This window comes from Chiloscyllium punctatum, chromosome 3, assembly GCF_047496795.1.
Source record: "Chiloscyllium punctatum isolate Juve2018m chromosome 3, sChiPun1.3, whole genome shotgun sequence".
Classification (NCBI taxonomy): domain Eukaryota; kingdom Metazoa; phylum Chordata; class Chondrichthyes; order Orectolobiformes; family Hemiscylliidae; genus Chiloscyllium; species Chiloscyllium punctatum.
In genome coordinates this window covers 133,629,908-133,701,996 of record NC_092741.1, presented here as the reverse complement: position 1 = coordinate 133,701,996, position 72,089 = coordinate 133,629,908, and the positions used below count along the sequence as shown (strand labels likewise).

The following is a 72,089-nucleotide window of genomic DNA, read 5'->3' as shown; positions in this document are numbered from 1 at the left end:
TCACTGTTTCCTGCCCATGAGCCAATTCTCTACCCATGCCATATAGAGGAAGGGTAAGGTCAAATCAAGCCGCACGTGAATGACTGCAGTGACACATTGACCCTTGGAGCAACTCACAAAGACATCTTACAGAAGAAAAGCTTGATCTTAACAATGCTTTTAATTTAAAGTCCTGATTTTATTTCCATGTTATTCCATTTTAATATGAGAATCATTAGATATTGCAGCTAAATATATCAATTTTGTGAACTTACCATTTTAAATGCCATTCAGGGGGCCATCCTAACTTCAACATATTGATTACATCTTATTACAACCAATCCCCAGATAAGGGTCTCAAATTGTTTGGATACTAGGTAATGAGGGAGAAACCAGCTTTATTCAATTCAATCCCAGTGGTTGGTAGAAGGTTAATATAAGACCAAGGATCCTTTCCCTTGTGGATACCTTTCCCACTTCTATGTTGGAAGTTTAAGTCAGTTACATGCTACATGCAGTTGCTTCGTGTATTCAAGATGTTTAAGTGAAACACAAGCAATCTCTGCAAAGCAGTTCCAAGTTTTCAGTCCTATCCATCCTAGGTCCCCGATGCTGTGAGGTAGTAATTCTAGCCACTGAACCACCATGCCACTCTTGACCCACTCTTGTAACTACTGTGTTTATGTTGTGAGTTCAGTTGAGTTTCTGGTCAATAGTAACTCCAAAATGTTGATATTAGGGGAATTCAATGATGGTAATGCCATTGAATGTCAATGTTATATTGTCTCTTATGGGTGATGGCCATTGCCTAGCATGCATATGGTCCAGCTATTACTTGTCACTTGTCAGCCCAAGCCTGGATATTGTCCAGAACTTGTTTCATTTGAATGTGGACTTCTTCAGAATCTGAGGAGTACTGAATGGTGCTGAACATTGTGCAATCATTGACATATATCTTCACTTCTGACCTTATGATGGACAGAAGATCATTGATGAAGCAGCTGAAAATATGCTGAAGAATTCCTATAGAGATACCCTGGAGCTGAGATGACTGACCTCCAACAATAACAACCACCGTCCTATGTGTCAGGTATGACTCCAACCAATGGAGAGTTTGCCCCCAGTGCCCATCAATTCCAGTTTTTCTAGGTCTCTTTGATGCCAAATTTGGTTGTACGCAGCCTTGATGTCAAGGGCTATCCCTGCACCTCAAGAATTTAGCTGTTTTGTTATTTTTTTGAACCAAAGCCATAATGAGATCATGAGCTGAGTAGCACTGGTGGAACCCAAACTGTGTGTCACTGAGCAGGATATTACTGAGCAGTGCTGCTTGATTACGCCATCCATCACTTTACTAATAATCTAGAGTAGATTGATGGAGTAATAATTGACACAATTGAATTGGTCCTGACTTTTGTGAATAGGGCATACCCCTGAGCAATTTTTCATATTTTTGGACAGAGGCGAGCTTTGTAACTGCAATGGAAGGGCTTAGGTAGGAGAGTCTCAATATTTGGAGCATAAGACTTCAGTGCTATTGCCAGAATGTTGTCAGGGCTCATAGCCTTTGCAGCAGTATTATCCAGTGCCTCCAAACATTTTTTGATAGCATGTGCAGTAAATTGAATTGGCTGAAGACTGGTATCAGTGGAACTGGGGGCCATTGCGAGAGGTTGTGATGGATCATCCACTCTGCAATTCTAGCTGATAATTGCTCCAAATACTTCAGCCTTATCTTTTGCACTGATTCATCTTTGAGGAAGGGGATATTTGTAGGGTCTGCTCCTCCAATGAATTTCCGACTGGATGTGGTAGGACTATAGATCTGAGTTCTAATTTGTCAATCCTTGGCAGGGGGCAACACTCATATGTCTTTTACCCAAACTGCTTTATTTTTACTTCACATTCTGTACACAATCAGGGGACATAACCCACAGGAGACAGTTCAGATTTTTACATCTTCTTCTGAAGTTGTTTAGAACTTCTTCGGCATCCTTCCAGGGTGATCTTCAATGGTTTCTCTCAAGGCTGGGCTTAATTTTCCAAATAGTCACTGAATTGCATTCTTAGTAATTTCTGATAAACATGTCCTTTATTTTATAACTGAAAGGGAGGAAGTAACTTATATGACTTTGAAGTTAGATATGTCCATAATTAATTTGGGGCAATTAATTGAATGTTCACATTGCAAGCAATTATCACTGTTCCAAATTACACTATTTGTGCCCAAGAAATATTGTGATAAAAGCAATGTTCTGCAGATTTTAGAAACCTGAAATACAAAGAGAAAATGCTAGAAATATTCAGCAGTTCCAGCAGCATCTAGAAAGCTTAAAAATCTTTCTTCAGACTTTAAATTATTTTCAGAATATTGTGTTTGCATTATAGTGTCACCATAAGAGCATTTTCAGCTCTACGATATATTAGATCTTTTTCTTTACGAAGATAATCTGACATATTCAAGGATTGTGTACAGGGTGAGCTGAATTTCCAATTTGCATTGCAGGTCAATATAGCTTCCCCATGGGCAGCACTGACTCAAATTGTACTATTAATACAGAGCCTAATTCCCAAAGTACTACACACAAAAATGATCTGTTGCTAAACTGTACTAAAGGACCATCTGTTATTCATTACTTAAAATCAACCCCAGAGACTTCAAACAAAACAGCTGCAATGGCACAGCTGTGGGGGAAGTGATCACAGGCAACTGTTGGGGAGTGCATTGTAAAGAAGGAAACAGAAAGGTAATGAGACATGAGAACGTTCATCTAAAATCACTTCGCCATGATTCCTGCATTGAAAATTCACATTCACATTCTATATCAATACCAGCCAGTTTCTGTGCCGTATGTCTAATTAATTAATGGCAATACTGAGCCAATACTAATTTAAAACCATCATTGGCAGGGAGGATTCCACAAAGCTTATCTTGATGCGATTCAACTTGAGTGATCTCACATTTGCACTTTCCCCTTCAAAAAAGTAAAGAAAGATAGCAGGTTGGAAATACAATGATTTCAGCACATGAGCATTTCTGCAGACTGTCTACAATCTGCTCCAATATAAAGCAAACAGAATCATTTTCCACAACCAAGTTTCAGTAAGTACAACTGAGCCATTCCCTTTTTCACAGAGTACTAAGACTTGGCTCCATCACAGAGTGTGCCCAAACCCAGTCTTAAAATCACAAAGATAATTATAAATGAAAAAGTTAAATCAGCTCTTATTACTTCATATTTCTTGACGTTGGTGGATCTGACCGAGAACAGTCGGGACACAAACAGGTAATCTATCCTTGAGCGGATAGACCTGTCTGCCCGTGACCAGGTGTATCTACGCTGCGCTCCATCTGCAGGGGTGCTGAAGACGTTGTGCAGCTTGGCATCTTTGACCATTTCCATCAGGACTCTGGACGTAACGTCCAGTTTACTGTCCCCCCCGCTGGATTGTCCATCTGCATCAATGATACAGTTGAAGTCTCCGGCAAGAATGACCGGCCTGGACGTAGCCAGCAACAGTGGAAGCTGCTGCAGGACGGCCAACCGTTCACTCTTACCCACTGGGGCATACACGTTAATTAGTCTCAGGGGAGCGTTTCTGTATATTACGTCAGTGACAAGGAGGCGCCTGCCCTCCACCTCCTTAACATCCTCGCAATAGGATACCCAGGCCTGAAGAGAGGTTATCGGTGCTCCCCTGACCAAACTGATGGCCCATGGGCCCACAAGTTTGACCATCTCCTGTAACTGCTGAGGTGTGGTATCCCACACTCCTGCAGAAACAGGATATTGGCTTTCACCTTGGTGAGGAAGGCCAATGTTGAAACACATTGCCTAGCAGATTTAATGCTACGCACATTAATACGTGCAATTTTTATCACCATTTTAACAGTTTATGAGGTTACCAGTGCCCACTTGTCACTGGTCCTGCCTCTCTGGATCCTTGTCTGCATCCTTGTGGTGAAGGCGAATTGCTGGACCCTCACAGGGTTGAGGGTAGCTACCCATAGATGCTGCACAAGGTCCTATTCTGCTGCATACTGTCATCATCTATCTTTCCTTAGGCAACCTTCCTTATGATCCTGTCATGCCTTTCCATCACAGTACCAGATGTTGGTCTGCCTGATTTTCTTTATTTGCTCATTGGCAAGTAAATTTTATCCAAGGTCGGTTTAACTTTTTTAAAAGTCGAAGTTTATTATCCAAATTAGCCAAATCAAAGGTGTTGACTGTGGACACTCCTGCTCCATAGGCTGCTGCCAAATCATTCAACACGTCTCTTTTACTCCACCCTGCTGGCCTGGGTCTGGCCTCCTCCTTATCAATCCCTTTTTTCTGTCCTAATAGCTGGTGGGCTAAATACAAATGTACTTTCTGAAGTTGGGAAAGGCACCACTCTGGCAGCTGGGTTCAGGATATATCTAACACCACCAGTACCAAGTTGTGGTATGTGTAGCCATACAGGGCTTTTGCTGTGTGTTTTAAAACCACCTCAGACATACGTGCAGGGATGCACTTGTAGTTGATTTTAGCTCATTTCTAATTTCATATCGGACATAGTCCCCACCAACCCCCACCATGACCTTCCCGCCACATTGTCACCCAATTTCTAGCCCTTTCTCCAAGTCAATAGCCTAACATTCTATTTCTATGCATGCTTTTGTGGGAAACACCCACCCCAATCACCCGTGGTGTCTGAGCTCAGGTAGCAATTACCTGAGCTATCATTTGTCTTCTTATACACAACCTGTTGGCTGTTACACACAAACATTATGGATTTATTGGGGTGGACCCACAAAACACCATCATCACATTCCCCTGCCTGAATGCCTGTGGACTTTGGCAAATGGATTCATGAGCTGGGTTCAAAGCATCCAATGGGATTGCACCAACACCCTTCATTGTTGCCACGCCAGGGAGGTGTAAAGTGCGTGCCCTCAGAGACGGGCTGGAAACTAATGTGCCAGAAAGTCTGATCAATACTTCTCCAATATACAACCCTCAGACTGGTTGAAACTGGTTCCTCCCGAGCCCTTGTGACCATTTTGACTTTGGTTTCTACTCTCCTCTGTAGTTGATATCCAGTGGCTGCTATTTAATTAATTTGACTATTTTTCTGCCAGGCCCAATTTCTCTGGCTATGAATCAATTTAGAATGTTCAGTGTTGGGGCCATGGTAGCTTCACTATAACCAGGTTACTTTATGAGAAAAAATTGGACAAATTGGACTTGTTTCCACTGGAGTTTAAAAGAAAAAATGGTAACTAGAGTAAAGTATGTCAGCCTGAACAGTCTTGTCTAGATGGACATAGAAAACATATTCCTTCTTATGGGTAAAAGTAGAAATACAGAATTTGAGACGCTTTTGGAATCCTTAGAGTTCTTGAACCTTGAGAAGCTTTAGATGAGAGTTCCAGATGCAGGGGATCGTTCCATTTCTTGGGTAATTCTCTCAGACTTAGATGTTATGTGTGTTGGGAATTTCTTGTGAGGCTGGTGCCCTGCTCTGACTGTCTATTCATTAGAATATTTGGGCCATTATATACAGAACATTAAACAGTAGACCAAACTCAAGTTCTTATTTCCTCTTGTAGGGTGACAGTATGGGGAAATAGTATTAGGACTACATGCATTTACTATATGAAGAACAGAATATCCCAGAATGTTAAATAGAACCATGTCATGCAAGATAGCCAATGAGTCATAAAATTGTGACACTATGGGGGAGTTTGAATACTTTAAATGTGCACTGCAACATCATATGGTTGAGTGAGAATCTCACGCAACTAAGACTTGCATAAACTCAAAGAATATGCTTACTTTAACCCCATAGATCTGAGTGGTCATTTCACAATATTCTGTAAAATAGTTTCACTGTATCTATCTTAAAGCATGAAATTAAAAAGCAATTGACCCAAGTATTTGGACATACTGGATCAGCTGTATTTCAATACAGTTACTGGCAAAAGTGCCTTTTCATTTGCAATTCAAATGTAGGACCACAAGGTCATAGAGTCATTTTTTTTAAACAGCTTAATTATGTCTTCTTTTAACATCCTCTACATTTAAGGAAAAAAAAAACCCAGTCATTCTGATCTCCCTTCATGACTGAAACACTGCAGCCCAGGCAACATTCTGGTAAATCTCCTCTGCATGGTCTCCAGTGCGATCACATCCCTTCTATAATGTGGATTACTGCACACAGTACTTGAAATGTGACATAATCAAAGTTTTATAAATTTCCAGCATAACCTCGCTGCTCTTAAACACAATACCTCATCTATTACAAGCAAGTAGGCCTTCTAGACCACTTTATCAACATGTCCTGATACCTTAAGAGACGGGCAGACATACACACAAAGGTCCCTTTGATCCTACTGTTCTCAGTGTTACCTTCACAAATGTCTTTCAAGTAACAGCATTTTGGACTATCGACCACTGTTTAATACTATCATAAAAGTACAATTGCTTCATTAGTCAGCACAGTATTTTAGCATTAGTCTTATCAGCTTAACACGAAATGCTTCAGATAACCGTAACTTTTGTATCCGAGAAGATAATGGAAGTCTGACACAGTTGTAAAATATAAGCCATTATTTATTCCCCAGGGTGATCTCAAGCTAAATTCACAAAATATCCTGTGATTACTTTAATTACTCCGTACGCATATTCACAATTCATTTTGATCCAACATTCTTTCAGGAGCTGCTCTTCAAATATAAAATCCTGGGCAAAAAGGAAATTATTCACTTGGATATCATTGAGGAAAAGTTATAAGATTCGTAGAACTGTTCTAATAATTTCTCGACTCGCACTGGATGGGCTGAACAGTTCGTCAGATATTTGCCTACTGACTTTCTTGGAATACCTCAAAAAACAAGAAGATATGGAAGATATTAGTAAATTCCACTGGAAAGGAGGCTTTTCAGATCCTCATCAAGAAAAGAAAATGTGCTCAAATAGATTCCATATTTTTGTCATGGGCCTCTTCCACTATTCCAGGCTGTAGGTCATTGAACCTCATCAAAACTTCATAAGAAATGAAAATGCTTTGCTTTTGACAACTGGCCTTGAAACTCCCTCAATAGCTGCTCTGTCCATGGGATGTCTCAATGGCTGCTCACATTCTGGTCATCCACTTTCCTTTCTTGGGTCTACGCTTCCCAGGATTCTAGGAATCTGCCCTGCAGCATTTACTCACTGGCACAACCTCAGCTTTTCACAAGCAGAGAATTTCACCAAGCCAGTACTACCGCTGAGATTGTTTCCTGAGCTCTAGTCAGACTCAATCGTACAAAACAAATACGGTTACCTGCACAATGAGATACATCTGGACAAAGTGGTGAAGACCTCTCTCCTCATATGCTTATTCTACATCAATATCTTCTCTGCTTTACTGAGGTAAGAGTCAAGTGTTGAGTTATATAATCATGATTTACATGTATCTCATTATACCACAGATACTAACACCCTTAATATTTTTGGCAGTGTGGAAAGCTACAGGCTCTGTAACTGCTGGCAGTATAATGTTGACAGCCATTACTTCAATGAGCTTGGGAGATGCGGATATCATTTTTTTTCTGTTCATGCCTGTCAAATTTATTAGGATTCTTTGGGGAGGTGGCAAGCAGGATAGGTAAAGGGGAAGCTTTGGACGTAATATAATTGGATTTTCAGGGGGCATTTGAAAAGGTACTACATATTAGACCATTTAATAAAATATAACTGCTTGCTTTTGGAGGTAGTATTTTAGCATGGATCAAGGACTGGCCAAATAATAGAAGACAGAGAGTTGGATAAGGAGGGCAAGCAAGTGGGGGGGAACTTAGCAGGTGGAATATAATGTAGAGAAATGTGAAGTCACGCACTTTGGCAGGAAGAATAGAAAAGTTGGTATAGTTAAAAGAAAAAAAGGCTGCAGAAAGCTATGTGACAAAGGAATTTGTAAAACTTTGTTCAGGAATCACAACAAGTTAGCGTCCCAAATTCACCACATAATAGAGAAGGAAAATGGAATGTTGGCCTTTACTATAACGTCTGAAGTCACATGATACCAGCTTATAGTTCAATAGGTTTATTTGAACTCACAAGCTTTTGGAGCACTGCTCCTCGGTGAATGGCGAAACAGACTCAATGGACTGAATGCCCTACATCGGCTCATACATCTGATGGTCTTATGAACTGTTGCATGACAACTTGTATTGCAAGAAAAGCAGAACATTGCCAGTGATTCTAAGATAATGCATTTGGATGATGAGTCTTCCATAGCTAGAATAATGGAGGTATGTTGAGACAGTGAGAGATGGATGTGTAGCTCTAAGCTGTCTTAGTTTTATGAAGTGGAAATGGATGTTAGGTATTAATCACAGCTGCAACGGAGTGCTACTGGTGAGAGGTAGGATATATTTCATTAAGTGCCATGGGAGGCTGGTGGAGCAATGGGTGCAGAATGTCATGCAAGGGTTCATTCACAACTGTTTTCAACCCCTGTGCCATCTGCTGTGTAGCAGAGACTGATATCAGGGCACAGAAATTGTTCTGATGGAATGGGTAGACCGATTTTGTGTCTCAGTCAATTCATTCTGAATTGGTGTAAACATTTACAAACTAATATGCCTGCTGACAAAAGGGAAGAGAGTTGAATTTTAGCCTGTATCTTGAATATTCTGCTGTATTTAAGCCTGAAACCAGAATATTGTCTGTTGTAAGTGTACTTGCCTTTTAAAGAATTCACCTTTTAAAGGCTCAATGTGTTGTGTAGAAAGCAGAGGGACTCTTGATGTGCTGTTGTGGTGTTGCTACCGCTAAATTAGGAGATTTGAGTTCAAGTCTGACTTACTCCAAGAACATACAATAAAATTAGGTTGATGAGGAAGGTACCTACAATGGTGTGACTCTGTCTGCCAGTTTGTCTACAAGCTATACCACACAAATTAGTTGGTTACAGTAATATTTTTTATGGTTTTGAATAAATGAAACCATGAATCCATGATAAGAAATTGATTATTACACCATTATGATTAACATGACATAGAGCAAAGCTCCCCTTTCGGACTGTCACTCCCTAAAGTACACCTTGTACTATTATCTGTATGTTTAGATTTAAGTGTTCAGTTATTTATTCTCTTAATTTTTCTCTTCCTGTTCCGAATGCCCTGACTCATGTTGGATGACAGATAGCTTCTTGCATCATTTTTTTTAAAAATTCAAAGAATGTGTGCATCATTGGGTGGCCCAGTATTTATGCCCATCCCAAATTACCTTTGTGAAGGTGAAGATGAACCTGGACAGTAAGTACCTATGGGACTAGTACCCCATGAATACATTACTCAACATTTCACATAGACTTGCTGGCCAGTGAGAATATCGATCAATTTCTTTACCTCAACACACAATACCCTATGACCAACTGCAATCCCTTCACTGTCAGCCAAAATCAGCAAAGATAACACAAAACAGATATTAAAACTGCAGTCCTACTAATTTGTATTGCTCAACACCACCCTGGCGCTGTATGAATGACAGAGTTTTTGGAAGGCTTCCAATATTTCTGTAGTTGACATGATAAAAGCTTCACTAATGACACACAATTTTAAAAGCATAATTACTTGTTTAATCAAATTAGTAGCAAATTATTATCAGTCACTTGAAACTCTATGTCACCAATGTTAAGCTGACTTTACTGCAGAAAAACACTTCTCACACTCAGAACAAAACCTAGACTTTCTCCTATACACATTATTGAGCCACTAGCTAAGTTTACAAATTAGAATATTGGTTTATTGCAAGATGAAATAGCTAACCCTGCCAGATCTCTCAATATTAGTCCTTATCTCATGTGCTGAGCTCCAAAGCAGGAACAGGTCTTCTACAGGGAGCTCATCAACAGTAAAAGAGTGTAGAACATTCAGGATATTAGGTATCAATAGACTGAAGCACTAAAAAGTAAAAAGGGTCAAAAAATATATGAACTGCCTCTAAAGCTTTTTCCCCATAACTCTGCCAGTGTTTCCTTGTGGGGTGTTAATCCAATTTCCTTTCAAATGTTTACATGAACCTTGCTTCCACCACATGCTCAGGCAGTCATTCCAGATCCTAACTACCAGCAGATGCATTTTGTGCTTTGCTAAACATTAGAATCTGACAAATATTACAAAGAGGCGAAAGTGAGGACTGCAGATGCTGGAGATCAGAGTCAAGATTAGAGTGGTGCTGGAAAAGCACAGCAGGTCAGGCATCTGAGGAGCAGGAAAATCGACTTTTCGGGCAGGAGCCCTTTATCAGGAATCACAATATTACAAGGAGTTGGGTTCATATGAGTCAGGTATCTGGATGTTTATTAACAACTGTCTACGTATAATAACAAAATGGGCTGAGTCTTAGCCCATGTTGGCAGAGTATCATTTTCATTGAGTTTCATTGAGGGTTTCTGTCTGAGGCTACAAGGTTTCTTGTGCTATTTTCCTGATCTGTGCGTTCCTCCCAATCTGTTTCAAAGATTCTGACTTAAGACCATAAGACTGTTAAAAAAAGCCTAACCAGGAAATGGCTGTCAGGCTCTGCCACTCAATAGGATCATGGCTGATCTGACATCCCTCATATCCATATTCCTGCCCTTTACTAATAAACCTTCATTCACCGACTGATAAAGACTCCATCTCAGCCTTAAATATACACCAGGACGCTGCCCCCACAACTCCGTGGCAAGGAGTTGCAAAGACACTAAGCCTTCTAAAAGAAGAAATTCCTTCTTAAATAAGGCTTAAGTTGGGACTTCTTAATACTGAGATCTCTGGTTCTATACTCTCACATGAAGGGTAACATCCTCTTAGCATTAATTCTGTCAAACCTCTTCAGAATCCTATGTGTTTCAACGAGATCACATCTCGTTTTTCTAAATTCTTACTGCACTTGCTGCAATCTGCTCCAAATTTGTTTTATAGTGATCCTGGCCTGATGTACATCCTCCTAATCTTATCCTTATCAGAATTGGGAAACATTGCAGATGTAACAGTTTTTAAACAACAAATGGCAAGGTTCTGTGACAGCTTGGATGTTGAGAGAGATTTAAGATATTTTCTATCAACCTGCTCTCTGGACTGGTGGGACCTGAATCCAGATGTCCTGGTTCAGAGGTAAGGATACCACTATTGTACCACAAGACCCTCAGGGATGATTAAATGAACATCTGAATCACTGCCCACAGCTGTTTTCTAATAAATAAAAGTAATGGCTATGACCTATGAAGATGTTAAACACTATATTGATTCAGCAAGATAATGAAGTGAAAAGGGTAAAGTTTTGCACAATGCGTCATAGAGACATATAGCATTTGGAGCAATTAGTCCACACCAACCATGTTCCCAAACCAAATTAGTCCCACTTGCCCACGTCTGACCCATAATCCCTCCAAACCTTTTCTATTCGTGTACTTATCCAAACGTTGTAACTGCACCTGCATCCATCACATCTTCTGGCAGTTCATTCCACACATGAACTATTATCTGTATAAAAATATTGCCCCTCATGTTCTTTTGAAATCTTTCTTCTCTCACCTTAAAAATATGCTCCCTAGTTTCAAACTTACCGACCCTAGGAAAAAGATCTTTCCTATTTAGCTTATCTAAGTGCCCCACGATTTTCTAAATCTCTGTAATGTCACCCTTCAAACTTCTAAGCACCAACGAGAAAAGTTCCAATCTATCCAGCCTACTTTTTATAACTCAAACCCTCCATTCCTGGAAACATCTTGGTAAATCTTTTCTGAATCCTCTCCAATTGAATAATATCCTTCCAGTAGCAGGGTGACAAGACCTGTACACAGTATTCCAGAAGAGGCCTCACCAACATCCTGTACAACCTCAACATGATATCCCAACTCAGATACTCAAAGATCTGAGCAATGAAGGCAAGCGTGCTAAATGCCTTCTTAACCATCCTGTCTGCCTGTGATGCAAATTTCAAAGAGTTATGTACCTGAACCTCTAGTCTCTCTGTTCTTCAACACTACCCAGGGCCCTACCATTAATTGTGTAAGTCCTATCTTTGTTTGTTTTATCAAAATTAAACTCCATCTGCCACTCTTCAACGCATTGGCAGAACTGATCAAGATCGCTTTGTAATCATTTATAACATCCTTCACTGTCCACGATATCACCAATTTTGGTGTCATAAGCTAACATATTGACTATGCCTCTTATATTCTCATGTAAATCATTTATATAAATGACAAACAAAAGTAGACCCAGTACTGATCCCTGTGGAACACCACAGGTCACAGGTTTCCAGTCTGAAAAACAACCTTCAATCACCACTCTCTGCCTCCTACAAACTAATTTTGTATCCATTTTTAATTTTCTGCAAAGTGAAGAGTTTAAATGAAGATGTTACAACAATTCTTGGTTTCAATGTGGCTGGTGTCCAGGAGGAAGAACAAGAAAAAAGTTCAAAATGGCACAAGCAGTACTTATTTAAAAATAGACTTGAAAACATGTGGCAAAGAGAGCGTGAGGTTAGAAGATAACAAGAATTTTTTTATTGCAGATTTCAGGCGTTTTCTTGTGTTTTGTCCAGAACGGAATGCCAAAATGACCGATGCTCTCCTCTGTTCTGCCTGTGGAAGGACAAATGGGGAAATGCACGCTAACCACTTTTGTCAAAGAAGATTCAATGATAAATAATGAAAGAATCTTTTAGTGGCAATGGAAATGATGGGATCGCAAAGACAAAATGACAGAATTAAGCAATGCTTCAGATACTGAAAGTAGCAGGTACATATGGTTCTGTCACTGCCTTGTTCATAATTAATATGTTTCACAATATGACTTTGAACTTTAGGAATTATGGTTTAACTGTAAAACATAGGATACGTGATTTAGAATCTTGTAAATGTTACTCTGTAGTAAATGCAATTCAAACAAGACTGGCATTAATTACAGTTAAAACCAGCCTATACCCTGTATTTATTTTGAAAGGTTAGAGTTGAAGTGTAAAAAACAGAATAATGATGCTACATTTGTTGACGTCCAGTAGAACCAGGGTTATCATTATCTCCATAAAAGAAGCTAAAACTGAGCAATTCTGAGAATGTGGGCCATAAAACTCCAAAAGAGATAGTAATTCTTCATACCATTTCCCGAAATCAAGGAAAGCTTCAAATTTAAAAGATGGTTAATTTGAATTTCTACCAAGGGACAGGTAGGTAGAGTATGTTATATTGCCTTGGAGATAATGTTGTATGGTAGAACTTCAGTTAGTAGTTTTTATGTGTTTAAGTGTGTGTGTTTGTGGACAGAGGTAGGCAGTTCAGTTGGGGCAATGCCAGCAGACAAGGTAAAGTAACTGAGAGACTGTCAATTTGATGTCTTATGTAACCTGTAGCTCTTGGAAATTGAGAGATAAAACCAGATCTATACCCTCGAGTAAAACAAATGTGAGATCTATCATCTACATTATTGCCTGTGAATGAGAGCTGGTACACAGTCTAAGATAAATTTGGAAAGGTGATGAAGAACAGAGGGTTTTGCTCAAAAGGAATCTTAAGGAAAAAGAGTCATAGAGTCATAGAGATGTACAGCACGGAAACAGACCCTTCGGTCCAACCCGTCCATGCCGACTAGATATCCCAACCCAATCTAGTCCCACCTGCCAGCAACCGGCCCATATCCCTCCAAAACCCTTCCTATTCATATACCCATCCAAATGCCTCTTAAATGTTGCAATTGTGCCAGCCTACACCACATCCTCTGGCAGCTCATTCCATACACGTACCATCCTCTGTGTGAAAAAGTTGCCCCTTAGGTCTCTTTTATATCTTTCCCCTCTCACCCTAAACCTATGCCCTCTAGTTCTGGAATCCCCGACCACAGGGAAAAGACTTTGTCTATTTATCCTATCCATGCCCCTCATGATTTTATAAACCTTTATAAGGTCACCCCTCAGCTTCCAACACTCCAGGGAAAACAGCCCCAGCCTGTTCTGTCTCTCCCTATAGCTCCAATCCTCCAACCCTGGCAACATCCTTGTAAATCTTTTCTGAACCCTTTCAAGCTTCACAACATCTTTCCGATATGAAGGAGACCAGAATTTCACGCAATATTCCAACAGTGGCCTAACCAATGTTCTGTTCAGCTGCAACATGACCTCCCAATTCCTGTACTCAATACTCTAACCAATAAAGGAAAGCATACCAAACGCCTTCTTCACTATCCTATCTACCTGTGACTCCACTTCCAAGGAGCTATGAACCTGCACTCCAAGGTCTCTTTGTTCAGCCACACTCTCTTGGACTTTACCATTAAGTGTATAAGTCCTGCTAAGATTTGCTTTCCCAAAATGCAGCACCTCGCATTTATCTGAATTAAACTCCATCTGCCACTTGTCAGCCCATTGGCCCATTTGGTCCAGATCGTGTTGTAATCTGAGGTAACCCTCTTCGCTGTCCACTACACCTCCGATTTTGGTGTCATCTGTTTACTAACTGTACCTCTTATGCTCGCATCCAAATCATTTATGTAAATGACCAAAGTAGAGGTCCCAGCACTGATCCTTGTGGCACTCCACTGGTCACAGGCCCCCTGTCTGAAAAACAACATTCCACCACTGCCCTCTGTCTTCTACCTTTGAGCCAGTTCCATATCCAAATGGCTAGTTCTCCCTTTATTCCATGAGATCTAATCTTGCTAATCAGTCTCCCATGGGGAACCTTGTCAAACGCCTTACTCAAGTCCATATAGATCACATCTAATGCTCTGCCCTCATCAATCTTCTTTGTTACTTCTTCAAAAACTCAATCAAGTTTGTGAGACATGATTTCCCGCACACAAAGCCATGTTGACTATCCCTAATCAGTCCTTGCCTTTCCAAAAAACATGTACGTCCTGTCCCTCAGAAGATCTACATTAATCTACAACAAATAACAGCAAACTTTGTTGGAAATCAGCTTTTTTGAAAACATAGCAGTGGATCTTGAAAACCAAGGCTGTTTCCTAATGTTTTAACCCATTGTTTTGAAACACTCATGATTCTGAGTGCCCTTTGTACACCAATTGACAGGTTCAGCACTTTAATTAATCATTAATATTAACAGCGAACAGCCAACGAGATTCAAGAGCAGCTTCTTCCCCGCTGTTATTAAACTTTTGAACAGACCTCTCAAATGTTAATGTTGATCTTACTCTTTGCATCTTCTCTACAGTTGTAACAATGTCTTCCGCTCTCTGGTCTGCTACTTAATATACTTCGTATGGTACGATCTTCCTGCTGAGCATGCAGAACAACACATTTCACTGTATCTCAGTACATGTGACAACAATAAGTCAAATCAAATCAAAAATAACCACATGCAAAACACACTGCAAATAACAATTTGGGCAACTTGGCAAAAACATCCATGTCTCCTTCTATGGCCACCTGTGAATCAGGTCTGGGCATCATGTCCAGAAAAATGACCTTCAGTTTCCATAAAACACTCCTTGTCCATAGCCATAACCAACCAATCCACTCCAAAAGACCTCCATGGATCCAGAAGGGACATCAATGCCAGGCCCTGGCTCCACCACATATCAATGGTAGCTGCTTGATAGATGGTCACTGAAATTTCTTTCCTAATGATCATTGACATGGGTTGAGAACACTTGTCCCTTGACAGTCAAATAGCTAGGCAGCCTTCGAGGTGACAGGAGAACTCTTTGTTTACTACATCCTGTCAGAAGTACATACTTTACAACTTTATTTGATCGTGACATATCTCAGGCTTTTGCTTTTCTCAGTTAGTTTAATAAACCCCCTGAACCCCACCCCTCCAACCACAACAAGGATAGAATCCCCCAGTGCTCACCTTCTACCCCCCTAATCTCTGGATAGAGCATATTATCCTTTGCCATTTCCACCACCTACAATAAGACCCTATCACCAGAGATATATTTCCCCTCCCTCACCTATCAGCATTCCACAGAGACCATTCCCTCCACGGCTCGCTCGATAGGTCTACACCCCTCACTAACCCACCCTGCCCTCCCAGCACCTTCCCTTGCCACCGCAAGAAGTGTAAAACCCTGCGCCCACAATTCTCCCCTCACCTCCATCCAAGACCCTAAAGGATCCTTCCACATCAGGCAGAGATTTTCTTGCACATACAAATAACTCATCTAATGTGTCCATTGCTCTCGATGTGGTCTCCTTTACATTGGGGAGACAGGATGTCACCTCACAGAACATTTCATCTGTAGGACACATGCACCAAACAGCCCCAGTGCCCTCTGACCGAACACTTCAACTTCCCCCTCCCATTCCGCCAAGGACATACAAGTCCTGGGCCTCCTCCACTGCCAGGTTATTGCCACCCAATGCCTGGAGGAAGAACACCTTATCTTCCGCCTTGGGATCTTCCAACCACATGGCATCAACATCAACTTCACTAGTTTCCTCATCTCTCCTCCACCCACCTCATACCAGATCCAACCCTCCAGCTGAGCACTGACCTATTGAACAGTCCTAAGTGTCCATCTTCCTTCCCACCTATCCACTTCACCCTCCCCTCCGACCTATCACCATCAACCCCCCACCTGCATGTACCTATTGTCTTCCCAACTACCTTTCCCCATTCCTCAACCCCACCCTCCTATTTATCACTCAGCCCTCTTTCACGCTCCACATTCCTGCTTAAGGGCTTATGCCCGAAACATCGACTCTCCTGCTCCTTGGTCGCTGACTGACCTGCTGTCTTTTCCAGCATCACTTATTTTGACTTTTCTCAGTTAATTACACTTAAACTCTACCTTACCTGTACCAGCAGTGTATACATCTATAAGATGCATGTAGAAATTCACCAAGGCTCCTCAGACAGCACCTTCCAAATCTATAGCCACTAACATCTAAAAGGACAAGGACTGTGACAAAGTCAGCCAGGTGGACCTCATTGGAATTTGAGTATTTCTTAAAGTCAAATGGTATTTGACAAATAAATAGAACTTCATGCCATTCATCATCCAATGGTCAGCAGGAAGAGCAGTCCAAACTTTAAAGGCAGGCTTAAAGAAACAGCCGACAGCTTCACTAAATACCAAACTGTACTGATTCCTATTTATTATGGAACCATCCCTCTTGCAACTGCAGGGATATCTTGAACAGAGTTGCTAATGGGGAGAAAACTCCATAACAGGTTACATCTGATCTTCCTGGACCTGGGGGCAGGTGGGGTTAAACGTCATCAGGAATGCCAACGCCGGTCACAATACAATGCCAAATGAGAGAAACAATTTACTTAAGAGGGCAACGTTTGGTGTAGGAACCACAGGATTGGTCCTGCATGGGTAAGAGGCATGGTCCACGTGAGGTCAGGCCCAGTCATGTGTAAAATTCAGTGCCTAAACAAGCACGTGGGCCAGATGAAAATTGCAAACGGCGCGGGAGAAAAACATGCCGAGCTCCTCAACACTCTTTCCGACTGTTCCAGAACCCGTGGGTTCTCCCACTCCAACAAGCGTTGATGAAACCTCAGAACCTAAGATGGACGTGGTGGATGTTGCTGCCTCAATGCCTTTTCCTCCTGATGAAGAGAGCAAATTTCTTTCAAGATGCTCCATGTTCAAGAGGCGAGCTACTGTGCGTGACACACTGCCTATATCAGAGACAGAGTTAGAGGAACCGTACCCGATGCTAAAACACCCCATAAAAAAGAACTGGCAAAAAAAAAGGGGGTAGCATGGTGGCTCAGTCATTAGCACTGCTGCCTCACAGCACCAGGTTCCTGGGTTCAATTCCAGCCTCAGGTGACTGTCTGTGTGCAGTTTGCACATTCGCCCCGTGTCTGCATGGGTTCCCTCTGGGTGCTCTGGTTTCCTCCCACAGTCCAAAGATATGCCGGTTAGGTAAATTGGCTATGCTAAATTGCTCATACTGTTAGGTGCATTAGTCAGGGGTAAATATAGGGTAGAGGAATGGATCTGGGTGGGTTACTCTTTGAAAGGGCGGTGTGGACTAAATTGGGCCGAAGGGCCTGTTACCACACTGTAGAGAATCTAATCTAATTATGTTATTGAACTCAGAGGGGGAGGGATGTAGTGGTGGACCTCAAAGAGTATGAGTTCCTTGATTGAGGCTGTTAATCTGGTCTAATCAGGGAACCCTGGCTGATAGGTTACAAACAGGACTGTTAAAGTTTTCTGCACTCTATGTTTCTTCAGTGTGTCCTACACCTACACGTACACGACATGGGTGCTGGGGAGAAATAAGCACTACTGCTGTTTGGCAGTAGTGTGGGGAGGAGGGGAAAGGAAATTAAAAATAAATTAACCGAAGAAAGAGAAAAAATTGAAATAGAAAAAAGCAACATGATTGTCAGAGAGCTGTACACTTAAAGAATCACCACCTGCAAATTACCCACCAAGTTTGACTCACCATCCTGACTGACACGTATTTCCGTTCCTTCACAGTCTCTGGGTCAAAATCCTGGAACTCCCTTCGCAATTGCATTGTGGGAGTACCTAACCCAAATGGACTCCAGCAGTTCAAGAAGGCAGCTCATACAGTCATAGAGCCATGGAGATGTACAGCATGGAAACAGACCCTTGCCCATGCCAACCAGATATCCCAACCTAATCTAGTCCCACTTGCCATCATTTAGCCCATATCCCTCTAACCCCTTCCTACTCATACACCTATCCAGGCACCCTTGGAACTGTACCAGCCTTCACCACTTTCTCTGGCAGCTCATTCCATATGGGCACTACCCTCTGCATGAAAAAGTTGCCCCTTAGATTCCTTTTAAATCTTTCCCCACTCAGTCTAAACCTATGGCCTCTATTTGTAGAGTCCTCCATACCTGGGAAAATATCATCTATTTACCTTATCCATGCCCTTCATGATATTATAAACCTCTATAAGATCACTCCTCAGCCTCCAACACTCCAGGGAAAACAGTCCCAGCGTATTCAGCTTCTCCTTATTGCTCAAATCCTCCAACCCTGGCAACATCCTTGTAAATCTTTTCTGGACCTTTTCAAGTTTCACAACATCCTTCCGATTGGGAGGAGTTCAGAACTGCACACAATATTCCAGAAGTGGCCTAAGCAATAACCTGTTAACTCCCAACTCTGATAGTCAGTGATCTGACCAATAAATTAAGGCATACCAAACACCTTCTTCACTATCGTGTGACTCCACGTTTAAGAAACTAAGAACCTCTACTCCAAGGTCTATTTGTTCAGCAACACTGTCCAAGGCCTTATCATTAAATGTTTTAGTCCTAGTCTGATTTGCCTTTAGAAAAATTCAGGACCTCATATATACCTAAATTAAACTCCATCTGGCACTCCTCGGCCCATTGGCTCATCTGATCAAGATCCTGTCATACTCTGAGGTGCTGAAAATGTGTTGCTGGAAAAGCGCAGCAGGTCAGGCAGCATCCAAGGAGCAGGAGAATCGATGTTTCGGGTATGAGCCCTTCTTCAGTAATCATTATAATCTGAGGTGACCTTCCTCGCTGTCCACTACATCTCCAATTTTCACCTCTCCATTTTAAAAATGTATTCATGGGATGAGAGCATCACCAGCTAGGTAAGTGTTTATTGCCTCTCTCTAATTGTCCAGTAGGCTGTTAAGAGACATTTATGTGGGTCTGAAGTCACATATAGGTCAGACCATAAAGGATATTATTGAACCAGATAATCAACAATTGATTCATGGTCATCATTAAACTGTTACTTTCTGAGTTTTATTGAATGCAAATTCCATCATCTGAGAATGGTGGGAGCACACTGGTTCAGTGGTTAGCATGCTGCTTCATAGTGCCAATAAAGTGGGTTCAATTCCATCCTTGGGCAACTGTCTGTGTGGAGTTTGGACATTCTCCCCGTGTCTGCATGGTTTTCATACCACAGTCCAAAGATATGAGGTGAGTGAGCTGTGGGAAATGCTGGATTATTGGGATAGAGGGGAGGGGCTAGCTGGGATGTTCTTTAGAGGGTTGGTGTGGACTCAATGGGCTGAATGACCTGCTTTCAAACTGTAGTGATTCTATGATCTGCCATGGTGGGATTCAAACCCCAGTCCCCAGGGCATTACCTGGGTTCCAGCGATACCATTAGGCCATCAATCCCCCATCTTCACAAGGAGTGGTAGAGATTGGCAATGAGTGCTGACATAATGAACATGGTGTGGATTCTTTCAGCTGCAGCTGTGGAATTTATCATTGCTGTCAAAACAGAGTTTTCCGAACAAGTTGTTAGAGGTTATTAGTCCAAAGCTTTCTTAATGTATTGGACAACCTTAACAAAAAATTTCTTTGTTTTGCTTTGTAGTTACAGAGCATCAAGCAGGCATGGTGAAGCATCAAAGAGCTGGGTAATTATAATGGTCAGTGAAAGTGTCATAGTGGAGGTATGCTCTCTCTTGAGTTCCTTGTTTACTAGTTGTAAATGGAAACATTTTTACTGAATGTGCATTCATTAGGCCTTAGATATTTTTCATTTTCCCTTTGTCCTGATGCTTGCAAAATGCTTGCTTAAGTTTGGCCAAGACAAATTCGAGGTAGGTTAATTATCTTTCTATGTTATGAATACAGGATGTTTCCAATATAAACAAATATTAAGGTGGAGTTTAACTTAGATAAATGTGAGGTCCTGAATTTTGGAAAGGCAAATCAGGGTATGACTTATACACTTAATGGTAAGGCCCTGTATGGTGTTATTGAATGAATAGACCTTGGAGTGGAGGTTCATAGTTCCTTGAGCACCATTACATCAATACATCCAATTCCATTTCTCACAAGGCCAGTCCTGTGCTCTTGTTATGAATATCAGCTCAGATCCTATTTCTGGAGCGGACATGATCCACTTAGAGTTGAGTTTGCATTGCTCAAACAACATTGTTCTAGAATTCTATCAGTTTGAAGGAAAAGTCACTGGACCCAAAATGTTAACTCTGATTTCTCTCCACAGCTGTCAAACCTGCTAAGCTTTTCCAGCAATTTCAGTTGTGGTACTAGAACTGACAAGCAGAAAATATAGTTTGTTGAAATACATGCCAAAGAAAAAAAATCAAATGAACAGCACTTCAATTCAGCTTTCAGAAATTAAAACACTGTCAATCAAAACACAGAATCACTTTTCTTATATATCAGTCAAAAAGTAGTTTCAGTCATTATTTTGCATCTATAAATCAGCAATAGTTCTTGTTCACTTGTTTGTTTTCCCAAACAGGACTATACCTGTACAATATTATGTAGAGGTCAGGGCCATAAATTTATAAGATTTATTTGTTACCTTCCATTGCTGGTTCTATTAGCCCTGGAGAACTGTGGCTCGTCATACCTTCCTTTCCCAAAAATCACATGCTGAACTGTTTATCAAGTTATTGCAAAGTACAACAGCGACACTTAATGGCTATTGTGCAGTACTGCATGTGCAAAATAAAAATGACAAAAAGTCATTACACGTTTGGTGAAAAGGTGAAAGTGAGGACTGCAGATGTTGGAAGTCAGACTCGAGAAGTGTGGCGCTGGAGAAATACAGCCGGTTGGGCAGCGGCCGAGGAGCACGAGAAACGATATTTTAGACACAAGCCCTTCAACAGGGCTTTTGCCCGAAATGGCAACTCTCCTACTCCTCGGATATTGCATGACCCACTGTGCTTTTCTACTGCCACACTTTTCAACATTTGGTGAAGGTTAGAACTCGGTATAATATAGAAGCAAAATAGAAATTTAGAAAAATATAACGACAATTAAACTGGAAGAGGTAAAGTACAAACTTGCAACTGTACAGTGTTTTATTATTTTTAATTCTAGTTTAAATGCTCTAATCTTATCAATGCACTTACAGGTTACAATCCTGTGCAAAAACAGGGCAAATCCAGGGGAATTTACCATAACTAGGTATAACTGAATCAAATGCAATGTTTGTCTCATGGTGAAAACATTTAACAAACAAGTAAACAGGATGGACAGACGCAGTTGTGGCAATGAAGGATGATGAAAGATGCTGAGGAAAAACCTTCGAGTAAATTCCAAACTCTGGACTATATGTTTTCATCTCATCCATCAGCACAATGCTGAAGGTGGATTGTAAATGGAATTTAGATTTTAGACTGGGCAATTCAGCTTTGAGTGAGATGCCTGCAAAAATTAAAAATTTAAATGGAACACCAAAATGCTGGATGCTAAATCCAAAAGGCACATTTTTTTTTAATACTTCAGCCATAATTTAGTAAAATTTTTCTCCCACAATAAAACTTTGTTTGAAAGAAACTCATGTCAGAAACATCTCAATAATGTTAAAACCATATCCTGGTGCTGAAACACGGGATCAGTTCCCTTACACAGTTCTGCCAGTCAGTTACATTATATTTATTTGTTCTTGAACTTTATTGACCTGCATTAATTCCATATCTCTTGATTAACTTACCATTATAAAAACAAACTGTGCCTCATCTTGAAAATAAGTGAAAAAAAAATCTTTCTGGATTTCACTGCTGAAGAACTCAGCTTGAATTTTAAAATTATGACTATTTGCTCTGGATTTCTGCAAGAGAGTTAATGAGATTCCCTTACCACTTTTATGAAAACATTTATTGCTTTTAACACCTTAATTATATCATCATTACATGAAAAGAATGCCTCCAGGCCAATAAAGCCTTCCTATGATGTATTGTCCAAAACTGAACAGAAATCCAGCTGGAGTGTGACAAAGATTCTGTACAACAAAACCTGAACTTCTCCCACCCTTTTAATCTACTCGCCTGGAGATAAAAGATAACATTCAATTAGCATTTTGAGTGGTTTTTGTTCACCAGCCTTCAGTGAGTCGAGTACTTTTTTAGATGTAGCAAAGACATAGCCATCATTCGATCTCTGATACGGAAGTGTTGAAAGTTGTGGGCAGCATTTGTTTTGAGAGCATATAGCCTTTGCTGCATCCAATGAAGTCAGCTCTTTTGTGAATTGAACAGTATTGACTTGTTACAGATACCGTTACTGCTGGGGACCACAGGAGGTGATCAAATGAAAATAAGGCTATTTACATGATGCTTTTGGCTAAATGGCATTTGCAATCAGTTCAGACTTGTTATTTAAACTCCTGTGTTTTGGATATTTTCAAAAAGGTATCATTATGTTTGTTGCTACGGTTACTGCCATGTACATTCTTGACTGGATAGTGTTATGCCTGACTGGGTTAATGCACTGAAAATCAAGGCTCACTATTCCTAAGTTGTCACAAAAGTTAAAGACTTTTAAAACAGACACAATTTTCACCATTCGCCTAACTTTCAGACCTATGCATGGACCCGGTTTCTGTACTTATCTAGAAGTAGCATTTATTAGAAATCAATAGATGCCAGCTATCTGTAAACAATTATGAATCATCGGCGTATTACATTCAATTTAAAACTTTAACTCCCTTTTAAACACCCTCTTGTGTATGCATTTGGACGGAGGCAAATAAGAAAAAAAAAACTTAGGTGTAATGGATGGAGGGAAAACCTAGGAGAATATTTCAGTGGTTCCTTTTTATAGGATTTGCTGAGATGATTCTTGTGCCGATCTTGTGCTGCTTCTCAATTATCCTTCTATGGACACTTGCACTTGTTGCAGGAGGCAGAGGGTAAAGACTTCACACTTTTAAAAGTCTCTGACTTATTAGTTAAAAAACACAGCTTACAGCAACTTCATATGGAAAATAAATCTAATTTGTTTTTGGCTTAAATTGTTTTTTGTCGCAGCGAACAGAGATAGCTCCTAAACCTGTGGAGATTAGATGGCTTCTCATTGTCATGTTCACCACCCCCAAGCTGTTTAGCTACTGGGAGACAATCACATAGTTATTGGCAACAGAAGACCATTGTCATTGATACTTGGTCACCAGACCACAGAACAATAAATTTATTGCTGGCTGAAAATCCATTTTTACCACACCCCATCTTCAGTTCATCTGCAAACTACTGTTTGAAGAAATAGCTGTGCAAGCACTTACCATGACTACCAGGTGACTTGTGCGGCATTGTGGCTCAGTGGCTAGCACTGTTATCTCACAGCACCAGGGACCCAGGTTCAATTCCACCCTTGGGTGACTGCCTGTGTGGAACTTGCATGTTCTCCCTGTGTCTGTGTGGGCTTGCTCAGGCTTCTTCCCACAGATGAAAGATGTGTAGGTTAGGTGGATTAGCCATGCTAAATTGCTTATTGTGTCCACAGATATGTAAGTTGGGTAGGTTAGCCATGGGAAACACAGTGTTAGAGGATAGGATATGGGGGTGGGTCCATGTGGGATACTCTTTGGATGGTCAGTACAGACTCGATGAACCAAATGCCCTGCTTCCACACTGTAGGGATTCTATTCTTGCTTTCAAAAAGTGAGCAATCTCTAAACAATCCTTGGTTTTTAAAACAGTTCTTTTCCTATTTCAGTCCCCAATTTAGAAGTACAGAAAAAAAGACTGTATTTACAATGTGAGAAGCTCGACTGTTTTGATTTGACTTATTAGTTCAAGCAACATACCAATAGTCTGCCACTTTTGATGCTTAACTTACAGGGTCCACTAGATTTAAAACCTACGCTAAAATTATAGCTGCTGCTTCTGGTTTGCCCTTCAGCACTCCAAAGCACACCAACATGACTCTTAGACTCACTGAAGGGCTTCAGGAACAAGTCAGAGGCTGGGGATTCTGCAACAAGTAACTGACTTCCTGACTCCCCAGAACCTGTCCACCACCTAAAAGTAACAAGTCAGGAATGTGATAGAATACTCTCCACGTGCCTCGATGGGTGCAGCTCCAACAAAACTCAAGAAACATAGTACCATCCAAAGCAGAGCGGTCCACTTGATTGCAGCGCCTTCAGCATTCACTCCATCCATCACACATGCACAATAACAGCATTGTGTACCATCTACAGAATGTGCTACATCAACTCATTCAGGTACACCACAGCACATTCCAAACTGACAAACTGTCGACCTAGAAGAACAATGGCAAAAGATGGAGGGAACGCCACCATCTGACAATTCCCCTACAAGCCACAAAATGACTTGGAACTAACTTCCTTGTTAATAGCGCTATGGGTGTATCTAAACACAAAAGACAGCAGCAGTGCAAGATGTAAGCTCATCATCTGAAGGAGGAACTGAAGCAAATCTGTATTAGTCAAGAAATGGTGTTAGATAAATTGATTAGATTAAAGGCTTGATAAATCCCCAGAGTTTGATAATCTCACATTCCAGATTACTTAATAAATATCCTAGAAATAGTTGATGTGTTGGTGGTTAACTTTCAAGATTCTTGAGATTCTTGAACAATTCCTACTGATTTTTGGGTAGGTAATGTAACCCCAGTATTTAAAAAGAGAGGAAGAGAGAAAACAGGGAGTTACAGACCAGAGAATTTGATGTCAGTAGTGGGAAAGACGCAAGTGTCCATGATTACGAAGTTTATAACAAAGCACTTAGAAAACAGTGATAGAATCAGACACAGTCAGCATGGATTTACAGAAGTGAAACCATGCTTGACAGGTGGCATGGTGGCTCAGTGGTTAGCACTGCTGTCTTACAGTGCCAGGGTCCCACGTTCAATCCCACCCTTGGGTGGGGGGAGGTGAGGGAGGTGACTGTCTGTGTGGAGTTTGCACATTCTCCCGGTTTCCTCCCACAATCCAAAAATTAACAGGTTACGTAAATTGCCCATAATGTTTGGTGAAGGGGTAAATGTGGGGGAACGGATCAGGGTGGGTTGCTCTTCGGAGGGTTGGTGTGGACTTATTGGGCTGAAGGGCCTGTTTCCACACTGAAAGTAATCTAATTCTACTGGAATTCATTAAGGATCAGATGGGCTGAGAATTGGCAGATGGTGTTTAATTTAGTGCTGCATTTTGGGAAAGCAAATCTTAGCAGAACTTATACACTTAATGGTAAGGTCCAAGGGAATGTTGCTAGACAAAGAGACCTTCGAGTGCAAGTTCATAGCTCCTTGAAAGTCGAGTCGCAGGTAGATAGGATAGTGAAGAAGGCATTTTGTATGCTTTCCTTTATTGGTCAGAGTATTGAGTACAGGAGTTGAGATGTCCTGTTGTGGCTGTACAGGACATTAGTTAGGCCACTTTTTGAATATTGCATGCAATTCTGGTCTCCTTCCTATTGGACACTAGTACAATTGCAACATTTAAAAAGCATCTGGATGGGTATATGAAAAGGAAGGGTTTGGAAGGATATGGGACGGGTGCTGGCAGGTGGGACTAGATTGGGTTGGGTAATCTGTTTGACATGGACAAGTTGGATCGAAGGGTCTGTTTCTGTGTTGTACATCTCAATGACTCTATGAAACTCGTGGAGTTGATCAGGGGAACCAGTGGACGTGGTTTATTGGAACGTTCAAAAGGCTGTTGACAGAAGCCCCACATTACAGTCATAGAGATGTACAGCATGGAAACAGACCCGTCAGTCCAACTTGTTGATGCTGACCAGATATCTTAATTAATCTAGTCCCATTTGTGAGCACTTGACCCATATCCCTTTAAACCCTTCCTATTCATATACCCATCCAGATACCTTTTAAATGTTATAATTGTACTAACCTCCACCACTTCCTCTGGCAGGTCATTCCATATACGCACCATCTTCTATGTGAAAAGTTGCCCCTTAGGTCGTTTTTAAACTTCCCCTTCTCACGCTAAACTTATGCGTTCTAGTTCTGGATTCCCTCACCCAAGAGAAAAGATCTTGTCTATTTACCCTATCCATGCCCTTCATAATTTTATAAACCTCTGTAAGATCACCCCTCAGCCTCCGACACTCCAGGAAAAACAGCCCCAGCCTATTCAGCATCTCCCTATAGCTCAAACCCTCCAAACTTAGTAACATTTTTCTGAAAATCTTTCTGAACATTTACAAGCTTCACAACATCCTTCCTATAAGACAGAAACCAGAACTGCACACAATATTCCAAAAGTGGCCTAATCAATGTCCTGTACAACCATAAAAAATTAAAGTGCATGGAATTGGGTGTAGCATCTCGAGATGGATATAAAATTGATGTGTAGACAGGAAACAAAGACAGGAATAAATGGGTCTTTTTCTGAATGGCAGGCAGTAATTAATGGAGTACTGCAGAGATCAGTACTCAGACCCTGGCTATTCACAATATGTTAATGAGTTAGATGAGAGAACTAAATGAAATATTTCATATATTGCAGATGACACAAAGGGTGGAAAGGTGAGGATGATGTAGAGATGTTGTAGTGTGATTTGGACAGGCTGAGTGATTAGGTAAATGTACAATAAATTCAATATAATGTGGATATATTTGGAGGTTACCACATTGTTAGCAAAACTAGGAAGGCAGATTATGATTTAAATGGATGTAAATTGAGAGAGGAGAATGTCCAATGAGACCTGGGGTCCTTGTGCACCAGTTGCTGAATGTAAGCATGCAGGTACAGCAGGCAGTTTCAAAGACAAACTGTATGTTGGTCTTCATGGCACAAGGATTTGAGTACAGGAAGAAGGATGTCATTGTGAAATTGTACAGGGGTTTGGTGAGGCCACGTCTGGAATATTGTGTGTAGTTTTGATCTCCTTATCTGAGGAAGGATGGTCTTGCTAAAGAGGGAGAGCAAAGAAAGTTGACCAAGTTGATTCCTGAGATGGCAGGGCTTACATATGAGGAGAGTTGGGTCAGTCAGGGTGGCATGATGGCTCAGTGGTTAGTACTGCTGCCTTAGTACCCGGGTTTGATTCCACCTTCAGGTGACTGTCCATATGGAGTTTGCACTTTCTCCCCATGTACACTTGGGTTTCCTCAAGATGCTCTGGTTTCCTCCAAACATTGCGCAGGTTAGGATGAGTTGGCCGTGCTAAATTGCCCATAGTGTCTAAGGATATGCAGGTTAGTTGGATTAACCATGGGAAATGCAGGGGTGGGGTGGGTTTGGGTGGGATGTTCTTCAGAAGGTTGGTGTGACTCGATGGGCTAAATGGCCTGCTCCCACACTGTAGGGATTCTATGAGTTAGGATTGTATTTACTTGAGTTCAGAAGAATGAGTGGGGGATCTCAGAGAAACTTCTAGGAATTTAATATGACTGAACAGGTTAGATGTAAGAAGAACGTTCCTGATGTTGGGGGTATCCCGAATAAGGGGGGTGATAAAGATAAAGGGCAAATCTTTTAAGAATGAGATGAGAAGAAATCTCTTCACCCAGAAAGTGCTGATCCTGTGGCGTTCACTACCACAAAAAGCGATTGAGGCCAAAACATTATGGGTTTCTAAGACGGATTAGATATAGTTCTTTTGGCTCAAGGATCAAGGCATATGGGGGAGGATAGGATTAGGGTATTGAGCTCAATGATCAGCCATGATCATATTAAATAATGGAGTGGGGTCAAGTGGTCAAAAGGCCCACTGCCGCTCTTATCTTCTACGTTTTCTACATTTCTATGTAAAGAACTAATTTTACATTCAAAAGATGTGGAGAGACGAGGAGATGTGGAGTAGGTGCAAAGTGTGTGCCTTAAACGGAAAGAAAATAACAAAAGTATGAAGACAGAACTGGTCAAAATACATTGGAAAATCATGTTAAGATGAAGTGGCAGACATTTCAGGGGATATTGCACAAACTGAGAAAAAAGACCCTAGAAAGATATACATTCCATGGCTAAATAAGGAAATTAAGGAGAGCACCAAATTGAAAGAGAAAATGTACAATTCTATGAAGACTAAAGGCAGAACAGAAGATTAGACAAAATTTAAAAACCAGCAAAGGTGAAGGAAAAAAACAGTACAAAAGAAAGGAATATAATAAACAGAAACAGTTCGCTGGGATTTCTACAATAATTAAAAACAAAGAAAAGAGCAATGAGAGAGATTGGTTCTCTAGAAAGTAACTCTGGAGAATCAACAGTAGAAATTAAGAAATGGAGTGCTGAATGGGTATGCTATTTCCGCCTTTGTTTTCAAACACGTAAACAGTTCATAGAAATACTTATAGATCAAGTGAAATGGGGGAGAAACAGGTAATGAGAAAGCTATTAGACCTAAACACTGTTACATCCCCAGAACCTGATAACCCATATCCGAAGGTCTTTTTAAAAAGTGGCTACTGAGCTGGTAAACGCACTGTTGAAATTTCTCAAAAATTCCCTCAATTCTGGAAAGTCCCTGCAAGTTGAAAAATCATGAATATAATTCCTCTGTTCAAAAGGGAGACAGCAAGTATGAATCTATAGACCGGTTAGCTTAACGACTATCAGAGAGAAAATCCTGAAAATCTAATATTAAGGTGATAGCAGGGCCCTTTCAAATTTGAGGCAGAGTCAATATGGCTTGGTAAAAGGGAAATTTTGTTTGATTAATGCTTTAGAGTTCTTTTAAGAATAGCAAGCGATATGGATAATAATGAATTTTTAGATGTGGTGTACTTGAATTTCCAAAAGGCATTTTATAAGATACTGCATCAAAGGTTATGTACAGTACTGTTATGATTGAGGTTAGAGGAGTGCACTGTCTTTCTCTCATTCTATTACTTGACCAGTCACGATATACATTCAAATGTTTACCAAGTTACAGATATAGCTAATTGTATACAAAAACAGAAATTGCTGGGAAAACTCAGCAGGTCTGGCAGCATCTGTGGAGAGAAAACATTTCAGTCCAATGACATTTCTTCAGCAAAGCTCTGAATTCAAAACATTAAGCCCGGCTTTCTCTCCACAGATGCTGCTAGACCTGCTGAGTTTTCCCAGCAATTTCTGTTTCTGATTTCCAGCATCCACATTCTTTGTTTTAGCTAATTATTTACTTTCCATTTAAGAAAACAGAACAAACAATATCAACCAGGTTTCTTTAAATAAGTAAACAATTATTTATTTACTATGAAACAAAAGATGCAAAACTGATTAACATATAGCTTGAAATAGGATAGTAACACACGCACACACACGAGGTCATAACAGAAAGCAAACTTTCCCTGTGAACTCCAACTATTAAAATAATGCTTAAATTATTGTTAGCTCTTGAAGAGAAAATATGAACTGTTCCAAATGGCTTTTGTTCTGGCATTCCGGCACATATAAACAAGTGTCACCAGACACATTCAGTTGCCATTATATTCTTTTCAGAAGATGTTTGGTCAGATGATGTCCAGGAGTCTTCCAGAAGTGTCTCTGTAAAAATGCTGAACAATTTTTCTTTTTGTTTCAACTCTCATATTGGACTCTCAAAAGCATTTATCGAACGGTGGGAAAGAATGAGTTCAGTGACTTCTCTCTCAGTATGCAAGCACCTAACCTAAATTTCCAAACAATATCCAAAAGAAAGAAGAATTCTAGATAGCCTTAAACACAGACATGTGATTTATTTGCAAACAGGTTTGTTTAATAAATTAATTAAAATTCTTTGAGGAGGTGACAAGCAGGATAGAAAAAGATGAAAGAGTAGAAATTATTACAATTTTACCAAGGTATTTGATAAGGTACCATACAGAAGGCTACTTAATAATGTAAACCCTTGGTATTGGGATATTGTATTAGCATGGATAGTGGATTGGAAACTAATAAAAGACAAGGAGTTAGAATGCAAGGGGCATTCTTAGGACAGCAACCTGTAACTGGTAGATTGCTGCAGGCAGCAGTGCCATAAAGGCCACAACTATTTACAACATATATTAAGGCTCTGGAAGACACAAGTTAATGTACTGTTGCCAAATTTACAGATAACACAAAAGTAGTGAGGCAATGGCCCAATAGCATTACATAGACATAGAATATAGAACAGTACAGCCCAAGATTATGCCTCTCGGCTGACCATGTCAGTGCCAATCATGATACCATTTTAAACTAATCCCATTTGCCCACACATGGTCCGTATCCCTCTATTCCCTTCCTGTTCATGTCTACCTAAATACCTCTTTGTACATACTTAGTATCTGTTTTTCCACCTCCCCAACAGCACGTTCTAGGCACCTACCACCCTCTGAGTAAAACAAACTTGTCTTGCATATCTCCTTTGAACTCCTTCACTGCCCACTACACCACCAATTTTGGTGACATCTGTAAGCTTACTAACTGTACCTTTTATGTTCACATCCAAATCATTTATATAAATGATGAAAAGCAGTGGACCCATCACGCCACTGGACACAGGCCTACAGTCCAATAGACAACTCTGCACCACCACCCTCTGTCTCCTACCTTCAAGGCAATTTTGTATCCAATTGGCTAGTTCCGCCGGATTCCATGTGATCTAACCTTGCATACCAATTTATCATGCAGACCCTTTGTCAAATGCCTTACTGAAATCTATACAGATAACGTCCACCACTCTGCCTTAATCAATTTTTTTTGTCACTTCTTCAAAATACTCAACCAAGTTAGTCATAGAGATGTACAGCACAGAAACAGAACCTTCAGTCCACCTCACCCTTGGCTGTTGGTGATACAAATATCTCAACAAGAGACCTGACAATCTCTTCCATCCTTCCTGCAAAGTTCTGGGATATACCTGATAACATCCTGGGGATTTATCCAACTTCGTGCATGTTAAGATGTCCAACACCACCTCTTTGCAATATAGACACTTTTCAAAGAATCACTAAGTTTTCTAGCATCCATGTCCTTCCCCAAAGTAAATACTGATGCGAAACACTTGTTTAATATCTCCCCTATCTCCTGTGGTGTCACACTTTGACGGCCTTGTTGATCTTTAAGGAGTCCGATTCTCTCGTTATTTACTCTTTTGCTCTTAAGGTATTTTTAAAATCTTTTTGTCAAAGCTATTTCATGTCCCCTTTCTGCTCTCCTGATTACCCTCGTAAGTATATCCCTACAGCCTTTATACTCCTCTGGGGATTCACTCGATCCTAGCTGTCTACCTGGAAAGCGCTTCCTTTTTCTTGGTCAGAGCTTCAATTTCTTTAGTCATCCAGTATTTCCTACACCTACCAGCCTTGCCTCTCCCAAAAACAGGAACACAGTCTCTAAAATCTTGTTATTGTTCTGTGAGCAGTACAAGGCCATGAGTATATTAGCAGTTGTTAATCAGTGATCAGTGCAGGGCCACGGGAATATGCATAGTTATTGATCAGTGATCAGTGCAGGGTCATGGGAGTATGCATAGTTATTGATCAGTGATCAGTGCAGGGCCATGGGGGTATGCATAGTATTTGATCAGTGATCAGTGCAGGGCCATGGGAGTATGCATAGTTATTAATCAGTGATCAGTGCAGGGCCATGGGAGTATGCATAGTTATTGATCAGTGATCAGTGCAGGGCCATGGGAGTATGCATAGTTATTAATCAGTGATCAGTGCAGGGCCATGGGAGTATGCATAGTTATTGATCAGTGATCAGTGCAGGGCCATGGGAGTATGCATAGTTATTGATCAGTGATCAGTGCAGGGCCACGGGAGTATGCATAGTTATTGATCAGTGATCAGTGCGGGGTCATGGGAGTATGCATAGTTAGTGATCAGTGATCAGTGCAGGGCCATGGGAGTATGCATAGTTATTGATCAGTGATCAGTGCAGGGCCATGGGAGTATGCATAGTTATTGATCAGTGATCAGTGCAGGGCCATGGGAGTATGCATAGTTATTGATCAGTGATCAGTGCAGGGCCATGGGAGTATGCATAGTTAGTGATCAGTGATCAGTGCAGGGCCATGGGAGTATGCATAGTTAGTGATCAGTGATCAGTGCAGGGCCATGGGAGTATGCATAGTTATTGACCAGTGATCAGTGCGGGGTCATGGGAGTATGCATAGTTAGTGATCAGTGATCAGTGCAGGGCCATGGGAGTATGCATAGTTATTGATCAGTGACCAGTGCAGGTCGATGAGAGTATAAGCAGTATTTATTGATAAGTCTGTAGGTTAGCTCGCTGAACATGAAGGTTTGTAGTCCAGACGTTTCATCACCATACTAGATAACATCATCAATGACAGGCACTGGTGGTATGTCCTGCTTACATCAACCTAAGTTACAAATCTTCTCAAAAGTAGCTAGTACTTATTGATCTCTGATCAGTGCAGACCCATGGGGATGTGAGCAGTAGTATTTGATAAGAAATCAGGACAGGGTGTTGGGAGAGGGCAGCAGTTATTGATCTGTGACCATTACAGGACCATGTGGTTATTAGTTATTGATCTGTGACTAATGCAGGGCATTGTGATATGAACAGTAATTATTTATCTGTGACCAATGCAGAACCATGGTGGTTTTAGTGGTTTTAAGAAGTCATTACGCACATCAGTACTAATGACATAGGTAGAAAGAGGGATGAGGCCTTCTGGAGGGAATACAGGAAGCTAGGAAAGAAGCTGAAAAGCAGGACCCCAAGGGTAGTAATCTCTGGGTGACTACCAGTGCCAAGAGCTAGTGAGGCAAGGAATAGAAAGATAGGACAGATGAATGTTTGGCTAAGGAGCTCATGCAGGAGGCAGTGTTTCAGGTTCGTGGATGATTTGGACCTGTTCCAGGACAGAGTGACATGTCAAGAGGGGTTGGTTGTACCGAAACTGGAGGGGAACCAAAATCCTCACAGGGAAGTTTGCTAGTGTTACTTTGGAGGTTTTAAAATAGAGTGGCAGGGGGTTGGGAACCAGAGCAGCAGGTCAGCAAGTGGAGGGATTGAGAAGGTAGATGTTCGGATCAGTAAATCAGAAAGGAAGGACAGGCAGAGACAGGTAAATTAACACGATGGTATTAATGGGCTGAAATGTGTTTATTTCAATGCAAGGAGTATTATAGGTGAGGCAGATGAGATTAGAGCCAGGATCAATACATGGGACGATAATGTTGTGGCTATTACAGAGACTTGGCTGAGAGAGAGAGAGAGAGAGAGCGAGAGAGCGACAGGACTGGCTACTCAATGTTCCAGGGTTCCGTTGTTTTACACAAGAGACAGAGAAAGGTAAAAGAGATGAAAGAGTTGTGTTACTAATCAGGGAGAATGTCACAACTGCACTCAGAGACGACATACTGGAGGGCTCATCCACTGAGGCAATATGGGTAGAGATCATACGCAATCACTTTGATATGGCTATACTATCGGTCCGCTAATAGCCACTGAAACATTGAGGAACAAAGATGAAGGCAGATTACATAAAAATGCAATAAAAACAGTTGTCACACTGGGTGACTTTAACTTCCCCAATATTGACTGGGGCTCTATTACAGCAAGAGCCTTAGACAGGGCAGAATTTGTTAAATACATTCAAGAGGGTTTCTTGAAACAGTATGTAGATAGTTCAACTAGAGGAAGGGCCACGCTGGCCCCTGTACTGGCTCATGAGCCTGGCCAGATGACTGACCTTTCAATGGGAGAGCATTTTGGAAACAGTGATCACATTCCTTAAGTTTTAAGATACCTATGAATAAAGATAAGTCAGGACCTTGTAGAAAGGTACTAAATTGGGGCAGGGCAAATTACATGTATTAGCTAGGGAGTGTTAATTGGGAGGAGCTGTTATCCGACACATCCATGTTTGACACATGGGAATTGTTGAAATTTATATTTAAAGAGCTCAAAACCAGCATGTTCCAGTAAGAAGAAAGGACAAGAATAGCAAGGCAAACCCTTGGATAATGAGGGAGGTTGTGAATTTAGATTAGATTAGATTCCCTACAGTGTGGAAATAGGCCCTTTGGCCCAACCAGTCCACCCAGACTCTGCGAAGAGTAACCCACCCAGACCCATTTCCCTCTGACTAATGCACCTAACACTATGGGCAATGTAGCATGGACAATTCACCTGACCGGCACATCTTTGGACTGTGGGAGGAAACCGGAGTACCCTGAGGAAACCCACACAGACATGGGGAGAATGTGCAAACTCCACACAGTCACCTGGGGCTGGAATCGAACCTGGGACCTTGATGTTGTGAGGCAGCAGTGCTCGGCTCTGAGCCACCGTGAATAGGCAAAGGGAAACATGTAACATGAACCACATGTCTTAACTTAAAAGGAGATAGAGTAGGAGAAAAACAAAACTTCTTGAGGCAAAAAGTAATTTCTACCCCTTTTATTTTCCTTCAAAAGACTCTTAAAATTGTGAATAAATTACAAGCGAGATGCACATGGTACATTGAGAAAGCTACCTCAGCGAGAATTTATTTAAAAAGGGAAAAAAAGGCATATGTAAAGTTTAGGAAGCTAAAATCGGACAGTGTCCTTGAGGAATATCAAGAAAGCAGGAAAGAACTCAAGCAGGGAATTAGGAGTGAAGGGACCATAAAATGACCTTGACAAAGTAGTTAAAGAGAATCTCAAGGCATTCTATATATACATTAAAACCAAGAGGATAACTAAGGAGAAGGACCACCTCGGAGAAGGATAAAAGCGGGGAGTTGTGCTTGAGGGCAGAGTATGTGGGCAAGATCCTAAATGAGTCACTACTCACCCAGGAGAAGAATATGTAGTTTTGTGTGGAGCAGGTTGAAATGCGAGAACATTTTGAGAACAAGAAAGAAGTGGTGTTGTGTCTCTTAAAGAGCATTAAGATGGAGTCGTCCCCAGGACCAAATGGTATCTACCTCAGGTTATTGAGAGAAGCAAGAGAGGAGATTGCTGGAGCCTTGACGAAGACCTTTGTATCCTTGTTAGACACTGGAGAGGTCCTGGAGGACTGGCAAGTAGCTAATATTATTCCTCTGTTCAAGAAGGGAAATAGGGATAATCCAGGAATGGGATCAGTGACCAGTGCATTGCCATTGGTGTATTAATAGTTACTAATCAGTAATTAGTGCAGGGTCATGGGGGTGTTAGTATTAACTGACATTGAACCAGTGCAGGTCCATGGGAGAGTTAGAGATTACTGATCAGGAACTAGTGCAGGGCCATGGGTGTGTTAGTAGTTATTGATCAGGAACCTATGCAGAGCCACGGTGGTGATAATAGGAACTGATCAGAAACCAGTGCAGCACCGTGGGGGTGTTTGTAGTTATTGATCACTAACCAATTCAAGGCAATACGGTGTTAGTAGTTACTGACGAGGAACCAGTGCAGGGTCATGGGGATGTTAACGGTTACTGACCAGGAACCGGTGCAGCGAGAAGGGGGTGCTGGGAGTCATTGACCAGGAACCGGTGCAGGGACATGGGGGCGTTGGGAGACACAGACCAGGAACTGGTGCAGGGACATGGGAATGCTGGGAGTCACTGACCAGGAACTGGTGCACTCTGGGATTGCACGCCGACACCTGAGGGTGATTGACAGCTGGCGAACCGCCCATTCCGGTGACGTAATCAGCCTTATGGAGCGGGGCTTCCGGTGTCAGGGCGACGATGGGGAGTGACGAGGCAGCGTCGGCGGTGCCGATAGACGAGTTGAGCAAAATGCGGATCACCAGCTTGTGGAGCGTCCTGTTGTCTGTAAGTTGTCGTCGGTGCGATGGTGGGGGTGAAGGTGTAGCTGTGTTCCCGGTCCCCTCCCGGGAGTGAATGAGGTTCTGCAGCCTGTGGCCAACGGGCGGTTGACCTGACGCCAGCAGCGAAATGCGTCACCATCAGGTCGCGCGCTGTTGACGTCACTGTCTTGTGACGTCAGGTCGGTCAGCTGCGCTGAGGATTGCACCAAAGTCTTCAGTAGCAATCGGAGCTTTATGTCTTTAGAGCTAATCTCGTTTCTTGTGAGGTGGCCCTCATATCTGGACCAAGAACTTGTTGATTCCTGATGAAGGGCTTTTGCCCGAAACGTCGATTCTCCTGCTCCTCGGATGCTGTCTGACCTGCTGTGCTTTTCCAGCGCCACTCTAATCTAGGCTCTCATTTCCAGCATCTGCAGTCCTCACTTTTGTCCACTCCTAGCTGTCAACCTACGGGACTGGCATTAGCTCTGCATTAGTGTACCCTGCATGAGGCTCATCCAGGCCGGTGCTCGTGTCACATCATCAGGGAAGTGCTGCCCCAGCATGGGTACCAGCCTTCAGGTGAGGTGTAAACCTGATTTCCTGTCTGTATACCCTCACCAGTGGAGAAAAAATATCTGTCCACGGCAGCACTTTCTGTTTTCTGCCTATTAGCCAATTCACTGCACATGACCTGACCTTGAGTTAGGTACCTTGTTGAACACCTCCTGAAAGTCCAAATACAGCACATCTATTGGTTCCCTTCTATCTACTTTGGTTGATACTTCCTTGAAAAACTCCAATAAATTAGTCAGATATAATTTCTTTTTAATGAAATTGTGCTGACTCTGCTTGAACAGATTATCATTTTCCAAATATTTTGCTATTACTTCCTTAGTTTTCCAACACTAGATGTTAGGCTGCTCAGCCTATAGTTATCCCTCTCTTAGAACCTCTCCTTTTTATTGGAATATATTTTTGCCTAGAGTCATGAATTGCTTTCTAAATGTCTAATTCTCATCATTTAAATTGAACACAGTTGTTTCCAGCCCCAATTTCTCATACTTGGACTAAATATTAAAATCTATTACGCTATCATCACTACTTCCTTGGGGATCTTTAAATTGGAGGTCTATTATTAAACCAACCTCATTACTCATTACCAGGTCCAAGACAGCCTGCTCCCTATTTGGATCCATGACCTTTTATTCTAGGAAGCTATTCCTAATGCACTGTATGAATTCTTTGTAGTAGTTACACTTTCCAATTCAATTAACCCAATCAATATGAAGATTAAAGTCACCTATAATTATTGTTCTGTTCTTTTTACATGCTCGTATTATTTGTTTACTTATAGCCTTTCCTACAGAGTGGCTACTGTTTTGGGGTCTCTGACTTCACATCCATTTTTATTGATTGCTCCTCATTGAGGTAATCTACCTTGAGACATTTTTTCGCGTTAGTAGTGGTTCATAAATTTAAAATGCTATAGCTTTCAATAGTCTTTCTCACTACATAGATTTCTGGACTTTTGTCATTTGTTTTGTTAACTAAGACATGTAATTTTGTGATTAATATGTTTGGAATGTTGTTATGAATTAGGTGCAGCTGCATAGTCTTTTAGAATAATGCCACTTTGGTTTTACAGTTCAGGTTACTGATGAGATTGAGATTAGATTCCCTACAGTGTGGAAACCGGCCCTTTGGTCCAACCAATTCACACTGACCCTCCAAAGAGCGACCCACCTAGACCCATTTCTCTCTGACTAATGCACTGAGCAGTATGAACAATTTAGCATGGCCAATTCACCTGACCTGCACATCTTTGGACTGTGGGAGGAAACCCGAGCACCCGAAGGAAACCCACGCAGATACTGGGAAAATGTGCAAACTCCACACAGTCGTCTGAGGCTAGAATCGAACCTGGGACCCTGGTGCTGTGAGGCCGCAGCGCTAGCCACTGAGCCACCGTGCTGCCCCACTCTCATTGCTTTTTGCTTGTGCTTTTTGTTGAAAATAAAACTTATCTTGAAATTAAGCTTGAAGCAAGTGGCTTGAATAGACAGCTATGGGTTTAACATTGAGTTCCTTTAATTTATTTATGCAGAGATGTGGCAATGCTGGTAAGGCCAGCATTTATTTCCTGTCCCTAATTACTCTTCAGGTGGGAGGTAGTGAACTGCCTTCCTGAAGTGCTGCAGTCCATGTGGATGAATGGATTCTGACAGCACTAGCATTGTTTTGGTACAATCAAGTGATTGGTTTAACCATTTTGGAGAACAATTAAGTGTCACATATCATCCAGACTGTATAAAGATTGCAGATCTCCTTCCCTAAAAGGCTTTAGTGAACTTGTTGGAATTTTACAGAAATCCATTTTGGTAGTTTCATTGTTACATTTTGATCCTAGCTTTATAATCGAATTTCAGTTAATGAGTTGAACTTAAATTTCCCGACTGCCGTCTTGGAATTTGAACTCATATTTCCAGGCCATTAGTTCTGACATCAGTAATATAACCATTTAGCACTGTTCTCAGTGCCATTTGGAGAACTATTCATCAGCATATAAGGAACTATTTGAAATATTATAACTTGATTACATGTTCTGACAGTTATATATGGCAAGATGTTACTTTTCTATTCTAAAGGCTCCACAGAGTCACCAACATCATTATTGATTTTATCTCATATGTGCAAAATTCGTTTGGATTGGTTTACAAATTCATTCATAAGATAAAAAGTCCAGATGGGCACAATATTTCTGTGCATGGCACCAGCAGATTAATTATCACAGAGAAAGGTGAATTAAATTTTAATCCTTTTTTTAATTGACTTGCAGACCTTCAAGAACATTAAATATAATGTTAGGCTACAGGCTTAACACGCAACATGAATTATGTTGCTCAGGTATTTTAGTCATGTGTTGATGTCAACACTTGTTTGTTTTGTCTTGTCTAAAATGTCTTAAAATCATCACTGGGCAGCACTGTAAGTAGAGTTGCCGACAGAGCCTCATAAATTTGTTCCTGCAGTTTGATCAACAATGATGATGTTGCATTTGTTGCCTATTCATTATTTTTTCTTGTAAGATGGCAAAGTTAGGGGCTACACCTTTCATGTTTAAGTCCATGTTTCTACCATTTCACATCAGATTGTGAATTTACCTGGCAGTTTACTAACCAATAGATCCATAGATTTAGGATTATTCCTCAGTCCTTCATACCTGGTCTGCCATCGAGTAAGGTCATGGCTGATCTGATTGTGATCTGACCGTCACTTTACTAAATTCCCCACTTTTACCTCCCAGCACCTGCCCCTGCCCCTGCCCCAATGAGCCCAGACCTTTGTGCCTAACAATGATCTATCTTTTATTATTCATTCATTCATGATACATGGGCATTCGTTGGCGAGGCCAGCATTTTTTTGCCCATCCCTGTGTTCTCGAAAAGGTGGTAGTAAGCTGTCTTCTTGACCTGCTTACGTTTTTGGTTTGTAGGTGCATCTGTAGTGCTGTTCGAAAGGCACTGCCTAGATTTTCACCCTGCAACACTGAAGCAAATTGTGTTGTTGGAGCTGTCTCCTTGTGGACAAGTGGAGAGTATTCCGTCTTATTTGATTTGTGACTTATAGATGTGTACATGCATTAGACAGGAGAGGAGTTGCTACAAAATCCCTAGCCTTTGACCTGTTTTTGTATCTTATCCAGTTCAATTTCTGGTCAGTGGGCCCCACTGGATATTGCTAATGGAAGTTTCAGTAATGAAAATGTCAAGGGGTGATGGTCAAATTCTCTTGTTAACAATAGTCACGAGTGTGGCTTGACTGTTATTCGCCATATATCAGCTGAAGCATAAGAATACCAGCTGCTTCAGTGTCTGAGTCATAAAAGGTGCTGAACATTGTGCAATCTTAAGTGAATATTTCCACCTCTGACCTCACGATGGAGGGAAAATCATTGAAAAAGCTGAAGATGCTTGGGCCTAAAACACTGTCCTGAACAACTCTTGCAGAGATGACCTGGTGGTCGATAATTGATATCCAACAACCACAACTTTTTTCCTTTGTGTTAGGTGTGACTCCAGTCAATAAAAGAGATTTCCACTTGATTCCCACTGATTGCCATTCCGCTGGGCCTCTTGATGTCAGACTTTGTCAGATACAGCCTTTATGTCACTTCATATAAATTGTTTATTTGCATTGTAAGTAGTTAAGGCCATAGTTCCATTTCATCAGAGTTAGCTTGCTAACCCAAAAAAAGACCCATTTACCCCAACTGTCTGCTTACTTTTAACTGACCAAATCTTAAAACATGCTACAAAGTTTTGGTTTCCAGCATCCACAGTTCTTTCAGTTTTTGCTTAAACCATGCTAATTTGTTACTTCTATACCTTGAATTCTTATTTTATGTAGTAATCTTTTTGAGCTTACCAAATTCCTTTGGATAATCCATGCACCTTGCATTGGCAGTTCCCCTGTATCCACCTTCAACCATGCTACCTTTAAAGATTATTTTAATAGCTTAGTTAATTATGACTTTTCTTTTACCTTACAGTTGTCTAATGATCCTGCTGCAACTTCCTTAATAATAAATTCTAGCAATTTCCCTATGATAGATGTTAAGCTAACTTACTTGTCTAATTAAGCATGACGCATGTCTTGGAAATGATGTTCTCATGACATTGTTGCTGCCCAGACTCTGGGCTGGAGAGTGAATTGCTGAAGTGCCTCCCAAAGGTTGTACATGCTGCAGCCAGGTGATGAAAGATGGAAACACAAACACTCAAAACCGAACTACTGAATAAACTAGCTGCTCTATGCAGAAGGATGATTGGCATTGTAATCTGCAGGTGGACTTTGTCGTTCATGTGGTGTCGGGGCTGCTGGATAGGCCAGAACTTATTGTGCATCACTAATTGTCCTAGAAAGGGTGTTGGTAAGCTCCTGCATTGAACCACTGCAGTCCTCGGGTTTGGGGCCACCCACAATGCTATTAGGAAGGGACTTCCAGGATTTTAATGGAGTAACAATGTTGGAATGGTGATATTGTTTCAGCTTAGCATTCTGTGTGGCTGGGAGGCAAAATTGCATTGTTACTCCCATTTAGGTGTATGGCAAATATTCCGTCACATGCATAATCTATATCTTATAGCTGGCAGAGAGGCTTTTAACAGAGAGTTGACTGACAACCCCCTGATGCTAACAGTTGGGATTCTGCAATGTTGGTATCGTTTGAAAGGCAGTGGTTAATGGTTGGGCTTTCTGTCATTTTCAGTGGTGCCAACCTTCATCTCTGTGGTGCACCTACCATCCAGGTCCTATTGTTGGTTGACTCAAATTTTGGGAATGGATGCAAGATATTGGTCTGCAGTGGTTGTAACATAGAGAGAAGAATTAAAAGTCCTTCATTTTTTTTTAAAACAAATGAACAATAGATTTTTTTTTTGTTTGCATGAGCTACCCCCACTCGAGAGTTTGGCCAATACTTCATGGAGTCCTAGAGATGTACAGCATGGAAACAGACCCTTCGGTCCAATCCGTCCATGCTGACCTGATATTCCAACCCAATCTAGTCCCACCTGCCAGCAACCGGCCCATATCCCTCCAAACCCTTCCTATTCGTATACCCATCCAAATGCCTCTTAAATTTTGCAATTGCACCAGCCTCCACCACATTCTCTGGCGGCTCATTCCATACACGTACCACCTTCTGCATGAAAATGTTGCCTCTTAGGTCTCTTTTATATCTTTCCCCTCTCACCCTAAACCTATGCCCTCTAGTTCTGGACTCCCCGACCCCAGGCAAAAGACTTTGCCTATTTATCCAATTGATGCCCCTCATAATTTTGTAAACTTTCATAAGGTCACCCCTCGGCCTCCCACGCTCCAGGGAAAACAGCCCCAGCCTGTTCAGCCTCTCCCTGTAGCTCAGATCCTCCAACCCTGGCAACATCCTTCTCCATGTTTGAAAACATGCCTCGAGATGTGACTTCTCCCAGTTTTGTAGTGAGTCGAAGTGGGTTTATATTGCAGGGGAAACACACCAATAATATGTTTTAGTACACTGCAATAGTGCAGTGGGACGCAGGTTAATTCTTTTTTCCAGGCAACAACCTCCAACCCTGGCCCTTGACTGGAAATTTGGTAAAAATTGTGCTGAACAGAAAATAACATTTTTTTAAATGGAGAGGGTTAATAATAAGAAGGTCTGAGCAATGTCATTGCTGTCCTGTCGAGGGCTTATCCAGCCGCAGACTTCGTTATTTAAAAAGCAGACATGGGTAGAAGAATTTGCATGCCCTTTATGCCCTCCCTTGTGATGGCTCCTCTTCAGTTCTCTGATATTATGGCTGCACTATACATGAAAGAAGTTTAGAATGCCATAGGTGTAAGGAACCATCTTTATTTAACATAGCTGATCGAACAGTCAGTCAGTGACTTTCAGTGTGTTTATAAGATCCTCTCAGTCATAATCATCAGAAATAAAGTTTCAAATTGCAACAGTGCCAATTCATTTATTCTCCATTCTAGCACTGTGCTGAACGTATAGACCGTGTCAAAACCATCTGATGTTGGGCCTGCATTTTGGAGCTATTCATCTACACCAATCTGGTACAGGCAGCCATTTCCATAGGCAAGACCCAATTACATCGCTATCAGCCTTTTGTTAATCTGAGCCTCATTGTGTCAAAAGCTGTCTGTTTGTAAAGTATGGTCTGCAAATCAAGCCGATCATTGCTTGTCAAAATGAGTGATTCGGTTATGTGTTTGCCAATAATCAAATCTACCCCTTACTAGTAAATAAAGTAGGATATTTAAAAATTAAAATGATGCCGTTTGTGTATTATATGGAATGTTACTGAGGTTGACCACTCAGGAATGGGGTGACTGATGCATGTTCCCAACCTCATTTCCTATGAAGTGGAAGAACTTGTATTGATCTGCATTTTTTTTGCCTCAGTTCATCCCAAAATGCTTGCAAGACAATATTTTTTGGTATATTCACTGTTATTACATAGGCAATTATGGCAGTTAAAGTTGTTGATTCTCAGTGCCACACTGCAGTTTCATGTGACATACGGTCATGTGATGCTAATATGGGTCGTGAACTATCAATTTTGATACCAGAGTGAATGTGTTTTAACTGAATGAAACTATTGTTTTACATGTTCAATAGCAGAATTTGGCCACACAGTTGTAACTGAAGGAAAGAAGAATGAATTTTGTACAAAATGGGTTTGTTTTACTTTTGGCACAGAGCAGTGATGTGATCAGATACTGGGCACTGAGGTGTACAGAAGAAGTGTAAACTATTGTGCAACTTGTGTTGTACAGAGCTCTGTGCAGAGTGGATCAAGTTGCAAGATCCATTTTCGGGTCTTTTGAGAGATCAACTTGGCGAAACGTACAGACGCTTGTGCCAGAAGCTTTTAATAAAATTGATTAAGGTGGCTATTTTGTGATTTTTTTTTTACTGTTTTCTTTGTGTTCCAGGTTCAGTGGTCAGAGCCGTGGCTGATTGGACTGCTAGCTTTTCATGCCTTTTGCTTTCTACTTACCTTGACAACAGTTAAATTCTACAGATTTCAGATTGCTCATTTCCTTTTTATGAGTAAGTTGCTTTTATGTTTTTATTGGTGTGAAAAAGCTACCATTGAAAATTTATTGAGTATTCACTCAGTCCTAGGGCCTTTCACAGTTTCAACTTATTTGTTGATATGTGGTTTTGCGTATATCTTTAAATGTATTTTTAAACAGGTCCAAAAGCAATTTTGAGGAATTGATTGTTCTCACTTGTTATTACTGTCCATTATTGGGCGGAATCCATTGTTCTCACTGGTGGCAATTGTTGAGGAAGCAAGGGCAGTTAATTAGATGGGATTGTAGCATACCTAAACCCTCACTTTTTCCTGCCTCCAGTAGAATTTAGTTTGGGTTCAAAGGCACATGGTTGAACTAGCCATCTTGCTTCCAATTATGACTGAAAATGTGTTGCTGGAAAAGCGCAGCAGGTCAGGCAGCATCCAAGGAGCAGGAGAATCGACGTTTCGGGCATGAGCCCTTGAAGGGCTCATGCCCGAAACGTCGATTCTCCTGCTCCTTGGATGCTGCCTGACCTGCTGCGCTTTTCCAGCAACACATTTTCAGCTCTGATCTCCAGCATCTGCAGTCCTCACTTTCTCCTAGAAGATTTTAACCTACTGCGAATCCTCTTACAAGGATGCCTTCCTTGAAGAAGTTCTCTTTCTCCAATTATGACTCTAAAGTAAGCAATTAGGAATCACTGGAGGGCTTAATCCCTTCATCATTGTTACAATCAAGGAGTATTGTAGTACAATGATAATGTTCCTACCTCTGGGCCAGAAGGTTTTGGTCCCAATCTAACCTGTTCTGAAGGTATACCATAATCAGTCTAAACAAGTTAATTAAATATAAGTTTAAAATAAGTTCAACCCAGCTTCTGGCATGCTTATCACCAGGCAGTGTTCATGTTAGGTGAAGCAATACAGGCTGCATGTTACCTGAGAGCCGTGGGCAGAGCAGGACTTGTCTCTCAATGAGAAATAATCACTGTGTGATTGGGACACTGGAAAAGGAATCTCACTGACAGTCATGCCATATCCCTTTTCACTGCGACTTCCCAACCACAGACAACTCTTGGAATTATTTATCTGTGATCTGGGTCTTTCACAGTCCTGGGACTGTGGTGGGGGAGCTGGGTATTTCCTTCCATCAGCAGCAAAGGCTTCTTCGGTAGTGCCATGGAGTGCAAAGATCGACAGCTTCCGGTTAGATAGCATCTCTCGGTAGATGAAATTCCCACCCCTAGTTCTTAACTCCAGGAGAAGTTCCACTGGTGGCCTCATGTCTTGCCAGTCAATGCAGAAAGGAAGTTTGAGGGGGATCTGCCTCTGGAGGTAGTATGGGCTGAAGTCAGAAATAGGAAAGGTGCAGTCACCTTGTTGGGTGTTTATTATAGGCCCCCCAATAGCAGCAGAGATGTGGAGAAACAGATTGGGAAACAGATTTTGGAAAGGTGCAGAAGCCACAGGGTCGTAGTCATGGGCGACTTCAACTTCCCAAATATTGATTGGAAGCTCTTTAGATCAAGTAGATTGGATGGGGCGGTGTTTCTGCAGTGTGTCCAGGAAGCTTTTCTAACGCAGTATGTAGATTGTCCAACCAGAGGGGAGGCCATATTGGATTTGGTACTCGGTAACGAACCGGGACAAGTGGTGGGCTTGTTAGTGGGTGAACATTTTGGTGATGGCGACCACAATTCTGTGACTTTCACCTTGGTTATGGAGAGAGATAGGTGCGCACAACAAGGAAGTTTTTACAATTGGGGGAAGGGAAATTACGATGCTGTAAGACAGGATTTGAGGAGCATACGTTGGGAGCATAGGCTGTCCGGGAAGGATGTGGTGGAAATGTGGGACTTTTTCAAGGAGCAGATACGACGTGTCCTTGATATGTATGTACCGATCAGGCAGGAAAGAAATGGTCGTGTGAGGGAGCCTTGGTTGACGAGGGAGGTTGAATGTCTAGTAAAGAGGAAGAAGGAGGCTTACATAAGGTTGAGGAAACAGGGTTCAGACAGAGCAGTGGAGGGATACAGGATAGCCAGAAGGGACCTGACGAAAGGGATTAGGAGAGCTAAGAGAGGGCATGAAAAATCCCTGGCGGATAGGATCAAGGATAACCCCAAGGCATTCTATGCGTATGTGAGAAATCTGAGAATGACGAGAACGAGGGTAGGTCCGATCAAGGACAGTGGTGGGAGACTGTGTATTGAGTCGGAAGAGATAGGAGAGGTCTTGAACAAGTACTTCTCTTCAGTATTTACGAACGAGAGGGACCGTATTGTTGAAGAGGAGAGTGTGAAACGGACTGATAAGCTAGAAGAGATACCTGTTAGGAAGGAAGATGTGTTGGACATTTTGAACAACTTGAGAATAGACAAGTCCCCCGGGCCTGACGGGATATATCCTAGGATTATGTGGGAAGCAAGAGAGGAAATTGCAGTACCGTTGGCAATGATCTTCTCGTCTTCACTGGCAACTGGGGTGGTACCAGGGGACTGTAGAGTAGCGAATGTTGTGCCCCTGTTCAAAAAAGGGAATAGGGATAACCCCGGGAATTACAGGCCAGTTAGTCTTACTTCTGTGGTAGGCAAAGTAATGGAAAGGGTACTGAGGGATAGGATTTACGAGTATCTGGAAAGACACTGCTTGATTAGGGACAGCCAGCACGGATTTGTGAAGGGTAGGTCTTGCCTTACAAGTCTTATTGAATTCTTCGAGGAGGTGACCAAGCATGTGGATGAGGGTAGAGCAGTGGATGTAGTGTACATGGATTTTAGTAAGGCATTTGATAAGGTTCCCCATGGTAGGCTTATGCGGAAAGTCAGGAGGCATGGGATAGAGGGAAATTTGGCCAATTGGATAGAAAACTGGCTAACCAGTCGAAGTCAGAGAGTGGTGGTAGATGGTAAATATTCAGCATGGAGTCCAGTTACAAGTGGAGTTCCGCAGGGATCAGTTCTGGGTCCTCTGCTGTTTGTAATTTTTATTGATGACTTAGAGGAGGGAGTTGAAGGGTGGGTCAGTAAATTTGCAGATGATACAAAGATAGGTGGAGTTGTGGACAGTGAGGAGGGCTGTTGTCGGCTGCAGAGGGACTTAGATATGATGCAGAGCTGGGCTGAGGAGTGGCAGATGGAGTTCAACCCTGCCAAGTGTGAGGTTGTCCATTTTGGAAGAACAAATAAGAATGCGGAATACAGGGTTAATGGTAGGGTTCTTGGTCAGGTGGAGGAACAGAGGGATCTTGGGGTCTATGTACATAGATCTTTGAAGGTTGCCACTCAGGTGGATAGAGTTTGTAAGAAGGCCTATGGAGTATTATCGTTCATTAGCAGAGGGATTGAATTCAAGAGTCGTGAGGTGATGTTGCAGCTGTACAGGACTTTGGTTAGGCCACATTTGGAGTACTGTGTGCAGTTCTGGTCGCCTCACTCTAGGAAAGATGTGGAAGCTTTGGAGAGGGTGCAGAGAAGATTTACCAGGATGTTGCCTGGAATGGAGAGGTCGTACGAGGATAGGTTGAGAGTTCTCGGCCTTTTCTCGTTGGAACGGCGAAGGATGAGGGGTGACTTGATCGAGGTTTATAAGATGATCAGAGGAATAGATAGAGTAGACAGTCAGAAACTTTTTCCCCGGGTACAACAGAGTGTTACAAGGGGACATAAATTTAAGGTGAAGGATGGAAGGTATAGGGGAGATGTCAGGGGTGGGTTCTTTACCCAGAGAGTGGTGGGGGCATGGAATGCGCTGCCCGAGGGAGTGGTAGAGTCAGATTCATTGGCGACCTTTAAGCGGCATTTGGATAGGTACATGGATGGGTGCTTAATCTAGGATAGAAGTTCGGCACAACATCGTGGGCCGAAGGGCCTGTTCTGTGCTGTATTGTTCTATGTTCTATGTTCAATGTGTGAATCAGTGGCTTTCCCAAAAAATCACCCGTCTTTCACTGATTCTAATTGGCCAGCAAGTTGTCGTGCCATAACAAAAGTCCACCTAATAACACCTTAAGACCAAGGAGGCCAGCTTTTCTTTAAAACAGGCACTATCAGCATATTTTGAAATATTTAGTCTTTATTTTAAATTACCCAGCAGAAAAGCAAATCACTTTTATACTGTGCAGGCAGGGTGCCTAATATCAGAATCTATCTTAATTGATTGGAGACTATTGTTGGGTTAGTTTACTTTAAATATTCTACCCTATCATTTATTTTTTCTGAATGGGTTCATGGTTTGCTGACCATTCCATCTGTCACAGGGTTTCTGAACAGCCCTAATGCCTCGAGATTATTTTTGTTGTAAATACATGGCAGAGCACCTGATGAGCTCCATGCCTTGCTGACTATGACTGAGAAAGTGTGACCACAGATTTTGTTGAAATGATGTTTGACTAATATCCATTAAAATTCTTATAGATTGTCATATACAAGATATTGCAAAAAAGTGCTAATTTTATTCAAGTACTGCATGTATGTATTATAATTGTCAGCTACAAGAGAGAGCTTAGTGAAAGAGAATGTTGCTCCATTTTCGCTAACATAAGTTTTGCTACTTGTTTGAGCTGGTGGTACACGTAGAGTCACAGAGTCACACAGCATGGAAACAGACGCTTTTATCCGATTAGTCCACTCCATGTTCCCAAACTAAACTGGTCCCACTTGCTTGCATGTGGCCCATATCCCACCAAACCTTTCCTATTCATACACCTGTCCAAATGTCTTTTAATTGTTGTAACTGTACCTTTTTATCCACCACTTTGTTTGGCAGTTAATTCCACATGCTATTTTCTTAAAAAAAACTCGCCTCTCATGTCCTTTTTAAAACGTTCTCCTTTCACCTTAAAATTATGCCCCCTAATTTCAAACTCCCCCACTCTAGGGAAAAGACCCTTGCTAGTCATTTTATTTGTGTCCATCATGATTTTATAAACCTCCGTAAGGTCAACCTTCAACCTCTTAACACTTCAGTGAAAAACATCCCAGTCTATTCAGCCTATTTGTTATGATTTAAGCCCACTGTTCCCAGCAAATGTTTCTATATTGCAAAGCCATTAGAAGTATGATATTGTCTTCCAAACTATGAAGTAGATAAGCCTGCAGGGAAAGCAAAATGTTTTCTATAATCTACATGCATTGGAAACACTGAAAGTTATGTTGCAGGCCAAACCCATTTGAAACTTTGCAATTTTACTGCTATAAAATTTGCACGATACTTGGCATTGTCATATGATTACAGCCACTAGAGGTCAGTATGATGCTTTGTAAATGTTCTGAAACCTTCTGCAGTAAATGTGGAAGCACTTTACAAGTACAACTAATCTGTTACATTGTGGAACAATGATACAAGATAGTAAATTAATTTTTTTTTAAAAAGAGCAATTTAACTAACTGAATCTAAATTTCTTACTGTTTAATTCACACCGACAATTTGATAGCTGGTATTCTACTCAGTGCTATGAAGAAATAGAAGCACAGTCATTGGGGTTTAACTGAAGGGAATCCCAACTATTGTAGTGCTAGTCACCAGCTGTCCACATAATATAACTGTAAAGGCATCAATATAGACAAGCCTTTAATACAGTTAGGTGAAACTTCTAACTCTATAATTTTTAATGATTCATTATGAAACTCTTTATGTGAACAAGGCTGAGAGTCACTGAGATCTTTAGAATCTGAATCTTCCCACTGGCTTCCTATTCTTCTGCAATCCCATGATGATTTATTATTCTGACTCATTTTTCATTTAATTTTAAAATCCATTTTGACTAGCCAACTTTTATATTCCTTGAAATAGTCAGAGATTCCCAAGTTTAACTGTTTAATTTGTCATCTGCAAATTGTTGATGGATTCTCTTTAGTTTTGCCTTTTACCAGGTTTCTGACTCAAAATCTGTAGAAGTAATCTAATTATAGCAGTTATGTTTTACTACACATAAGGTTTCAATTTGGCTAGAAACTATGTGCGGTTCATGCATGTGAGATAATGAAGCAAACTTTTAATACCATTGAGTTATTATTTCTTCTGGTCAAATTGCTTTTATAGCCAAACATGTTGGCATTGTGAGTCTTAACTATTAGTGTATAAATCAGGATCAATATATACTGTAAACATAATTGTGAGTTGCTTTGAAGTGAATTTTCTTGATCATAACAGTGGCTTAATGGATTTACACTCGAGTATTTATCCAGCCTAGAATCTGCTCCCTCAAAAGTGACAGTATAGAGGCATACATCAGTGATAACCAGAATGTTAGACAACTTAGTTATTTGTCATCGAGCATAAAAGTATTTTTTTCATTACAAAATGAAACATTTTAAATTGGAAGTAGCATTGCATTTGTGCAGTACTTCATAGTCAATTTAAAGAAGTACCAAAGCAGAATTGAAAAATGGAATCTTTACCTAACATTCCTGTGCTGCGCACTGTGTTGCAGCTAATGACAGCTTAGAAGTACACAAGTATATCAATGAGGCACTGTCAGGCTAAATAAATGCTTCAAGAAGCAAAATTCAGAAAATTTGCAAACATTTGAATATCCACATTTCAAAATAAGTCGAAACTTCGAGCTCATGGTGAGAGTGCAGTCTATTGTTTGAATTTTTTTTAAGATCATTTAAGAAGGTATGAATCCTTTGCAAAGTTTGGATATGGGTGTTACAATAACAGTAGGCTTTAAGAAACAGTAACAGTACAGAGATGTACATAAAAACAGATAGCATGGGAGATGTTTCAGGAGGATGAGACTTGGGTATTGGTGGTCAATAGTACTCTGTATAATATGACTCAAGATTCCAAAGTGTCAAAGGTTTCCTACCTAACTGATGGAGTTTATTTTAGTGTTCTTGCATTCCACCCAGCGGTGTCTGCTGATACTTTAATCAGGCAAATGGCATGATAAGAGTTAGCATTTAGTTTCCTTTTATGGTTAAATGACTAATGTAGTCAATTGACTACTTTTTTAAACGTTTGAATTCATCATGGTAGGGTGAGTATGTTGTTGGAGTTTTTTATGTTTATCTTTGTGCTAATACATTGAAAATATGAAGTATTATTAAATTATGCATCTGGCATTAATTGAGCTTTATTGTTGGTTCCTGAACCTCAGGACTAACTTGTGCTGTTGACCACACTCGGCAATGTATATGGCTATACTGGATACAAAACCTGACACCATTGCATGCAAATGTATTTTCTTAAAGATGAGCTCAAAGTCACATGACAGGGATTAAGAAAACAGCATTAGTCCTGTTCCAAGGCGCTCAATTAGGACAAGTTCAAAAAGTTATACTTCAGAGCTGCAGGTGTCCTATTTCAGTGTCCAAAAAAAAGCAATTTTTTCTCTTCTGGAAACGTGATAGGCAGCATCCCTGTCCAGACATAATGTCTCTGTCGAGATCAGGGCCAAAGTACCTAACATCACCCTGCTTCTGATTTGTTAATTGCCTTTCCTGACCCAACATGGATTATTTTTACTATGCAGCCCTCCCAGGGACTCATTCACCTTGACCACACACAAGCTGTTTACATTAGAATGGCAGTGTTACTGCATATTGGAACAACTTTGCATTTGCACACAGCCTCAGTCAGTGAAAGAAAACTGCATGGTAAAAAAGTATTGTGTGTGCCCAGTTTGAAGAATAAATAGAAGCAAATTAACAGGTATTGAATTCCATATTTACCCAGATTCCAATATGTCCGTGATTTCTATTTCTTCCATTCTCCTCCTCCCAACAAAAATGGATATTAGGAATATGATGAAAATTTTCCTGAAGTTACCTTATTGCATTTAAAATCTGTATCTGAACTCAAGGACGAAAGTAATAACTTTGGTTCTGCATTGTACTGAGTCCACACAAGCAATATGAAGCTGGAATGCTTTCCCTGTTAACTTCACACTGTTATAAGGAATAGAATATGTGTAACTTGTTTAGCATTCACTGATTTTAAAAAATTTGAATTCTATTGTTTTTTTTAAAATCAACTTAACTTCAAAAAGTCTACTGTTGGTATCACCAGGTTGTTCATAAGTGGAATTAAAGTTGTATATTTAATTTAATAATTGAATATTTATCCTTTGTTATTACTATATTCTTTTCTCTTTATTGCAGTTGTGTTGGTATTCTGTGCAGAATACATTAATGAAATGGCAGCATTGAACTGGAGGTAAAGGCAATGGAAATTCCTGTGGCGTTAAAACTATTATATACATGACATCAGAAGCTTCTCAAATTAATATTGTTTCATTCATTTCTTAATCTTGAGCACTTTAGATATATGTTTCAAAAAGTCACTGATAGTGGCACAGTGGGTCAGTGGTTAGCACTGCTGCCTCTCAGTGCCAGGGACCCGGGTTCAATTCCAGCCTCTGGCAACTGTCTATGTGGAGTTTGTACATTCCCCCCATGTCTGTGTGGATTTCCTCCGGGTGCTCCAATTTCCTCCCACAATCTAAAGATGTGCAGTTTAGGTGAATTGGACATGCGAAATTGCCCATAGTGTTCAGGAATGTGTAGGTTAGGGGTAAATATAAGGATAATAGGGTAGGGGAATAGGTCTCAGTGGCTTATTCTTCGGAAAGTCAGTCTGGATTTGTTGGGCCGAAGGGCCTGTTTCAGACTGTAGGGATTCTAGCTTGCCATGAATAAATCAGATTTGATGTGCTAATCAAGTTATATATCATGCAGTTGCTGTGCTCAAGTTGAATGTAATCCTCCCACTGTATTGTAATGAAAACTGTGAATTAATGTGAAATATAATAAATTATCTATTGTTTAAGCTCTGTTTTAGCAGAAAAACAAATGCTGGAACAGGGTAAGTGTTTGATTTTAAAAATTGCTTGTGACTCCGTTTTCATCATTGCTACTTTTTAAAATTGCTGTTCTTGCTATGAGTCTGATTAGATTAGATTCTCTACAATATGGAAGCAGGCCCTTTGGCCCAACAAGTCCACACCGAACCTCCGAAGAGTAACCCACCCAGATCCATTCTGACACATTTATCCCTGACTAATGCACCTAACACTAACAATCTTTGTGATTGTGGGTGGAAACCAGAGCAGCCAAAGGAAACCCAAGCAGACACTGGTAGAATGTGCAAACCCCACATAGATGGTCGCCCGAGGCCGGAATCGAACCTGGGTCCCTGGCACACAGTCCTAACTACATAGCCACCATTGCTGCCTTGAGAGTCCCTGGTTATTTCAACTTAACCCAATTAACTACTATTCACTGTATCCATGAATGGTTTAGACATGGAGCTTGGGCCAGCAATATCCATTTTTTTTTCAGATGATACAATATAGGAGAAATAGTAGATTGAGGAACAAGAAAGTTAAAGGAGATATGGGGCAAAGCTGGCAGAATGGAGAAGGAAGTGGCAGATGGAATTTAAAGTTATCAAATCTGAGGTGATACATCTTGTGGTAATAACAACAACATTATAGTTATACTTCAGTAGGAAGACAAATAAAGAGTAGATCAATTTGGTGGTTCAAATAAAAAAAAGGACTTTATCGTTTACATGAATGAGACGTAATGGAAAATTAAGTTTTATAGCGAGGGTTGTAGAACATACAAGTCGAGATGCAATGATGAATTTGTATGTTTAAGATCAGAGCTAGAGTACTTTTGGGTCCCAAGCCATACTAGAAACATTGAGATAATATTGAAAATACAACAGAGTCATTGGGATGTTGCCTAGTGTGAAGAAATCCAATTAAGAAGGAGATCTGAAAATTTGAGGCTGCTCATTAGAAGAGGAGTGAGTCACTAGAGCTGTTTAAAATTGTGAAGGCTTAGAACAGGGTAGATAGAATCAAACTATTTCTAATTATTGGCAGATCAAGAATAAAGCAACAAGGCTATAAAAGTCAAATGCAATTATTTACCTTGGAGAGCAATGAAAAACATGATTGTACAGAGGACTGAGACAGTGCAATGTGCTTGCAGAGTTAGAGATTGAAGCAGAAGTCGTGTCAACTATGACAAGATTTAAGAAAAGTTACATAATTGAATGAAAGGGGAATAAAGGAATGAAGAACCAGCTTGTGTGTATGGCATTAGTACTAGTGCTTGGGTGATAGGTAAACACTAGGATGACTAAAATAAAAGCAAAGTATTGCAGATGCTGGAGATATGAAGCAAGAATAGAAAATGCCGAAGAAACAGCAGGTCTGGCAGCATCTGTGGAGAGAGAAACAGTTAACATTTCAAATCTGATATGACTTCTTCAGATGGTCGCTTTTATGCTGTTTGGCAGTTGGAAGGAGGAGCAAATGGAACAAAGGGTGAGGGTGCCTTAAGCAAAAGATAAAAGGAGTGCAAAACTACGCAAGGAGAGATAGAAGTGTACAGTCTGTGCAAGTGATAGGTGTGACAGGGAGTCCACTCTGCTGAAAACAAAGCCAGCAAGCCATACGCAAGATAGGAGGTTTGTTATAATAACAATGGAGGACACAGATCATGCTGTGAAGTTGTTGAACTCAATGTTGTGTTCTGAAGGCTGTAAAGTGCGAAAGTGAAAAGTGAGGTGCTGTTCCTCCAGTTTGCGTTCAGCTTCATTGGAACACTGAAGCCAACCCAGGATAGAAATATTAGCACAAAAGCAAAATGGTTTATTGAAATGGCAAGCAACTTATGAGAGTTGCGGAGATATTCTGCAAAGCACTCAACAGTCTACATTTGGTCTTTCCTGTGAAAAGAAGATTGCATTTTGACCAGTGAATACAGAAGACTAGATTGAACAAAGCACAAGTAAACCACTGCTTCACCTGGAAACGTGTGTTTGAGGCTTTGAACAGTGAGTAGCGAGGAGGAGAGGGATTTAATGGAGAGAACAGTCCCTGCAGAAATCTAACAATGGAGGGAAGGAGAAGATGTATTTGGTTGTAGTATCCTGTTGGAGTTGGCAGAAATGGCAGTGAATTATCCTTTGTGTGCCTACTGATGGGATTGAAAGTGAGAACAAGGAGGAGCCTATTGCTTTGGTAGGAAGGGGAAGGCATAAAGGGAGAAATGTGGGAGGTGGGTCAGACATGGCTGACAGCACTATTCACCAGAATGGGAGTTGTTGCTATCAGCAGTTTTTTAAAAAAAATAATGGTATGTGCTAACTGAAGATTTTTAGCTAATCTTTCTTCATTGCTCTTTTCATCAAAGACATAACAGCAAGCACTAAACAATACTTGTAACTTCTATCAATTAGTTACTTTCTTCTTTGGTCTTGTAGTTCTTGTTCATTCTGTGAAAATTAGCAATACAATACATTTTTCTTCAAATTTTAAACAAATACTCAGATTGTCAATTCTTTTTTCCAGATTATTCTCGATGTACCAGTACTTTGATTCCAATGGGATGTTCATTTCACTCGTCTTTTCAACCCCACTTTTATTGAACACGATGATCATTGTGGTATGAATTCATTTCCATTTATCTTAGTATTTCCAGTTCTTCAGAGTTGCAATTTTCTTTCCCCACAATTTAACCACTTTCTATTGTTTTCTTAGATTGTGTGGGTGTACAGAACATTGGCAACTATGACAGAACTGAAGTCACTGAAGCAGAAAAGAAGTGCGAACAAGGCAAAGGGAAAGAAAGATAACTAAGACATTTTTTATCTCTAAAGTTGTTCTGAAGCCGTGCACATAGTCTCCAAATCATCCAGGATTATCTCTGTCCACTCTGTACAGCTGGGCAAAGCATCATCGTGAATGTAAACCTAGGAGATGTTAAAGGTGTTATTGTTGTTTACACCTGTGCTGACTTTTTAACTCCTATAAATGAATTCGGGAAATATAGCCTTTGTTGCTATAAATCTCTCTCGTGGTCTCTTAGCACACAGCATGTTCTTCTTTGCTAAATAATGATTAGATATCGAACAGGATCAGTCATATGTCAAAATCAGTCTTGATTACTCAGCGTAGAGTGACTTGGTGTTCAGTTTCTGTTTTTAGCACAAGTGTGCAGGTCTTCTTAAAACACAAACTGAAGGCTGGAAAATGATGAGTGACATTTGATATGTACCTCAACATATATGAAGCATTTCAGTTGAAGACACAGTTTACTTTTTTGGCTAATTTACATATCATCAGTTCAGAGTCTTCTTTACATTTCACATCATGGTAAATTCCATGTTTTGAACATGTCCTTGAGCTTGTGAACAGTGCATATTTCACTGTTATTTTACATGTACTTTATTCATCGGTGTCTTTATCAATGTTGCCTTTAGCTGCCACAAGGGTTTGTCTATACCTCCGATAACTTTTCCTGGAAATGCAAATCCAGCACTTATTTTGAGTGTGTGGGTGTATGTGAAGAGGCATGCGATACAATGGTTTATTTAGCTCTCAATATCTGAGAAGTATGGTGGGCTGTTTGTCCAAATTCTTTGCAGAAGTGAAGAGCCAAAAAATGCAGTTCTAATATCAAATTGAGGAAAATAACCTTTGCTATCCACATCGGGTACATCTGTACAGGTGAATGCTCTTACTAAAACTACCAGAGAGTATAGTTCAGTGAAGGTTATATCATTAAAATATCAAATGTGGAATATTTTTGATTCTTTGGGGAATCTAGCTGGAACCCTCAAACGGACTGCACTGCACAATAACTTAACATCTACGTATAATCATTCGCAGAATTTCATGTCCTCAGGTGATTTTATTCAGCTGGTGCAGCCAACATTTATTAGGAAGGAACCTGTGTCTGTTTCAGTCAAATCCTCAAGGCTGAGGTCAGCCACGAGTTTCCTGATTGCCACATGTTTTGTGGTCCTTACCGCCAAATATATTGGTTAGTGGAAAGATTGCAGATTTTCTGCTCTGTACATCTTGTGTAAACATGTTTATAAGTATATATCAGATAGGGATACTGGAGTATTTTTATATATCTGTTGACTATAATTCATCAAATTTTTCCATGTTTTTGCTTATATTGATAAGGGCACTTTAAAAGATGAAGGAGAGGCCCAGATTATTTATTTTTGAAGGGAAGATTAGCAAATTTTATAACAGTTACTTTGATGTTATGAAGCAAATATCATACTATTTTGGCTGAACTCAAGTGGCCATTATATTTCTTCCTTGAAGAAACAACTGCTCATTCATAAATCAGCTGTTTAATCACACATACTTGATGTAGAGTTATATTCTCTGGGATTTCAATAAAAGCAGAATCAATCAATGCATCTACAATAAAAATCATGTTTCTTTCGTAAAATAATTTAATCTTAAGAGTTTTGATTCAAGACACACTCATCTTCTGAAACTTGGGATTCTGACAGTGAAAGAAGGCAAGAAACATGACATGCACATTTTCATATTTCCATATACTTACCCTCTGAGGTGGCAGCCTAAGTAGAATTTTGTGCCTCAGTAGCTGAATGCATGATAATCACTGTAATAATTAGTATTGCAAATGCTCAAGGAACCAGAACTATATAAGCAGAGCTATCTCAGATTTGTGGCTGGAGGAAATCACCGAGATAGGGACAAGTGAGGCCAGTTGGACAAATCTGAAAAAAAGATTAAAATCTTTAAATGAAGAACTAAAATAGGTCAGCAATAGGTCAACACTGCAGTGATTGATGAACAAGACTTGGTATAAGTAAAGACTGTTTTGGATGATTTCAGAGTGTGGAGGTTTGAATTGTTAGATTGCATTGACATCAGTGCTCAGAATCCAGCTGTTCACAATGAAGACCAAATGTAATAAAATTTCCAAATGAAACAAAACTGGGGATGTGAATTGTGAAGAAGACCATTTGAACTGGCTAAATGAATGGGCAAGAGCATGGCAGATGGAATATAACATGAATAAGTGTGAAGTTACCTAGCTTAGTAGAGAAAAGGGATATAATGTGTTGATCAAACTATTGTTCTTCAGATATCAAAGACCAACATCTAAATATATTGGGAGAAATTGGAAGAAACCAGAGATATATCCTTGAGGAAATGCCAGAGGTAATATGCAGGAGCACAGAAGGAAGCCATCACAGATGATATTCCTTAAATTAGACTACAATTAGAAGTAAGAATGGAACCAGGCAATTGCAGCTTCTTCCAGCTAGATAATGAAGAGGTATTGAAGGAAGATGATATGTGAATTTTAATTCCTTTCGAATATATCTTTTTAAATCCGTCCAAAAAGATCCTTAGTTCCGGATAATGCCAGAAGTTTCACGTGATTATTGAATCCATCCATTGAAAGGATAAATAGTTTTGTGCCTTCCCCCACTTTAGCAAGATGATTCTAAATCTTCTCCTCAACTGATCACTGATTCATTCCTCTTCCATCACTCTGTTGCTCACATAATGGTTTGGTCACCTTCAGGTTCTCATGCTCTGTTATTTTGTGTGAAGATAGTGAATGTCTCATTAGGCAATGAATGCATACTTTCTGTTGTGTTTAATTAATTAACCTTCAATTGGGGCTGAGTTGGTTTGAAAACAAAACATTTCTTGCTATGTGCATCATTGAAATTGAGTTCATTATAGTGAAGTGTTAAAATGTTATCAGGAATATATGAAAAAAGCACCTATGAGTAGTTAAATATTTGTTTCTTTTTAAAGTGATAAAATATTTTGCAAATTACTTGCATAAGTCTGTTACACAAACAATACAAAGCATTTAAAAATGCACAAATTTAAAGATTTTTACAATTTGGAGTAAAATTTTACTTAATATGCAAGACATGGTGTGTGCAAAACATGTTCATGGTAGATATATGTAGAAATTGGCAGTGTGTAGTTTACTAGTGATGTTCTACTTTGGTAAGTCTTTCTTCATTGTTTCTCAGGAATATAATTAAAATTAAAACCTAGGGATCTAGAATCAATCACATATCAACACAAGAAAGTACTCAACTGCTTTCATGATTCAGGATGTCCCAAAACACTTTACAAATGATCAGGTACTTCTGAAGTAGAGTCACTTTAATCCTGAAAATGTAGCAGCCAATTTATGCACTATTAATCAATGTCAGCTAGGATTAAGTTTTTAACTTTGTATTATAATGCTAAAATATATCAGGTTTAGCTCATAGTGAAAATGCTGCGATTTACCTTTTAAAACCAATGTTCAATGAAGTTGCCATGTACTCAGTTATGACATTGTTTTAATCACTAAAATATAGTTGTTCTTACAGATTGCTTAATAGTGAGGAGTAACCATGGAAATTTAAGAAAATACATTAGTTTATAAGATCAATTTTTCTTTAGGATTCAAGTTCATAATCTAATGTTTTAATGGCTAATGTAAGTGCAGTTTGAAAACAAATCTTCATCAAATCACAAGTATAATTGTAGAGGTATCTGGACCTAAAACATTAACTATGCTTTCTGGACATTGCTGCCAGACCTGCTGAGTTTCACCAGCAATTCTTGTTTTCACTTTTCTATTGACTAGAACTCAATTTAGCTCAAAAATGATTTATGCTTAATGGTTTAACAAGTTCAAGAATTTTGAAAAAATGAAAATCCAAATTTTATCTTCTGCCTTTTGCAATCAAAGACAAGAATGTCATCTCCGTAATCCCATTGATAAATCCTGAGTCAAGCTTTATCCTTAATATCAAAGTTACATTTGCCAAACTAGCTCTTTTTTTTTATTTGCTGTTTCGGGGATGTTGTCAGACTGATATCAGTTAGTATATGAAACTTTTCATGAATGTATGCCTTGGAATCTTTACAAGGAGTTGGATTGAAACTACTAAAGCTTTATAAAATGTGAAGTGAAACAAGCCATAGCTGTTGTTTACATGTAAAGGTTTAAGGAAAATAATGAAGGATTAAATCTGAGTGATCATATAGAAATAGAAACCAGTTTGTTTATCAAGCCGTTGACATCTTGTGAATTGAGTTGGATTTATTTTCTATTTCATCTTAATAGTTTCTTAAAACATTTTTGTGTATTTTAAAAAGTGTCATCAGCTGTGTTTCAGGCTCCGTCTGCCACTAGTCAACCTCTTGAATTCCTAACTTGGGAACAATAGGATTCCTAATTTCTTAACCCATTAAGAACTTTCTCTTTGCTATTATAAATAAGTATCTCCATACCAAGACAAGTTATACATTTCAGAAGTTAACTTGGAAAGCAAATCGCGATAACACTTAAAAGAGGACCAGTACTTTAATACTGTTACATGAAGGAATGTCAGGATTTGAAACTTAGAGTATTTGGAAAGAACCTATCACATGAAGCATTTTTGCACAGTAACATAATCATAATAGTGCTGAATCTTCCTATATTTGAGCCGTATCATTTTCCGGTAGTTTGCGAAAGGATTTCCCTCCTTGCACCATAGTGACGTTTGCAATTTACTGCTGGTCACCTCATTAATCATGCATTGGGTTCCACAGCTCACTGCTCATTCAATCAAGTGGTTATAGTGCTGGAAGTGTCACCACGGGAAAAGTGTGAGGTTATACACTTTGACAGGAAGAGAGCAGCTGTGAATTATTTAAATGGAGAATTATTTAACTGCAGAAAGCTATGGAACAAAGGGATTTGGGAGTCCTTATCCATGAATCACAAGAAGTTAATATCCAAATTCTGTGGGTAATTAGGAAGGAAAATGAAATGTTAGAATTCAAAAGAAACGGAGTATAACAGTAGTGAGCTTTTGCTAAAATGAATAAAGTAGTAATCAAACTACAAATGCAATATGTAAACAATTTTGGGCCCCTTATGTAAGGAAACCAAGATGTGGAGGTGCTGGTGTTAGATTGGGGTAGACAAAGTCAAAAGTCACATTTCAGCAGGTTATAGTCCAAAAGGCTTATTTGAAATCACAACTTTTCAAAGCATTGCTCCTTTGTCAGCCTAGTGTCATGTGACATCTGACTTTATCTAAGAAAAGATATACTAGCACTGGGAGCTCTGCAGAAAGGGTTTGCTGGGCTGGTCCTGGATATAGAAGGTCTGTCTTATGAGGAGAGGTTGAGTAGATTGCACCTGTAATCATTAGAGTTTAGGAACACAAGAGGTGACCTTATTGAAACATAAAATTTGTAGGCGACTTCCAGGGTAGATGTAGAGAGGTTGTTTGCCGTTATGGGAGATACTGTGATCAGAGGGCATAATCTCAGAATAAGGGGCCATACATTTATGATGCTAATAAGAAGAAATTTCATCTGAGGTTAACAAATCTGTTGAATTCCTTACCACAGAGGCTGTTGAAATAAGCAGAGTGTTAATTGGAATCGAGGATAATGAGGAAGAGGCAGGAAACAGGGATTATCAGTCAGGCAAAATTTCATGGAATTACACAGCAGACATGTTGTGCTGAATGGCCTGCTTCTGTTCCTGAATCTAATGATAAGTGCTGCTGTCTTCTGTCCAATGTTTCACTCTAACGCTGCCATTGCACGCACCTCCCACTGAGGCTAAAGGCCTACTGCTGTCATTGAATGAAGCATCTTCCCTTAACATTCTCATCCACCAGATCCTCACATACGACTAAACCCTCTTAAATAGAACTTCAGAGGTTGGAGATCTGAAACAGAAACTGCTGGAGGAACTCAGCACTTCTGCCAGCATCAATGGGAAGAAAGCCGTGTTAATGGTTAGACTCGGGTGGTCTTTCATCAGTACTGTTCGTATCATGCTAAAAGTGGTATTCATGCTGAAGCCAAAGATAGGAGTGTGGGGAATCGGAGAAGTGAGTGAGTAGATGGAGACAGAGCCTAGAGAGAGAGATTGAAGTGGTAGGTAAACAAGGAAATTATGGAATAAGTGATGATAAGAGCTAAGAGTCAGACAATGGGTGAGCTGCGCTGAGTGCAACCTGCTAATGTGATAATGGATGTAGGAGTACGTAGGAATAGGTGACTGTGCTAAAAGCAACTCATGTCATGACTGACTGTGGGGTGGGTAAAAACATGGAAGGATGGAATCAGGCTCTAATGTTATTGACCTCTATGTTGAGTCCCAAATGTGATTTTCTTTGAGCTTGTGTTGAGGCTCACTAGAACACTCTGCCCAGGCCTGGAACAGAAATGTTGGCATGGGAACACTGGTGCATTGATGTGGCAGACCTTTATCTGTCTAACCTTTCTTAAATAGTGGAAGGATGTTGCCAAAGTAGTGTGTATTGGAAGATCAGGATTTGGACATATGATTTTAAAACCTGTTTCTTCTAATATTCTGCAGTAAACAGTGTCAAGTTCTGGATTTTTGTCTTCTGCAGTCTTATTACTTGTTGGATATTTTTACAAATATTCAACTAAGTTCTTCCTTTGCAATTTTATTCAAATTTTCCTCATTTATCTGGCGTTTATCCTCATCCTTTGTTGTGAAGACCATTACAAGGCAAGTACTTAGCCAGTCTGCCATTTCCTCATATTCAGCTTCTACCATATTATAGACACCACCAGCTCTTCACTCCACACACCGTCCTCACATCTCACAGGTGTCACCTTCTTACCTCATTCTGCTTCTCCTAGTTGCCCAAATTCAGCCCTTAGCTTCTGCATTCCTCTTGCCCTCTCCTCCTGGCATAACTTCATTCAATCTCTCTGTCTCTCTCTCTTACCCATAATGCTCCTCACTCCACCACCCAATCCATTCCCAGCTTCTTTCACCTTCTGCCCTGTGCTCATCTCTCTGTTCCCTCAGGGCTCTCTGACCTCTTAGTTTGAAACTAAAAGCCAACATTAGTCAACTACAGCAAACCCAAAGAGAACAAAATATATTTGAAAAGAATACTCAGTTTCTCTCCACAGATACTATGTCAATGTATCAGGTCAATGACCTTTCATTAGATCTTCACTTTCAGAGCCTAGCTGCCTAACTTGTTGAGTTCTTTCAGAGTTTTGCTCTTCCAGATTTTCAGCATCAGCAGTGTTGCTTTTGTACAAGCGTCCCAATATTTGTAAGTTAAATTGCAGTAACGGTTGCGCAAGTTACATTTTCAGATGTCCAGGAATACCTCCAGACAGGCAATTTCTTAATGGTGCATGAGCTTTCCTTGGAGAAAATGATGACTGGAGATCAGAGTCGAAGAGCGTGGTGCTGGAAAAGCGCAGCCGGTCAGGCAGCATCCGAGGAGCAGGAGAATCGATGTTTCAGGCATAAGCCCTTCATCAGGAATGAGGATTGTGGGCCAAGGGCGCTGAGAGATAAATGGGGAGAGGAGAAGGTAGCTGGGAATGTGATAGGTAGATGAAGGTGGGGTGAAAGTGGTATGTCAGAGAGGAGGGTGGAGCAGTTGGTGGGAAGGAAGATGGACAGGACTATTCAAGAGGGCAGTGCTGAGTTGGAACGATGAGACTGGGTAAGGTGGGGGAGAGGAAATGGGGAAACTGATGAAATCTACATTGATCCCATGTGGTTGGAGGGTCCCGAGTCGGGAGATGCATTCTTCCTGCAGGTGTCGGGTGGTTAGGGTTTGGTAATCTTTCCTTCCCAATTCTTTTTCTATGAAGAGCGTCCAGGGAATCAAATATGCCTTGTTGCAAGAAAAGAAAATTCTGCCACATAATGCTTTTTAGATTTTCCTGCTGAGTGATACATGGACTAATAATCAAACAGCTTACAGCAAGTAATCAATAGATCAATAACTGCTTAATTTTCTGGCCTAATTACATTTCAGTGTAATGAAGATAATTCGCAGCTTGATCATGACAATAGTTTTCACTGTTGCAAAGAGTTCAAAAACCAGGGAATACAAGATTTTAAAAAAAGGAAGCATCTAATATTAAAGGTTCAAAGGATAATCAGGCAGAATCCACATTGCAAAAGCAGTAAACTTGTTGAATTAATTAGCAGGGAAGGTCATTGAAGAACAGGACATAAATATTTCAGGAGACCATTAGATGGCTTTCTGGAGAAATGTAGGTTGGGGGATGTGGTGAGAAGATAGAAAACTGGACTTGATCTTTCACGGAGTAATGGGCATGCAGAATTGAATGGATTTTTCTGCTCATTAAATATCTTATGTTCCTCATTTTGCCAGGTAAGGCATGCTGGGTGCTGGCACATTTTGTCAGTGCTAATACAACTTTAGACTACACCACTGCAATCCAGTGTCCCAGCACTTCCTTAATGCTCTTGAGATATATAGCAGTGATCCAAGCATCTCTTCCTGTAAACTGTTCTTGAAATTGTATCTGTATTCATTTCTCCGTTTCATATGCTTGCAAAATATAAAACATTTATGCATTAGGACATGGTGGAAGCTCATACAATTACAATATTTAAAAGGCACCTGGATGGGTACATGAACAGGAATGGTTTAGAGGGATATGGTCCAAATGCAGGCAAATGGGAATAGTTCAGATTAGGACACTTGGTCGGCATGGACAAGTTGGGCCAAAGGGCCTGTTTCCATGCTCTATGAATCTATTCAAAATGTGAAGCCAGGACCAGTGAATTCATGTAGCACACAGAAACATGTATGTTGATATTTAAGGGTTTAAATATTAAAACCAGTTTGGTGCATTGCCAACAATGTATTTAATGAATTAAAATCAAAATAATACAGTTTCTGGAAATCTGAAATAGGAACAGAAATTGCTGGAGAAACTCAACAGAACAGAATATTCTGCTGAGTGACTGTACATCTATTTTTCCAAGTTCTTGTAACAGCATCAGATTCATTGAAGCTTTGCTTGTAACCAACATTAACTTTTTCAGTGCCTTGGCTTTTACAATATCTTCTCTCAAGCTAAAGGATGGATATTATTAAATTGGAGAGAGTGCAGAAAAGATTCAAAAGGATGTTGCTGGGACTGGAGTGTTTGTATTATGGGGAGAGGCTGGATATGCTGGGACATCTTTCACTAGAGCGTAGAAGGTTGAGGGGTGATCTTACAGAGGTTTATAAAATCTTGAGGGGCATAGATAGGTTGAATAGCAAAGATCATGTCTCTAGGGTAGGGAAGTTCAAAACTAGAGAGCATAATTTGAAGCTGAGAGCAGAAAGATTTGAAAGGGACATGAGGTGCAACTTTTTCACACAGAATGTGGTTCATATGTGGAATGATGTGCCAGAGGAAGTGATAGATGCAGGTACAGTTGAAACATTTGAAAGGCATTTCAACAGGTAAATGAATAGAAAAGGTTTAGAGGGATATGGGCCAAATGTAGGCAGATGGGAGTAGTTTAGTTTGCGAAACTTGGTCGGCATGGATGAATTGGACTGAAGTGTCTGTTTCTGTGCTGTATGACTCTATAACTTTTCCCTCCATATATGTGTATATATAATAAATTGCATTTAGTTCTTCAAACTTTAATGAATTTAAAGCTGTAAATATCCAGTAACTGCTCCTGGGTTCTCTGAAATTCTCATGATTGTTACCTTATACTATTAAGCTGTGTTTCCTCCCCTCTCCCTGTCCTGTAGCTGCTGTTAATATGTTGTATACATTAAGATGCCAACAACTACCAGCTTGTGGTTGAGTTGATTTGTACTACCAGTGCCTCTCCTTGACTGCAGTAAACTGGTCTAAACTGCCTCCTTCATTTTCAGTGGGAGAGGAGAAACATGAATGAGTCTAAATGACACAAATAATGTCTTAAGATGCAGTTTGCTGTATGATATCAATCAGGGACAAGTTATATTAGTAAATTAAACATTGTTAGTAAGACCATGTAAGAAATTTCAATTTAATTTAATTCCCTCCCTCTTAATAGGTAATGGTAAAGTCACCATAGTAGCACTGTCATTATGCCAATTCAGAAATGGAAGTACTAAAATGATTTTTGCAGTGTGTTTGAAATTAATAGATTCACTTTTTGAAAGTTGAATGCTGCTGTTCTCCTTGTTGACAGGAAGCTCTTTCTTGGTCTTTCACTAACACTTTGGCGAGAGAGCAGACGGATGCTTCCCTCCGCAACAGAGATCAACACTCTCTCTGTACCCTACGTCTGACATCCTTCAGGATCAGTAAACGGATCTCATCTGTCACAAGCCACATGCATTTTCTATTTAGGTCATGCATCCTATCTGAATTGTTGCTTCTTTTTTAGCTACTGAATAAATTTCCCCATGTTGGGTTATCTGGGACTCATAGACCTAAATCTTACACTACTCCTTACTGAATCCAAAGCGTTTGCAAACACCTCTTTATGCTTGCTCTGCAACAACAAAAAACAAGTAAAAGTACTTTGTGTGGAAGTCAAATATATTGGATTATTAATTCTGAAGGTAACACCGGCACAGCTAAGGGTTTTACGGACAAGAAATTGAGGCAAGAGAAGTATTCAATCAAGTTAGGGAGATGGAAATAGATGGTCTTAGACATGCCGATGTTGTGCAGTCCGGGAGTTCATTGTTTATATCAATATTTTTAAGGGATCTGTAAGTTTCCAAAATGTCTATATGGACTTCCAACAAAAACCTTTTCTCTCTGAACACATTCTCTTTTTTTTAATCAGCACTAAGAAACTGCAATAAAAGATGATTAATTCCGTTGTTTATAACTTACATACAGGTTGGCCTTGTCAAAAATAAAACTTTGATAATTCAAAGGCTCAGTAGCTAAATTTGCAGATGACGCAAAGATAGGAAGGTTAGTGTATTGCAAAGACTGTGTAAGAATGTTGCGGACAGGTATAGATGTACACAAACATAAATCCAAATTAATAACACAACCAGGCCATTTGGGAGGCCTTCAAATGGGCCTTCAAGCTTATTCTGTCATTCAATAAGATTGTGACTGATCTATTTGTTCTCTGAATTCTACATTCCCTTTACCTCTTTGATATCCCTGCCAAAAAACCATCGGTCTACCTCCACATCAGAAACGTTCAATAACCCCACTGCCACAATCTTCTGAGGCAGAGACTTTCATAGTTGCTCTAGCCTCTGAGATTAAAAAAAAAACTCACCCATCTCTGTTTTTAAATTTAATAAGTACCTCTTAGTTCTGGACTCACCATTAGAAGCAACATCCTTCCCACATCCATCTTGTCAAGACCCTTCAGATCCAAAGCACTTCAATCATATTACACCCCTCATTCTTCTCAGATCCAGTGAGTATGGTCCGACCTGTCCAATGATTCCTCATAAGACAACCCTCTCAACCAGGTGTCGATCTGAACTGATCTGAGCCAAACTGAATCAATCCACATTTAAAAGCATTTCCATCCTTTCTTAAGTAAGGAGGCTAAAAGCGCAGACAGTATTCAACATTATCTCATTAGTACCCTGTGTAATTGATTCACAACATCCCTACTTTTATGTTCAATTTCTCGCATAATAATGGGTAACATTAAACTAGAAATGTAATCACTTGCTATATCTCCATATTAACTTTTTGTGACTCATGCACTTCAACACCGAGATCCGTCTGAACCTCAAATGGAGAATGACTGTTGAATTCTAAGTTATATTTGCTTTTTTATTTCTGCTAAGGTAACTGCCTCACATTTTCCTACATTGTACTCCAATTGACAGAATTTTGCACACTCACTTAACCTATCCATATAAGTCTGCATTCTTGTTATGTTATCTTCACTATATACTTCCTTATCCATCTTTGTTTCACCAGAAAAATTATCCACCATGCCATTGGTGAGGCCACTTTTGGAATACTGCATGCAATTCTGGTCTCTCTGCTGTAGGAAGGATATTGTGAAACTTGAAAGGGTTCAGAAAAGATTTATGAGGGTTAGAGGGTTTGAACGAAAGGGAGAGGCTTAACAGGCTGGGGCTACTTACCCTTGAGCATCAGAGGCTGAGGGGTGACCTTATAGAAGTTTAGAAAATCATGAGGGGCAAAGATAGAATGAATAGCCAAGGTCTTTTCCCCAGGGTAGGGGATATCAAATTAGAAGGCATAAATTTAAGGTGAGGGGGAAGAATTTAAAAGAGACCTTAGGGACATTTTTTTTAAATTCAGAAGATGGTGCATGTATGGAATGAACTGCCAAAGGAAGTGGTGGAAGCTGGTACAAATACAACATTGAAACCACCCTCCTGACCAGTCCATCACCTTTTCCGTCTATCCGCTCCACCTTTCTCTCCGACCTATCACCTTCTCCCCCACTTTCCTCTACCTATTGCGTTCTTGGCTACCTTCCCCCCCAGCCCCACTAGTCTTCCATTTATCTCCCAGCCCCCTGGCCCACAAGCTTCAATGCTGATGAAGGGCTTCTGCCTGAAATGTCAATTCTTCTGAAGGGGTACATGAATTGGAAAGGATTAGAGGTCTATGGGCTAAATGCTGACAAATTGGACTAGATTAATTTAGAATATCTGGTCAGCATGGACAAGTTGGTCAGAAGGGTCAGTTTCCATGCTATACAGCTCTATGTCTCTGTGACTTTTTGATACTGTTAATCTAATTTGTAAAATGTTGAGGCCCAGCACCAACGTCTATAGTACCCCATATCATATCCTGGCAGTTTGCCTCATATTCCGCCTTGGGACCCTACAACCACACGGAATCAATGTGAATTTCACCAGTTTCTTCATTTCCCCTCCCCCTGCATTATCCCAGTCCCAAGCCTCCAACACGGTACTGCCTTCCTGACTTGTCCATCAGCTTTCCCATTTATCCACTCCACCCTCCTCTCTGACCTATCACCCTCTCCCTCACCTTCATCTACCTATCGCATTCTCAGCTACCTTCCCTCAAACCACCCCTCCTCCCATTTATCTCCCAGCCCCCTGGCCCACAAGCCTCATTCCTGATGAAGGGCTTATGCCTGAAATGTCAATTCTCCTGCTCCTTGGATGCTGTCTGACCTGCTGTGTTTTTCCAGCACCACACTCTTGACTCTGATCTCCAACAACTGCAGTCCTTACTTTCTCCTAGTTAATTTCAACCCTAGTATGAAGCCTCTTCCAAAGATGCCTACCTTGAAGAAGTTTTTTCTCCTCTGTCTACAAGGATTTCAGTGCGTCTCTCTCTCGCTGCAACCACCAGGTCATCTCTCCTGCCCTGAAGCTTTTCAGCCACGGCCTGAAGCAGACTAACTACCACAACCACATCTCCTTCTTCAGTGCCTGCCTACAAAACCAACTGATCAGACATGGTCTCCGGACTACATTCAGACCAACACAATTTGGATCTGAACAGGATAACCAGTGCATACTAAAAATCCGAAGCCTTCAGCAACGATTCTTTTTCTGAATGGTCCACTCCACGCGAGCAGCCATGCGCCATCATCTACTCTATCTGCAGTCAGCCCTGCCTCAGCTCAGGGCCACTTTCTCCCAGACCTGCCATTCTACATCTCAGAAAAGCTCACACGCCCAACAAACTGTTTCTCTCCACTGTATCGGACATAAAAGAACGTAAGTTAAACGAACTTTCATGTATTTACCTCAACACACGAGTTTCCTTGACCATTTCAGAGCCTTCCCCTGGCCTCTGGAACTGCTTGGACACCGTTAGCCACATGGCTGTTCTTTCCAAGAACGCCACTGCGAATGATGACATCACTTCTGCCCCCACCACTGCACAGACCGCAGCCGCTGCCAACCACACCACCTCCACGATCGCCATCCAGACAACCACCTCCACGATCACTGGGAAGATGACTGCCTCCCATACTGCCGCAGAATCCACCGCCGCTGCCAGATTCACTGCCTCCAGCACAGACGTGATACCTACTCTGTCGTCACTTCCATCCCCACAGCCACTTGCGCCCCTAAAGACATCACTCACCTGGACACGGATGACTTCATTGCCGATGTCACAGTGTCGCTCATTGAAAACCAGTCTGCAACATTGCCAGTGTCACGCGTGATGTCACTACTGCCCCCATGGATACTGCTGTAGACCTGACCTCTGTCCCCATTGTGAGTGCCACTTCAGTTGGTGATGTCATTCCTGACCCTATAATCACGCCCACTCAAGTGACTGTCTCCGCCTCCACACCCAGCTCCAGCTCCCAGCCCTGCCGTGTCTTTACTATTCCCCCAGACCTCCGCCTCACTGAGGATGAATGTTTAGTCCTCAGCAAAGGCCTCACCTTCATCCCTCTATGCTCTTGGATCAATGAGTTCGACACGTGTCGCAACCTTGAACATTTCTTCCACTGCCTCCGCCTCCGGGCACACTTTTTCAATCAAGACTCCCGCCCACCTACTGAGGACCCCTTCTCTCACCTCCAACACACCCCATCCACCTGAACACCCTGTGCTGGTTTGTCACCCACTCTTGACCTCTTCATTTCTAACTGCTGCCTTGACACCAACCGCCTCAACCTGTCCACCCTCTCACCCACTCCAACCTGCTGTCCTTGCAACGTGCAGCCCTCCGCTCCAGCCACAACCCATAGAGAAGGGGGAGGGCGCGCAGTGGTAGTTTGGCACACTGACATCTACACCACTGAAGCCAGGCACCAACTCGCATACACCTCCTACTGCCCTCTCAACCATGACCTCACCTCCCATCACCAAAACATTATCTCCAAGACCATCCACAACATCATCACCTCTGGGGAATCTCCCATCTACAGCATCCAACCCAATTGTCCAAGAACCCTGCACCACCTAATTCTACCTCCTACCGAAGATTCACAAACTTGACTTCCCCAATCGACCCATTGTTACAGCCTGCTCCTGTCCCCCTGAACTCATCTCTGCATACCTTGACACTATCCTGTCCCCCTTAGTCCAGGAACTCTCCACCTACATTCGGGAAATCACCCACACCCTTTACCTCCTCCAAGATTTTTGTTTCCCCAGCCCCCAAAGCCTCATCTTCACCATGGATATCCAATCAGTATACACATCCATCTGCCATGACAAAGGTCTCCAAGCCCTCCGTTTCTTCCTCTCACATTGTCCCAACCAGTACCCTTCCACCGACACCCTCATCTGCCTGGCTGAACTGGTCCTCACTCTCAACAACTTCTCCTTCCAATCCTCCCATGTCCTTCAAACCAAAGGGGGAGCCAGGGATACCCGCATGGGCCCCTGCTATGCTTGCCTGTTTGTCGGGTACGTGGAACAGTCCATCTTCTGCAGTTACAACAGCGCCACCTGTTCCTCCGCTACATTGATGACTGAATCCGTGCCATTTCATGTCCCCACGAGGAGGCTGAACAGTTCATCCACTTTCACTAACACCTTTCACCCTGACCTCAAATTCACCTGGATCATCTTGGACACCTCCCTCCCCTTCATGGACCTCTTCATCTCCATCTCCTTTGACCGACTAACCAAGAGTATCTACTACAAGCCCACAGATTCCCACAGACACCTAGACTACACCTTCTCCCAACCTACCTCCTGTAAAATCCCTTATTCCTGATTCCTCCACCTCCACCACAGCTGTTCCCAGGATGACCTTAGAAAATCCCAGGTGGCCTCCTTCTTCTAAGATGACAATTTCCCTTCCCACATGGTCAACAATACCCTCCAGTGCATCTTCTCCACTGCCCCCACCTCCACCTTTGAATCCCACTCCTCCCAATGCAACAAGGACAGAACACCCCTGGTCCTCACCTTCCACCCCACCAACCTCCACATACGTAGGCATCATCCTCCACCACTTTCACCACCTACAACCTGGACCCCACCGCCAGATTTATTTTTTCCTCCCAACCCCTATCAGCCTTCTGGAGATACCATTCCCTCTGCAAGTTGCTCATCAGATCCACACTCTTCCCCACCCCTCACCCACAATACCAGCCCATACCCCATTCCTGGCACCTTTCCCTGCCACCACAGGAAGTGCAAAAACTGCTCCCACACCACACCCCTCACCTCCATTCAAGGCCCCAAAGGATCCTTCCACATCTGACAGAAAGTTTTCTGCACCTCCACCAATGTCATCCACTCTATCTGTTACATCCGATGTGGTCTCCTCTACATCAGGGAGACAGGACGCCTACTTGCGGATCATTTCAGAGAACATCTCTGGGACACCCGCACCAACCAACCCCACCATTTCATAGCTGAACACTTCAACTTCCCCTCCCCTCGCAGGTCCTGGGCCTCCTCCATCACCAAACCCTTACCACCTGACGCCTGGAAGAAGAATGCCTCATATTCTGCCTTGGGACTCTGCAAGCACACGGGATCAATGTGGATTTCACCAGTTTCCTCATTTCCCCTACCCAACATTATCCTAGTCCCAAGCCTCCAACTTGGCACCGCCTTCCTGACCTGTCCGTCACCTTGCCCATCTATCCGTTCCACCCTCCTCTCCAACCCATCCCCTCTGCCTCACCTTCATCTCAATATCGCATACTCAACTACCTTCCCCCCAACCCCATCCCCCCTCTGATTTATCTCTCAGCCCCCCCAGC

At 41.0% G+C, this 72,089-nt stretch overlaps 1 protein-coding gene across 1 annotated transcript; it reads left to right on the top strand.

The window, feature by feature from the left end:
- Positions 1 to 36,204: 36,204 nt before the first annotated feature.
- On the top strand, positions 36,205 to 57,079 carry tmem18 (transmembrane protein 18). The gene is made up of 5 exons (XM_072561004.1): positions 36,205 to 36,329; positions 43,796 to 43,913; positions 51,993 to 52,047; positions 55,199 to 55,292; positions 55,388 to 57,079. The coding sequence occupies exons 1-5, from the start codon at positions 36,243 to 36,245 to the stop codon at positions 55,484 to 55,486; spliced, it is 453 nt and encodes a 150-aa protein (XP_072417105.1). The 5' UTR covers positions 36,205 to 36,242; the 3' UTR covers positions 55,487 to 57,079.
- Positions 57,080 to 72,089: the final 15,010 nt, after the last annotated feature.

Excerpts from the sequence above, each read along its gene's own strand:
- tmem18 (XM_072561004.1), top strand. The coding sequence starts at position 36,243 with ATGGGGAGTGACGAGGCAGCGTCGGCGGTGCCGATAGACGAGTTGAGC. Across the intron at positions 36,330-43,795 it reads TGTGGAGCGTCCTGTTGTCT|GTTCAGTGGTCAGAGCCGTG; the intron begins GTAAGTTGTCGT and ends TTTGTGTTCCAG. Across the intron at positions 55,293-55,387 it reads TGAACACGATGATCATTGTG|ATTGTGTGGGTGTACAGAAC; the intron begins GTATGAATTCAT and ends TTGTTTTCTTAG.